General features: G+C 38.8%; 1 protein-coding gene across 1 annotated transcript; it reads right to left on the bottom strand.

The window, feature by feature from the left end:
• Positions 1 to 19,441: 19,441 nt before the first annotated feature.
• KATNBL1 (katanin regulatory subunit B1 like 1) lies at positions 19,442 to 59,970 on the bottom strand. The gene is made up of 10 exons (XM_034993622.1): positions 59,824 to 59,970; positions 34,890 to 35,020; positions 33,937 to 33,977; positions 32,073 to 32,352; positions 28,153 to 28,271; positions 27,010 to 27,060; positions 26,832 to 26,921; positions 26,400 to 26,489; positions 25,069 to 25,162; positions 19,442 to 23,162 (listed from the first exon to the last, which is right to left on the bottom strand). Exons 2-10 carry the CDS (start codon positions 35,004 to 35,006, stop codon positions 23,130 to 23,132), a joined length of 915 nt encoding a protein of 304 aa, XP_034849513.1. The 5' UTR covers positions 35,007 to 35,020; positions 59,824 to 59,970; the 3' UTR covers positions 19,442 to 23,129.
• Between the last annotated feature and the right edge of the window lie 12,119 nt (positions 59,971 to 72,089).

Below are 72,089 nucleotides of genomic sequence, written 5' to 3'. Positions count from 1 at the left end.
TTACAATGGAATATTACTCAGCCATCAGAGAGGATGAACACCCACCATTTGCATCAACATGGATGGAACTGGAGGGGATTGTGCTAAGTGAAATAAGTCAAGCAGAGAAAGACATTTATCATATGGTTTCACTCATATGTGGAACATTAGGAATAGCACAGAGGACCACAGGGGAAGAGAGGGGAAAACTGAATGGGAAGAAATCAGAGAGGGAGACAAACCATGAGAGACTCTGGACTCTGGGAAACAAACTGAGGGTTTCAGAGGGAGGGGGTGAGGGGATGGGGTAACTGGGTGATGGGTATTAAGGAGGGCATGTGTTGTGATGAGCACTGGGTGTTATATGCAACTAATGAATCGTTGAACACCACATCAAAAACTTATGATGTACTATACACTGGCTAACTGAACATAATAAAAAATAAAGTGAAGGTGGTCAGTAGCAGCAGAATTGGATCTACCATTTAACATTGAGTCAGCGACTGGCTTATTGTAACATTAACTCATATGTGATAGACATTATGTATGAATAAATAATCATAGCTACATATTAAAAAAATAAAGAGGGCTTGGCTTTTTTTGTTTCTACTGTAGGTGTTGGTGCTTTCACTCCTTATCTTTCTAAAACCTATCTAATCCCAACTAACCATAAAATTGAAGAACACTTTACTTTGGTTTATATCAGTAATAAAACTGTTCCGATTGAAAGACAAAGGTGAAGAAATTCTATCTACCATAAGCTTATAAGGTATTTGAACAAATTTGGTATTTGATACATACTGTCTGAAATTGCTAATTTGAGTGCAGAGACCATGTTTTCCAGATTCGCTCAGGCTAAAGTAATTGATCTCTATCCAACCACATCCACAAAAAAGGAAAATATAAACAAAAACAATACACACAACCATACCCCTCCCCTACATGTTTTATGCCACTTACTTCAATTTTTCTGCTGTGTATTTCCTTATAGAGCCTACAAAAGCTTGTACACAGCATGTACATATAATAGGGTCTTTTTGCAATGATGATGTTTTTAAATCTGTGTGTTTATGTGTATAACAATCTGTTGGTCACAACACACCTGAAAACTTAATTCAGAGCTCATGCTCTCTCAAACTTTGGTGTTGAATCGGACAGGAAAAGTAAAGTAGTAGGGACTTCTAAACAGATCAACCCAAAAGATTTCATTCCCAACACGGACAAGAGGGTTGCCAAAGGGACCTTAACTGTGCTGATTTCATATGTCCCTCCCATTGCAAAAACTTTACATTTAAAATATTTGAAATTATAATTGTTATCCTTGAAGGGTAAATGTCTGATTCCTGGGCTTTTCATGGTGCTCTGTGGTACTCCCGACCTTTACTTTTCTGAAATAGAGGGTTGATAAGGGCTGGCTAGGCCCAAGGACCCAGAGGGGTCCTGCAGGACCAGCCAAGGGGGTTCTGGGCTTCACACAGGATAGAAATCAAATGCAAGTGACGAGGAAGTGAGAGCAGAGTTTACTGAAGACCTGGAGGGAGTGCGGTTACAGCCAGAGCATCTGGGAGACTTGGGGAGGAAAGGAGTGTGAGTCTCACCTTTCTTGGGATCTGGGGTTTTTATTGAGGGTTGTGGTCTGGTGTACATGTCTTCTCAGGCATCCAGGAACTGGTTAGTACCACGACAAGTGTTTAGATGTCCTCACAAGTTACTTATGACCTGGAACCAGGGGTCTTGGTGAGTCAGTGGTCTGGAAAACCTGCATGATGACCTTGCCAGGTCACTCCTTAGAGGACATTTGTTGTGTTGGAAGACTTCAAAGAAATCATTAACTTCTTGACCTTTACGTGGAAGACATACATTATCTGAACTACAAGGCGTGTGTAAGGTGAGGGTGTAGGTCCTAGCTAGAACAGAGGCAGCAAGAAAAGCAGTCTTTCCTGGTCTCCCTTCAGTTTCCCTGTCTTAGAGTCATGTGGTGATGGTCACATGGAAAACCCATGACCAGGCTGCCGTACTGCAGGGTGAGAATATTCTAGTCTTAATGTTCGTTCAGCCACTTTAGGGAGAGACACGTGTTAACAGCTTATCCTTTATGTTAAAATTTCAGTTAGAAACAGACAAACAACAAAGCACAAAATGATTGCTGGCTTCTTTCAGAAAGACTTCTCTTGTCATTCTGTTTCATTTTCTTGTGTACCTTGCCCTAATACTAAAATCAAGAAATCTCGTGTTATAGCATTTTCCAATGTCCGTGGTGTAATTATTTCCACCGTGACCCATGACAACTATCACGCCATGAAGGCAGAGTTGGGATGTGCCCAAGCAGCTGTCCAAGAAGTTGGGGCAAGCTGGTTTCAGCACATCAGTGCCTATGACAGTAGTTGAGACATACCAGACAACGCGAGCCAGTCAGGTCCTTCCAGCTGAGGATCCAGTCCTAGTAAAGTCGATACGAGCTGTTCCTGCTGTGCCTTAACTCCTGACTCCCAAAATGGTGAGCCTAATAAAATAGTGGTTTTTTTAATGCCACAACTTAAAAAAAAAACAAAACACTTTACTGAAATATAATTCACATGCCATGTAATTCACCCCTTTAAAGTGCACAACCTAATGGCTTTCGTATATTCATACATTTGGGTGTCCATCACCATAATCAATTTTGGAACATTTTCATTCCTGCCACCCCTCAAATCTTATGTCCCTTAGCTGTCACCTCCCAATCCTCCCACCCCTCCTCCCATCCCTAGGCAACAAATCATCTGTTTTCTGTCTCTGTAGATTTGCCTGTTCTGGCCATTTCATATAAATGGGATCATACGAAGTGGTCTTCTGTGACTGGCTTCATTCACTTGGGCATACTCTTTCCAAGGTTCATCCGTGTTGTAGCATACATCAATACTTCATTCTTTTTTGTTATTAAATAATATCCCATTATATGCCTATACCACATTTTATTTATCCATTTATCATTTGATGGAATTTGGATCATTTAGTCTTTGTCTTAGTCAATTCAGGCTTCTATAACAAAAATAACATAGACTGGGTTGTTTAAACATTTCTAACTCATAGTTTTGGAGGCTGGGAAGTCCAAGATCAATGCCCTACTGGTGAAAGCCTGCTTCCTGATTCATAGACGGCTGGCTTTTCACTGTGTCCTCCCATGGTGGAAGGGGCAAGAGAGCTCTCAGGTTCTCTTTTAAAGACCACTAATCCCACTCATGATGGCTCCCCCTTCATGCCGCAATCACCTCCTCAAGGCCCCACTCCTAATACCATCACCTTTGGGGCTTAGGGTTTCAACATGTGAATTTGTAGGAGGACATAAACATTCTGTCCATAACATACTTTTTGGTTATTATGAATAATACCGCTATGAACTTTCATGTACAAGTTTTTTTTAATAGACATATGTTTTCATTTCTCTTGCATATATAACCAGGAGGAGCACGGCTATATCCTATGGCATCTCTGTTTAAATGTTTGAACAACTACCACGCTGTGTTCCCAAGTAGCTGAACCACTTTACATTCCCACCAGTGTACAAAGGCTTCAATTTCCTTACATCCTCACCAACTCTTGCTGTTATCTGTGTTTTTTATTGTAGCTGTCCTGGTGGGTATGAAGTGATACCACATTGTGAATTCAGTTTGCATTCCCCTGGTGGCTAATGATTTGAGCAACTTTTCTTGTGCTGGTTTGCCATGTGTATCTTCTTTGGAGAACTGCCTATTCAGGTCCTTTGCCCATATTTTAATTGGGTAGTCTTTTTATTATTGAGTTGTAATAATTATTTACATATTCTAGATATGAGTCCCTTATCAGGTATCTGATTTGCAAAAAATTTCTCCCACTTGGTGGGCTGTCTTCTCGCTTTTTTGCTAGTGTTCCTTGAAGCGCAAGTTTTGGTTTTGATAAAGTCTAATTTATCTGATTTTTAAAATTTTGTTGCTTGTGCTAATAGGTAAGAAACTATTTACTAATTCAAGGCCAATGATTTATACCTATTTTCTTTCAAGAATTTTATAGGTTTTGCTCTGATATTTAGGTCTTTGATCCATTTTAGGTTAATTTTTGTGGGTGATGTGAAGGCCCAAATTCGTTCCTTTGCATAGCATCTGATTGTCCCAGCAACATTTATTGAAAAGATTATTCTTTCCCCATTTGTTTTGGCACCTTGTGGAAAAATCAACTGACTATAGATGCAAGGGTTTTTTTCCAATCTCCATTCCATTTCATTGATCTATAAGTCTATTCTCATGCCAGCACCACCCATCTTGGTTACTGTACCTTTGTTGTAAGTTTTGAGATCACACACTGTGAGTCCTCTAATTTTATTCTTCTTTCTCAAGATTGTTTTGGCTCTTCAGTTCCCTTGAAATTCTGTATGAATTTTAGGATCAGCTTATCAATTTCTGCAAAGTCAGCTGGGATTCTGATAGTGATTGCATTGAGTCTATAGATTAAGTTCGGGAGTATGGCTATCTTAACAATTTGTATTCCAAACCATTAACATGGGATGTCTTTCCATTTCTCTAGGTCTTCTTTAATTTCTTTCCACGGGGGCGCCTGGGTGGCTCAGTCGTTAAGCGTCAGCCTTCAGCTCAGGTCATGGTCCCGGGGTCCTGGGATTGAGCCCCACATCGGGCTTCCTGCTTCTCCCTCTCCCACTCCCCCTGCTTGTGTTCCCTCTCTTGCTGTGTCTCTCTCTGTCAAATAAATAAATAAAATCTTAAAAAAAAATTTTTTTCTGGGGCGCCTGAGTGGCTCAGTTGTTAAGCGTCTGCCTTTGGCTCAGGTCATGATCTCAGGGTCCTGGGATGGAGCCCCGCATCGGGCTCCCTGCTCTGCGGGAGGCCTGCTTCTCCCTCTCCCACTCCCCCTGCTTGTGTTCCCTCTTTCGCTGTGTCTTTCTCTGTCAAATAAATAAATAAAATCTTTAAAAAAAAAATTTTCTTTCCACGATGTTTCGTAGTTTTCAGAGTATGAAACTTCTTAGGTTACATTTATTTCTAAGTATTTTATCTTCTCGTGCTCTTGTAAATGGAAGAGTTGTCTTAATTTCATTTTCTTTTTTTTTTTTAAGAATTTATTTATTTGAGAGAGAGAGAACATAAGCAGGGGGAGCAGCAGAGGCAGAGAGAGAAGCAGACTCCCCGCTGAACAGGGAGCCCAATGTGGGGCTCCATCCCAGGACCCTGAGATCATGACCTGAGCCAAAAGCAGATGCTTAACCGACTGAGCCACCCAGGAGCCCCACATTTTCTTTTTTTTTAAAAGATTTTATTGATTTCTTTATTTTGAGAGAGAGAGTGTGTGTGTGAGTGGGGGAGGGGCAGAGAGAATCTCAAGCAGACTCCCTGCTGCGCATAGACCCTGATGCAGGGCTCAATCTCGTGACCCTGAGATCATGACCTGAGCTGAAATCAAGAGTCAGTTGCTTAACCGACTGCGCCACCCAGGTGCCCCCAATAGGTTGCCTTTTAAAACAAACTAGATATAATAGCAACATAATTGTTTCTTTCCTCTGCCTTAACTAAAGCACAGGCTTATTAGTTATTTTAGCATCACCTTTTTCTTTTTTTCTTGTTCATAAACACCATACATTTATTTTATTTTAATTGTGGTAAAAAACACATAACAAAATTTACCATCTTAACCACTTATTTTTTTTTAAGTAGGCTCCAAACCCAGCATGGAGCCCAACATGGGGCTTGAACTCACAACCCTGAGGTCAAGACCCGAGCTAAGATCAAGTGTCGAATGTTTAACCAACTGAGCCACCCAGGCACCCCCCCATCTTAACCACTTTTAAGTGTACAGTGTTAAGTATATTCACATTATTGTGCAACAAATCTCCAGAACGTTTTCATCTTGCAAAATTAAACATTGAAGCTCTATACCTATTAAACAACTCCCTATTTCTCCCTCCCTATCCAGCCCCAGGAAACTGCCATTTTACTTTCTGTTTCTATGAATTTGACTTATCCAGAGTAGCATCTAGATAAGTAGTAGACTTATCTAGGATAGTCTACTCATATAAGTGGAATCATACAATATGTCTTTTCGTGACTGGCTTACTATACTTAACATTATGTCCTCAAGGTTCATCCATGTGATGGCATGTGTCAGAATTTTCTCTCTTTTTAAAACTGAATAATGTTCCATTATATACATATCACAGTTTGTTTTGTTTCCATCTCTTGGCTATTATGAATAATGTTGTATGTACCTGGGTATGAAATTATCTCTTTGAAACAATAATGTTTAAATCTTAGCTGCACTCTGCTCTGTTAACTGGGCTTATTTTAACCATTAGGAAATCAGTAACTCGACATACAGGACCACCCTCTTTTCGCAGTATTTGTTAACTTTGTATCATACAATTGTAAGCATGAGGAATGTAGCCTTAATGTAGCTGAGTGATAGGCTTGGAAGGACCTGGCCTCATACCTGGGCAGGTGTGTCTGCCACAGGCCACATCCCTGCTGCAAGAGAAGCTAGAAGAGTGAGCATCAACCATTTTCAGCTTCAGGTACATAAGGTGAAAATTTCTCTACACTAGGTGGTGAGGGGTCTTTGCTGTGTGCAGGGAGCCAGAAGAATAATTTAGCATCAATTTTCTTAAATAGTTTTGCTTATCTTTATTAGGGTATCAATGGATTATAATTTAGCCACAGATTAAACCTGATCTTGCCAATTTTGATGCAAAGAAGGTTTTGATATCTGCTAAAATCTCCACAGTTAAGGAAAAATAAAAGCAGAAACACCTTTCTTACTATATTTAGCAAAATAAAATTTCAAAAGTATTTAAATTCCAGTTAACATACAGTGTAATATTAGTTTCAGGTGTACAACACAGTGATTCAAACACCCAGTGCTCATCACAACAAGTGCCCCCTCTATTTATCCCATCCCCCACCCACCTCCCATCGGATAACCATCAACCATAGTTAAGAGTCTGTTTCTTGGTTATATTTAGTAAAATAAATTTTAACAAAGTTGTTTTTTTTTTTTAAAGATTTTATTTTTATTTATTTGAGAGAGAGAGAACACCTGAGAGGGGATAGGGTCAGAGGACGAAGCAGACTCCCTGCCGAGCAGGGAGCCCGATGCGGGACTCGATCCAGGGACTCCAGGATCATGACCTGAGCCGAAGGCAGCCGCTTAACCGACTGAGCCACCCAGGCGCCCTATTTTTAACTTTTTGAGGAACCTCCATACTATTCTCCAGAATGGCTGCACCAGTTTGCATTCCCACCAACAGTGCAAAAGGGTTCCCCTTTCTCCACATCCTCTCCAACACCTGTTGTTTCTTGTGTTGTTTTTAGTCATTCTGACAAGTGTGACATGTTATCTCGTTGTAGTTTTGATTTGCATTTCCCTGATGGTCAGCAGTGTTGAGCATCTTTTCATGTGTCTGTTAGCCATCTGGATGTCTTTGGAAAAATGTCTATTCATATCTTCTGCCATTTTTAAATTGAATTATTCATTTTGGGGGTGTTGGGTTTTATAAGTTCTTTATATATTATGGATAAACCTTTATCTGATATGTCATTTGCAAATATCTTCTCCCATTGCATAGGTTGCCTTTTAGTTTTATTATTTCCTTTTCTGTGCAGATGCTAACAAGAAAGTTTTTTTTTTAAGATTTTATTTATTTGAGAGAGATAGTGAGAGAGAGCATGAGCAAGAGGAGGGACAGAGAGAGGGGCAGAGGGAGGGGTAGAAGGAGTGGGAGAAGCAGACTCCCCGCTGAGCAGGGAGCCCAACGTGGGGCTCAATCCCAGGCCCCCGGGATTATGACCCGAGACAAAGGCAGATGTTTAACTGACTGAGCCACCCAGGTGCCCCAAAAAACAGACTCTGAAGTATTGGAAACAAAATGATGGTTACCAGAGGGGAGGTGTGCAGGGGGATGGGTGAAATAGGTGATGGGGATTAAGGAGGGCACTTTTTGAGATGAGCACTTGGTGTTGAATGAAAGTGTTGAATCACTATATTGTACACCTGAAACTAATATTACACTGTATGTTAACTAACTGGAATTTGAATAAAAACCTTAAAAAGAAAAAAAAATTGTATCCTTTTTCATTTTTTGAAAAAATTCTGGCTTGCCAGAGATGAACTTTGTATTTTTTCTCATTTCTCATTCACTTACCCTTATTCACCAACAATGCCTACTAAATGCCTTGGTAATTATCTTTGGAGTTTCTGCATTTAATATACAGTATAGAAAAAGTATTCTCTATTACTCAGCTTATGTTTAGTACTACTTTTAAATACTTTTTAAATATACAGTTGTGACATTTTTTAGTCTTCAATACTCACTGGTAAAATGATGTTTAAATGTCATATCAATTAACCCCCACTTAGTTTTTTCGTTTACTAACACTTAGGAAAATAATAAATTAATATCTCACAGAAAAAGATTTAATATGTATCACACAAAAGAAAAAATATCAGATGCGTATCCCGAGAGAGTAAAATATTCTTTGAAGAATCACAATTAACATATTTTCACAGAGGATAGTAGTATCTCTTTAATTTAATGCCATATTCAAAGGTCAAATTTTACTCAAACCGCTCTACCTTCACCCCTCCTTCCCACCTCTTTCTTTTACTATTCTGGAAGAGGAATATAGCTTAAAGGTCTAAGACTCTAGAATCATGTTGCCTGCTTTGCCACTTAATGAACTGCGTATCCTTGGGCAAGTCAGTTAAATTCTTTGTACTTCCATTTCCTCCCGAGAACAATTATAGTACCAACCATGCCACTGAGGACAAAATGAGTTAATACATGTAAAGTGCTCAGATCACTGCTTAGCGCAAAATTAGTATTCAGTAAGTGTTAGCTATCATCATGATCTTTAGAAACTTTTTCTTCTGAGGACCTTCAAATACAGCAAGAGCTTCTAAAGAGTGAAATATTTGCATTCTTTATCGTTATCTTTGATCTTCAGTAAGACACAGATATGGTCAATGTCAACAAGAAGTCAAATGATTAGAAAAATGTTTATTAGCAAAGTCAAACACTAACAACTCTTGGGAGAAAAATATAGGGATCAGGGAGGAGAAAAGAGAATCATCTGATTTTCATAAATCTCTCACTTGGGCAAATAGTCTTGGGTAAATAGGTATAACATGTTGGAAGAGCTCACGAGTGGTTATCAAGATTTGAACATAGGAATAAAAAATGTGCTCGTGGGACATGATTACAGCTTTGCTGGTGCTTCACAGAAATGTTTAGTTCCCTAAAAATACTGCAGAAATCACAAACTGAATCAAGTGACTCAGCAAATCCTGTTAGAAGGTAATGAATTTACCGAATGCTCTTCAAACAAAGTGTAATGTTTCTATAATTACAGAAACTAAAAGCTTATAACTAGCTAGCTGTTGTATGTTTATTGAGATCTTTAATATCCTAGGTATACAAAAAAATGGGCAAGTCAGACTATGGTGAAGGAGGTAAGTTTATTACGGATTAAGGATTTAGCTCAGCTTCTGGCCTCGCCTTCATAATTATAAAAAGGTCTCATTTGATATATTGCCTAAATCTTTCTTTCCAAGCCAAATTGGACATAGCTTTATCATGATGCTCCTCCTCTGTAGTATCCAAGCAGAGGTTGTATAGTATGCTGAGGACTTACTATCATGGACCTGAGTTAATCATTGTTTTGGGGTATTGAGCTGAAGTCAGACTCATTTCTCCTAATCCACGTAAATAAAACCTACTTCACCCAATAACCTCTCTGAGCTTGTTTGGAGGCGTTTGAGACTCAGGGTGCCCCGGTTCTAGTTCCGTGCTCTTTCCCCTCTGTCACACTGCTTGTGACTCAGCATGTGCTCGGGAACAGCTTCCTTCTGAATTTTTTTTTTTTTTGAAAGATTTTATTTATTTCAGAGAGAGAGATAGCGAGAGCAGGAACACAAGCAGGGGGAGTGGGAGAGGGAGAAGTAGGCTTCCTGCAGAGCAGGGAGCCCGATGTGGGGCTCGATCCCAGGACTCTGGGATCATGACCTGAGCCGAAGGCAGACGCTCAACGACTGAGCCACCCAGGCGCCCTCCTTCTGAATTCTTAAAAGGAAAAACTCAGATGACCAGAACATAAGCAACTTTGGAATTAGTAGTTCAGCAATTTCATTTGAGAAAAGTTTAGGAACTGTATTTATTTTAGGCTAACCACACCCCTACAGAGGGCATGCTTTCGACGTGGGGTTTTCTGTCTGCGTTAGGAATGTAATGTGCACTCGTTGCATAACCGCGGTACAATGACAGTTCCACCAGGCCGTGGTATTTTAGCTAAACTGGTATCTCGGGGAGTAGGGATATTTAAAGGCTATGATTTCACATAATTTATAACTTTTTTTCTGTAAAAGATAATGGCATCACAAACCCAAAGGAGATCTACCATTTTGCTTTTGCATAGAATTTATAATTAAACTGAGACTTTTCCCAGAAAAGCCAGAATAGCAACTTAGAATGTTGCTGTACAAAGTCAGGAAAGAAAAAGTGAAAAATGGATACTTAGAATTTACCAACATTTACTAAACAGCCATTTACTCAGTATGGTGCAGGACACAAGCACCGAGGGCACGTGCGCTCTAGCAGGCTTACAATCTAAATTCAGTACAAACAAGGGTATACCTGGCACGCAGAAGAAAATAAAGAGGCATCAAAAAGGAAGGTGAGGATCGAGCCCCGCATCGGGCTCCCTGCTCCGCGGGGAGCCTGCTTCTCCCTCTCCCACTCCCCCTGCTTGTGTTCCCTCTCTCGCTGTGTCTCTCTCTGTCAAATAAATAATATCTTAAAAAAAAAAAATCAGTCTTTATTAAAAAAAAGAAAAAGGAAGGTGAAAAACAATTTCACTATTAGTAAAAATTTAAACTGGTTTCTTTAATGGAGCATTCACCTCCACTTCCAAAGGGATTAATGGCTAAACAAGATTGTCATTAATGATAAGCACTATGTCGTACAGCAGGTCTCTAGAACTCACTCCTCTTGCACAAATGTAACTTGATATCCATTGAACAACCCCCGTTTCCCCCTCCTCAAATCCCCTGGCAACCACCGTTCTATTATCTGCTTCTATAAATTTGAGATACCTCATGTAAGTGGAATCATGTCGTATCTGTCCCTCTGTGATTTATTTCACTTAGCATGTCTCCCAAGTCCATCCATGTTGGTACAAATGGTAAGATTCCCACCCCCCACCCCAGACTAATAATATTCTATTGTATGTATACAACACATTTTTTTAAAAATCCACAGTGGACATCTGTGTTGCTTTCTTGTCTTGGTTATTGTGAATAATGCTGTATTAAACTACAGTTTTGATGAGTATAGATCTCATGGTAAGTATTCTTATCACACATACACAAAAAAGGACACAAGGAAACTTTGGAGATGATGGATCTGTTTATTGCTGATTGTGGTCATGCATCACAGGTAAACATCTGTGTATATGTCCAAACCCATCAAATTGTATGCATTAAAGATGTGCAGGTTTTGTATATCATTTATACCTCAGCTGTAAAAAAAGCTGTAAAAAAAAACCAAAAAAACAACCCAAAACATTAAAGCAAGCTGAAGATGATCTAGAAATGGTGTAATCAGAATTCTTCTGGGTCAAGTTCTTGTAAGGAAAACTTCCCAGCAGCTACCCATTATATAAGTAGTAATATGCAGGGAAAGGGTGGAAAGACAAAATGTCCCTGAAAGTTGTACCTTAACCCACTGATGCCACTATTCTCAAAAGACATCGGTGTGGATAATAAGCTAAAATGTAAGTGTGAATCTCATGTATCTAATTTAAAAATAAACAGGGTACACAAAACTCCCTATTAAACTTATTGAGTTTTGATTATAAAGGTTGGAGGGACTTATCAACACCAGGAGAAATAGCTTCCCTCTTCTGCAGTCAGGCATCTAGTAAATAGTAACATGCACTACATAACGAAAAAACTTTACAGTGTTTAGTATAGCACCTTATGCATTTGAGTGTGAAATTGCTTAAATCTCAATCTTCCTAAAAAAATTAAGAACTAAAGCTTTCAAAGTCTTTCCCAATAGTACGGTTTTAGAATTAGAAATAAAATACATTTCGTATTTTACAACAATTCTCTGAGGACAGCGATTGTACCTGTGCTTAAGATCAATAAGGATATAGCAAGTAATCTATTGATTATGGACAGCTTCGCTACCTCAACCAATTGACATCTTATTACCCATTGGGTATCTCATAGCTCAATGCCTCTGTTTTGCAGGAAATAATCACCTGCGGTAAATAGAGAACTTTAGACATAGCCTCAATCATACTTGTTAGCATTCATTGGGACTTAAACCACCTCCTTACTTTTCCAATAAAAGTTTTGGGACACTTGAAATACGACTCTTAGAGAGCTGCATAATCAGACTAACAGGAGAAATTTCTATTAGTCTAACTTGAAAAAGGAAAAAAAAATCCATAGATTCAACTTTAATTTAGAGGCTCTGTTTTTTAAATAAAACATTTGTTAGTGACTTGTTAATTATTGAACCTTTGGTATCTGTATGCATTTGGCTGTACATACATATTTCTTTTTTTTTTTTTAAAGATTTTTTTTATTTATTTATTTGAGACAGAGAGAATGAGAGAGAGAGCACATGAGAGGGGGGAGGGTCAGAGGCAGAAGCAGGCTCCCTGCCGAGCAGGGAGCCCGATGCGGACTCGATCCAGGGACTCCAGGATCATGACCTGAGCCGAAGGCAGTCGCTTAACCAACTGAGCCACCCAGGCGCCCCTGTACATACATATTTCTAAACTATCAGTGTTAGAATTTACTCAGATCACTGCTAATAAATGCTACTAGGATGTTCTTGAGGAAGTTTTTCCTTATATATAGTCAGCTGTCACTTTTTTTCTGAAAAGACTGATCAAGAGATAAAAGTAGCAGACATGAAACTCACACACATGTGATATGACAAATGGGAGTGTACCAGCTGCTACAAGCAGCTCATGGAGGCGGTATTTTATAAATATCTTTTAATTGAAGTATTTGATTTCAAGGATATAATGCAGTTCCTCAAATATCACACTAGTCAACAGCTGAGTTAACGTTTAAAAGCACTAAGTTTCATGTCGTTTAAACACAAAACTTGTAACTGAGTCCTCCCATATCAACTTATATTTTTCAAAGAATTATTCAGTCTCACTACCTAATAAAGATAACAGAAAAAGAAAGTCATGATATTTTCATTTAGTTCAAATTACAAAAGTATACGGGCGCTTGGGTGGCTCAGTTGTTTAAGCGACTGCCTTCGGCTCAGGTCATGATCCTGGAGTCCCTGGATCGAGTCCGCATCGGGCTCCCTGCTCGGCAAGGAGTCTGCTTCTGCCTCTGACCCTCCCCCCTCTCATGTGCTCTCTCTCTCTCATTCTCTCTGTCTCAAATAAATAAATAAAATCTTTAAAAAAAAAATTACAAAAGTATATGAAGAAAACTTTGTCCAAGAAAACTTTAAGACGATAAACAGTGTGATATGATTCTAAAACATCGGCTACTCTTTTGAAGACTACATCAAACATACATCAATTATCATAACTACTATAGCTTTCATTATTTAATTATAAACTTACGTCAATATTTAAATAATTACAGAAAATTACTTTAGATGAATAATTTTACCAAAGTACAGTTTCTAATTATCATCAAAAACTTTTAAAGCAAACTTTTGCTATTTCATATTTTGAAGATTTGTAGAATGAAGTCATTACATACATTAGCTACATAAGTTCTGACAAAGCAGAAATGACTATTAGACTAAGGTAAGAATAACATGGCCCTGGATCAATACTATCAGACATTCTTAAAAGCCTAAAACGTTAGGTTTATTTTGTTTCAATTGCTATATAGTTATCTTTAATTAATTTGTCTTTAAAGTTTATGAATAACAAAACAAAAAATCACAAAATAATTGAAAATTTAAAAATTATTAATTAGAAGGGTACTAACAATTTTCTGTTGATCTGTTTTGCTGTTAATTGTCTTAATGAGTTCAAACAAAACAAAACTATACTTGGCTAAATCACCAATAACTTTACAAATAATGTGAAGAATAAAGTTTTATTGCTCTTCTTTAAAACAAACATTTAAATGGATGTGAAAGCAAGTCAATGTAAAGTGTGATCTTAGAGTTGACAAAGACTAAGGAATTTTACTTAGTAGTATAAAAACACTAATATGGTATAGGAGAATTCAGTAAAAGTCATTACTGCATCCATTTTAAGAAAATCCTCCTCCCTGGGGTGCCTGGGTGGTTCAGTCAGTTGAGCTGTTGGACTCTTGGTTTCAGTTCAGGTCATGATCTCATGAAGGTTGAGCCCTGGTGTTGGGTTCTGCATTCAGCCGGGAGTTGGCTTGAGATTCTCTCTCCCTCTCTCTCTCTGTCCACCGCCCCACTCCGCTCCCGTGCTGGCATGCTTGCTCACTCTCAAATAAATTAAATCTTTGTTTAAAAGATTTATTTGAGAGAGGGCACTAGAGAGAGAGAGCAAGCACGAGTGGGGGTCAGAGGGAGAAAGAGAAGCAAGCTCCCCACTGAGCAGGGAGCCTGATGCGGGGCTCAATCCCAGGACCCGGGATCATGACCTGAGCTGAAGGCAGGCGCTTAACGGACTGAGCTACCCAGTCGCCCCGTCAAATAAATAAATCTTAAAAAAAAAAAAAAAATTCTCCTCCCTTTATTCTGTATGAAGATATAACAATCTTTATGGTTGATTACAGCATAGGATAATAGGTTGAGTCTAGGAATAGGAGAATATTCACATTTTTAATATATACACATGAATTTGTGTGTGTATAATTTTTTGCTTTACCTATCTCTGTTCCTATTACTCACCATTAATTAATTTTTCTCCATTTCTAGCATTACATGACTTTCCTCCAGGACACAATGCAATGATTACTTTTTAATTAAGAATACAGTATCTGGGTTGCCTGGGTGGCTCAGTTGGTTAAGCATTTGCCTTTGGCTCAGATCATGATCCTGGGGTCTTGGGATGGAGCTGAATCAAGCTCTCTGCTCAGCAGGATGTCTGCTTGTCCCTCTCCCTCTGCCTCCATACTTCACCACTTGTGTTCTATCTCTCCCTCAAATAAATAAATAAAACCTTAAAAAAAAAGAATCTAAGGAAAATTTAGGCAGAAAATTATTCAGTTAGAAGCACTTCATTAGATAGACTTTCTGTAGAAAATACATTGAGAGTCAGGTTATTAGGAATTGATTTATTCAGATAGTGCCGAATCTTAAAAATCAAATCTTAGTTTTATACTGACTTGATAGTCATAGTATTGCTTAACATTATCAGTTTCAGAAAGAAAGGGTGGCCTAATTAGAAAATTATGTTTGATGGCTAGAATACACCAGAATATAAGTTGAAATTTTGTTCCTAATTACTTAAGATCATTTAAACATACCTACATGTTTCTTTTTCAAAATAGAGAAATTGCTTTTACTTATAAGCCCTCTTGCTAGCATTTTTTAAAAGTTAAGTAATAATTAGCAGTGGTCAAAGAAAACAGACTCCTATACTAAGAATGCTTCAAAAGTAATTCTCAAATATTTTTTTGGCTACTTCCAATTTCCCCACAGAAATTAATAACTGCTCAGAACATATAGCTTTAATAGGCAAAAATGTTTTTCAGTTACCTTCAAGCTTTTCCAGTGTATGGAGAGTAGGAAACAATATACCCAATATCAGTATGTAGAGTTTGAATCCATTTACATTAAAAATATACATACACCCAGAAGAAAATCTGGAAGGAGAGACACATTGGCTCCTCCAGGTGGATAAGATTACGGATAATTTTCTTTATTATTCTATTTTCAAAAATAAGTATGAACTACTTTTGTAATTTAAAAAAGAAACTCACAGGGAAAAAAAAACCCATTGTACCTCACATGATTCTCAATTATTTTAAGACAAAATAAGAGAAACACAAAACACCAAAGAGATGTCCTAAATTTCGAGCAAATGTATGTGTTTTACACATTACATGAAAATACCTTCACTTTGCACTTTATAGGTGGTCCTCTCTTACATGGATCTTGTGTGAAATGTAGAAACTATACAATAGAAAAACAATTGTAACAATCTTTAAGAATCAAACACATTTTAGCTAAGGTTTTATCCTGTTGTATGTAGCATGAACATTTACAAACCAATATCCTAAGACAAAAAAGTGAAGAGAAGAAAACTGGGTATTTTTCTTCTAAAATTACACATTTTTAGCTGCTATCACAAACAGCTTTGGATTATTCAATTACTTCCTCGATACATGCCCAAAGATGCCACAACCTTGCATTAATTTGTGAGAATCAATGCCTACTGCCTGCCAGGCTTTGTGCTTAGTACTGGAGATGTGAAAGAGAACACAGTCTCGGGCCTCATGAAATTACCAATCTAGCTGGGAAGACAGATAAACAATTAGAAAACACTGATATATCAGTAGTGTTAGGAGAATAGGGTTAAGATGAGAGCGTGCAGCAGATACCTCTAACAGGTTTAAGAGGTATTTAAACTGTGTTTAAGCTGAGACCTGAACGTTGAGAAAATGATAAATGAGAACTTGGGGAAGAATGTTCAAACAAAACATTTGCAAAGAATATTTTCAGCATTTGCAGTTTTCCCAGAAACTGAAACAAGTTCATTCTAGCTGAAGTACTGGAAGAGAAGAGGAGGTGTGGTCAACAGATTATAAATCATACTGTTTATTCTAAGAGGCTTTAAGGAGTAAAATTTGTGCTCTATAGACTATTCTGGGGCAGCATGTGTGGAGGATAGCATATAGAGATGCAGGACCAGTGCCAGATAGACCAGCCTGGGGGCTGCTGGAATAATGCAGACTAAGATAATGGCAGGAGAGGTGGAGAGATACAGAAAGATGAGAAAAATTAAGGGAGTCGCACCAACAGGATTTGATGAGTGATTTGGAGATGACTCAAAGTTCTGCAGTTTGAGAATTGCTGATATTAGGGCTATTCAGTGAGAATGGAAACCCAGGACCTAGCCAGAATACCTTCTGTCCCTGGGGGGTGGGAGTGAGGGGTGTGTAGGGTTGGTGGAGGGGAGTGGAGGTGGAGAATGAGGTCAATTCTGGATATATTGAATTTAACATGTCTACAAGATGTCCCAGTGGACGTTCCCAGTAGGCAATTGCATATATAATTTATGAGCTAAGAGATTTAGGGCAAGATCTATATTTCAGAATGATAAAACATAGTTTGTTTTCACAACCTTTAAAAATATCCATGTCCATTTGATCCACCAAAAAATGGCCTCCTGTCCACCCCCAAAATGAGAACAATTAATGTAGATAGCAAAGGACGCCTTGGGAATAAACAATGTTTTTCAGGGAACTGGTAGAGTGAGAAGAGACCTTAAAACCTTGAACACCGACATCTAAGGGACAGGCAGAGAAGCCTTCAAAAGAAGAGACTGAAAAGTGAGTTTGTTGTCCCCTTTACTGATTTCTAATCTATTCTAAGTAGAGGAAAAGGAATCCAGATGGCTAAGGGGAAAGATAGGCCTCTTCTAAACCTTTTTTAAGCTTTAGAATCTGCCTAAAAGTATCCATCTTTTCCTGCTGTTGTTGAGGCTAAACTACAGTTGTACAGAAAGGAACTGGTGAATGGACTGCTGGGCAAGTGAGGGGTGAATTAGGGCCTCATTCACCTATTTAACTAATTTTATACAAAGGGCTAATGAAGTGGTTTTTTTTTTTTCTCTCACTCTCTTTTTTAAATCAAAGTAGAAATTGGGCGCCTGGGTGGCTCAGTTGGTTAAGCGACTGCCTTCGGCTCAGGTCATGATCCTGGAGTCCCAGGATCGAGTCCCGCATCAGGCTCCCTGCTCGGCAGGGAGTCTGCTTCTCCCTCTGACCCTCCCCCCTCTCATGTGCTCTCTCTCATTCTCTCTCTCAAATAAATAAATAAAATCTTAAAAAAAAAAATCAAAGTAGAAAAGTAAATGAATGCTAAAACTCTCTTCCTGACTTCTGGAAGGTGAGGTCTAATTCTAATCCAGGCTCCATGTTGCAGGTTTGGTTGATAAATGCAACATAGTTAATTTTAGAAGCAAATAACTCTAATAATTCAGTGTATTCCAGGACTCCCGCGACAACTCTTTCTTACCCTAGAAAATACTTGGATCAACTCTTCTCAGCTTTGGTGTAAATTCATAGTGTCACAACAGTCTTGGCCAGGTCCGGGACATTAAAAAAAAAAAAAAAAATCCTGGTTTAAATCTGAATGAAAATACATAATACTGTAAAGGATAAGAATCAGTACTCATTCAAATACTTAGATGTCCATCACCAACAAAATGGACAAATACATGAGGGTGTATTTCCACAATAGAGTATCATTCTGGAAGCAAATGAACTAGAGCCATGTGTACTGACAGACATGAATCTTTTTTTTTTTTTTTTAAAGATTTTATTTATTCATGAGAGACAGAGAGAGAGAGAGAGACAGAGGCAGAGGGAGAAGCAGGCTCCCCGCAGAGCAGGGAGCCCGATGTGGGACTCGATCCAGGGACTCCAGGATCATGACCTGAGCCGAAGGCAGTCGCTTAACCAACTGAGCCACCCAGGCGCCCCGACAGACATGAATCTTAAAAGAAATAGAATTTTAAGTAAAATCAGCAAGTTAAGGAAGGATGTGTAATGTGTATGTGCTGCCGAAGCGAGCACAGGGATGTGTAGTGTGACCCTATTTACATAAAAATTGTAAAACCCATAGGGGCATGACAAAGGCTGTGTCACCTTGGAGGAGGGAAATAATGGGACATGGTAAGGTACATACAGGGTTTCAATTGTATCTATGATATTTTATTTAAGGTGGGTGATATATTATAAACAATACTTTTAAATTTTTTCTTTTGACTTTTATTACTTTTTTGAGGTATACCTTGTGTAGTAAATGGTGTACATGTAAAAAAAAAAAAAAAGAGGGGCGCCTGGGTGGCTCAGTCGTTAAGTGTCTGCCTTCGGCTCAGGTCATGATCCCAGGGTCCTGGGATCGAGCCCCACATCGGGCTCCCTGCTCCACGGGCAGCCTGTTTCTCCCTCTCCCACTCCCCCTGCTTGTGTTCCCTCTCTCACTGCCTGTCTCTCTGTCAAATAAATAAATCTTAAAAAAAAAAAAAATCAATACTACTTCATGTGTATTTGGGGGCTGAATCCTCATCTAGACTCTTGACATCTCTTATCTGAAAACTTTGTAGCTCAGATAATAATTCTGTTTATCAAAGCAATAATATATAACAAGCTTTGCTATGAAAAATATTGGTAGCTCTGGGGCTGCCCTTTCACAGAACTGGTACACAGTCACTGTCTTTTTGTGTATTATGATTATAGTCTATAAGAGAAAATACTGGGGTATATACTATGTTTTATTTGTACTTAATTTTTACTGACGTTTGATTTTAGCAGATGCTGTTAAGTCAATGATCTGACCCAGAGAACATTACACTGACTACAATATTTTAAATATTATTTTAAGTACAGCATTGGAAAAGATACTTGTTTTACTGGGTATATAATATGCAGTATTTGTTTTTATTGTTACACTTAATGCTGTCACTGAATCAATCAAGCTATCTTACAAATTAGGAGCATACAGTGTTTAGGGATGAATTTTTTATTCTATATTCCTGTTACAGAATAAAAAAGGAGCAGGAATAGTTGGTCACAAAGTTTTATGACAGTTTTCATAGTTAGAATTAGAAATTAAGGGAGAATGAATAGGAGTAAATAAATACCTACCAACAAATGTCCAGCAATATTATTTCCATTTGAAGTAATCCAGAAAATAAAAGTTCGTATTGAAAGGTAAGTAGTGTATCCAAATGGATCACTCCAGTTAAATCAATTGTTTGTGATTTTTTTTTTTCTTCTTTAAATCAACAAAGGCAACTGACATTACCATCTTGCTCTTAAATAGGAAGAAAGATAACTGGGAATGACTGCTAAAATATTAAATTTTGCTTTTTCAAGCCCCTTGATTAATTTAAGTAATTTAAGTAACTATTTAAATATTATTCCTATTACCAACATTTAATAGCTAATAATAATTTCTCAAATCATCCATTAATGTTAATTATATCAACTTGCCAAATACAGAAATGTTCTGAGTTGGCCTATTTCAAAGGCCAGAAATGTAGCTCTGAATCTACATGACCATTTTTAAGATTAGGACATAACATGTATCAAAAATGTTCAAGGGCATTAAGATTTAATTCGTCAGTAGCCCTCAGAGTTTAGTGCTGATATTAATGATTCCCCAAAGTGGATACAGGATTTATATCCAAATCCTCACATCTCAGGATTCAAGTAAATAATCTGTGTCAACTACTTCTGAAATTACTGCCAAAAGATTAATTTTAAAAACCATCTGATAATGCTTGCTTCCTTTTCACCCTAATTCTGATCATGACCACTCATTACAAAATCCATTCACTTTATTTCTAGTAGAAGCAAATTACTTGATTATAACCCTCCATCACCTCAATAAACTTCCTGTCCCTAGACCTGCAAAGTTAGCAAAGTCAAGTACAGAATACCTAAGAAGGTAGAAGAGGTAAAAAGGCATAGAGACGTTGGGTAGTCCCTCAGTTCTGTATACTGCTTAGCAGCACAATAATAAATGAGCAATGACAGACAGCAATTGTCCTAATCTAGGTCAATACAACAGCCAAAATACTTTGTAAACACTTTCTTTGGCTCTTTTTGGAGATCAAATCAACACTGTTCTGATTACATAGCATGAGAGGAGCTTAACAGCAACCAAAGTGTTCAACAATATTTACTTATTTAACATCTTTTATCCAAAAATCGTACTAAAAATACTAATCATAACTCAGTAACTGAGAAAGGTAGATACTAATGTAAACCGCAAACGCCAAGAACAGAAATTAGGAGTTGTGTGATACTGAATAATATATGTGAGCTAAAGATTCTGCTGTCTTAGACAGCACTGAGTATACTTTCCTTTAATAAACCCAAACTTAGGCACAAGAACTCAGTGTTAATAGGATTTTACCTTTTGTTACTATGTTTTATTTGTATTTGTATCTAATTTTTACTGAAATTTATTGAAATTTGATTTTTAAAAGATACTATTTAGGAAATGGTCTTACCCTGAGAAAATTACAGTGACACAATATTTTAGATATTACATTATGTTTAATTTAAATATTAAAGTCTATAGTATCACATATACCAATTATTTAAGCTGTCTTTCCATTTGAGATGAAAGGCTTATGCTATGTCATATACATCATCTTCCTTGTGACTAAGAGCTGAATTGTGAGATACATACCTACAAGAAGTTGCAATCTGTGGCCATGAATAGTTCTGTGTATGTGTAAAGTTAATGAACCTATAAAAGAATTGAACTCCTATCCTTAGCCTCATTAGCACCATGCTCCAACTGAGTTAACTGGTGCAAAGTGTTAGATAAGACAGTGATAACTAAAGGAATAGGAACAAAGAAAGGTTCTATTTCATCATCTTAAGGTTTCACAGAGATGACGCAGGTTTACGATTCAAATTCCCACCTCCTGAAAAACAACTTCTTATATAACTCAACTCTCAAATCACAGAGATGCAGTAATCTTAAATTATTCTAAAGACTTAAGAACTGATTATTAAAATTGATGCTCACTGTGAGGAATACACAGCTATATCAAATATAGCTACACAAAAAATAGAACTCAGTGAAAGATAACATTTTTAAAGCAACAAAGTTGCTTGGGATTCACATCAGTAGTGGCTAACTGGATAAATGCTAAAGATTTACATTCAAGTGCTTGTAGGATTACTGCAGAAAAATCAATTACTAAAAATCTTTACTCAGATGAGATGATGCACAAACTACCAATAGTGGTATTTAAATCCCAATCACTTTCAAGATAAGATATATAGCTGTTAAGACATTCCAGAAATGGGTTCATTGACACTAAAAATGATATTAAAAAAAAAAGACCTCATACAGTCTGCTGGCATTTCATACTAACCATTGGAGGAGGTAGTAAAGTGTTGGAATTTAGAACACAAGGTCAGCACTAACTGTAAACATTTCTAAAGCACTGTATGTAATTCTTTAAAACATAAGTAGTGAAAAAGAATTAAACTGATATAAAAGCAGAATTAAAAAAGCAAAAAATAGAAATATTTAGTGAATTTACTCAAATGAAGAAAGCTTAAATGATACAGAACTGAAAATATTAGGAATCTATATACAATAAAAAGTGAATATAAATTAGCCAACTCCATGGACATTTCTAGTTAAGCATTCATACAAATACATATTCACCTTTTTCTTTTATATAGAAACAACACATACATACATGACACAATGATTCTGGCAAAAAAAAAATTCAGAGATACGGAAAATATCCTCAAGTTTTAAAAATGGTATGGAATAAGTTTTAACAACAACATTCTACATGAGTGGAAACCCCTGATGTAATTCCATGATTTTATCATGCCAGAAGCATGGTTGGTTTTAATTTTTTTAAACACGTATTGGTATACATTGGCTTATTAATAATTAAGGCATTTTGTATACACAGTATCTCAGTGTGGACAAATTTTTAGTACTGATTATTTGCTATGACATTTTAAACTTGCAAAGTCTTCAAAATAAGAAAATAGCTGCACACATTTAAGTGTTTTCTTATAAAACACAATCTTCAAAAGAGTCACGATGATTGGTCTTTGTGATTCCTAGTAGTAAGTCCTGTCTTCTTTTTGACATAGTATAAATTATATTCTTATGTAGGATTGCATTAAGACCCAGTAGTTCTTAAACAATGTTACCAAATAACCATATAAATCCCGAATGCAGCAAAGGCGAACAATCTTCATAGTGCACTTTCACCTCATTGAAGTTGAAGCTGCTCCTTTTGGATATTTTTCCACTTCAATGTGAAGTAGATTGTTAGGGTTTCATTAGTGGTTTCATATGTGGCTTTTTAAAGAAAAAAAAGGTTTTGATTTCTTCCACGATTCACAGTTCTCAGATGAGACTTTTTTTTTTGTTTTTGAAATCTTAGTCTGGGGACGTTTTGAATAATCAAATGCTCTTTAGTAGATGAAGTCTCTCAATTCAACTGTAATAAATAAGCATCTACATCCTTAGAAAACAAAACAAAAACATTTCATTAGCTGGTACAGCAAATACACATATGCACACCCCATTTTCTTCTCCCTTTTTGTTACGTGATTTGCTTTAGCTTCTTGCGACCTTCTGAGGGTAAATGTGTCTTACTGAACTTTTTTAGCTGCATTTTGTTTAGCACTGTGTCTGGCACACAGCACATGCTCAATAAATGTTTGTTAAGTGCTGAGTGAATGTTCTGGTTCCTGTGATCAAATCACTCTGCTTTTATAGCTAAGCAAGATCATTAATTCCCAGCAATTCCTTCATTGCTATATATACTCTAGGCCAGCCTGAGGACAGCCTTTCTTTTTTTTTTTTAAAGATTTATTCATTTGAGAGAGCGAGAATGAGAGATAGTACATGAGAGGGGGGAGGGTCAGAGGGAGAAGCAGGCTCCTGGCCGAGCAGGGAGCTCGATGCGGGACTCGATCCCGGGACTCCAGGATCATGATCTGAGCCAAAGGCAGTTGCTTAACCAACTGAGCCACCCAGGCGCCCCGAGGACAGCCTTTCTGATTTCTACCCTTGAAAAATTACAACTGAGGGCTTAATACTATAAAAGAGGTTTTATCACAACTTAAGGAACTTCACAGAACTTTTTTAATCACTCAATATTTTCTTCAATAATAAATACTGTATCTAGGGTCATAACCACAAAATTTCTCTTTATAAAAAATTGTAATTGAAAGGAAATTTCTAAGGAGACAATATTTTTTCAGTACTACTAACAAGAATGCAAGGTGCCTCCAGAACAAGGTGATATGTAATACATACTCTATATCCATTTTCTATCAACTTTTACTTCATTTCCCCCCCATTACTGAAAGAACAACAACTAAAACAACAACAAAAAACTGGGAAATTGATATTTATGAGATTTTCATTGTTAAGAATTCTACAGAGTAAAATTATACACAGTGGTCACACACTTGTTTGATAAATCATTTTGCTTCTTTTCTTGAAGGTATCCAAGGAGAATTTCACAACTAAGTTCACAACATAATACCTCTTACTTAGAATACTGTATTTTTTAAACTAAAGAATGCTTGTATATTTCTGATTAATGCCCATTTATGATAGCAGTATGCTCAGTAAAAGGGTGTAAATATTTCTTAACAGTGATCTTTTCCCCCCTGCAATTACATTTTAACTACCAATGTTTTCTGGAGTTTAAATATTAAAATCCAAACTACCAATATATCTTTTCCTTTAAGAGATAAGAAAGTAAATAAAGAACAATGTCAAATTCATACTGTGATTTGAACATTTACTTTCCCAAAAGCATGACATTAGCAAAAGCCAAGTACAAAATAATACCCTGAAAGCATTTGATTACATTCCTCACCCCTTGCCTCCTGAGTGTCACTCTCTTTTCGGATGCCTTCCTAACCTGGGTTCCTAACCTCTTCTCCAACTGGAGCTAGTTCATTAAATTCCCTCTAGCACATCATTTCCACAGCTGCATCTGAAATACATTCAATGGCTAATTCCTGTGTTCCTTGCCAAAGTCATATTCATATCCAGAGGACAATACGAAACTGACTTTAGGCCTTATTAGAATAGTACTGTAGGGGCGACTGGGTGGCTCAGTCATTAAGCATCCGCCTTCGGCTCAGGTTATGTCCCACGATCCTGGGGTCGAGCCCCGCATCAGGCTCCCTGCTCGGCAGGAGGCCTGCTTCTCTCTCTCCCACTCCCCCTGCTTGTGTTCCCTCTCTCGCTGTGTCTCTCTGTCAAATAAATAAATAAAATCTTGAAAAAATATATATGTACTGTATTGAATATTTGAAAGACTTCATTTATAAATGCATAATACTAATATATTATTTCTAATATTTAATTAAGCTTAAATAGAGATTTTAAGCTTAAATGTGGATTACCTTGGCTATATTACCAGTATATCCTGGAACCAAAGTAAGATGGTTTTCCTGTTCCCATAATCCACTTAATTGTTGTTTTAAAATCTGAATATTTCTATGAGAAAAGAAAAAAGAATGCAATTATAAGAATATGGACTTAGTAAAATACACTTAATGAACACAGTTTCAAATTCTCAAGTATTTATCAAGAGAAATTGTACCATTTGAAATCAAGTAACTCTTTAAAATAATACTTGCCCATCATGGAAATTAAAGATTATTTTTTTGTTAAAGCAGGAAAGAAAACTAGGCATTTGGAGCAGCATGTGGACAACCTGGTCTTGGGTATGAAGTGGGAAATTTTTGAGAGCCTAGAGAAAAAAATCTTTAAGAAGACTGTTGGGAGATATTTTTTTGCAGCTTCATGATAATCTGGTTCATCGAGTAGAATACCCACACATTTTTACATCAAGGCAATATTCAAATTATGATGATTATAGTACAGTTTTTAGAATTATAATCATCCACATCAGATTCTCAGGTTAATGTCTAGGTAGTCAAAGACCTATAGGATGCAGGATGCTTCCATCCCTGTGCCTCAATACTTAACTCACCAAAAGCCATCTCTCTCTTTTTTTTTAAAGATTGTATTTATTTGACAGAGAGAGACACAGCGAGAGAGGGAACACAAGCAGGGGGAGTGGGAGAAGGAGAAGCAGGCTCCCCGCAGAGCAGGGAGCCCGATGCGGGGCTCGATCCCAGGACCCTGCGATCATGCACTGAGCCAAAGGCAGATGTTTAACGACTGAGCCACACAGGCGCCCCAGGTATATCCATTCTTTTTTTTTTTTTTTTAAGATTTTTTATTTATTTATCTGAGAGAGAGAATGGGAGACAGAGAGCATGAGAGGGGGAGGATCAGAGGGAGAAGCAGACTCCCCGCTGAGCAGGGAGTCCGATGCGGGACTCGATCCAGGGACTCCAGGATCATGACCTAAGCCGAAGGCAGTCGCTCAACCAACTGAGCCACCCAGGCGCCCAAAAGCCATCTCTTTTTTTCTCCCTTACTCATTATAACAGGTATGAGGGTTAAAGCACTGTTGTGCTTTTTCCTCCTAAAATGAAGTATAAGGTTCTGCCAGAAAAAGAGATAGAGGAGGTTACTGGGCTCTGGAATTCAATTTTCATATGTAATTTTTGCATGTGAACACTATTCTAATTTAATATTTCTCTGAAAAGAAAATAAATTGTTATTTAATGATGATCATGGAATAGAATTATCATCTTTTAATCAAACTGCTTTTCTGAAAAAAATTTTATTAGAATGAGTTTATTTTTAAAGATATACTCACCCATCATTTACAATTTCTGTTTTGGATGATAGTTCTGACCACCACCTTTTTATGACTGCTTGAAGCCAGTTTAAACCAACTATTATATATCTGAAATGACATTTTGTTACAGAATTCAAGTGTTTTCACCCAACAAGCCTTTACAAAAAAAGATACTCAGCTCCCAAAAAAGCACATACACATACTGATTTTTCCCCTTTAAAAATTTTATTTCACTACTTTCAAAAGCTGTATTTTATGTAAGTTGTTTATAGATGCTTTTGTAATTAATCTTTAATCATTTCATATTCTTTTCTTAATTGGGCTATAAGCTCCTTGAAAACAGACACCATGCATGTCTCATGGAGTTCAAACTACCACTATGTACTCACAAGCAACAAAATCAAGGATGCTGTAAGAGAAAAATGAATTGAGAGTCACATTAGCACTTACTCTTCAAATTTGCTTTTAAGTAGGGACTTTACTAGAGGCAACAAATCTACACAGCAGCCAAGTGAGATGTATTGTTTTTCTTCCTGTAAACTAAAATAAATACTAAGTTGTAAAATTATGAATAAGTAATTTTCCTTCTTTAAACTACTTTTTTTCTGAAAATTTTTTTTTTTTTTACCTATTGGTGAGCACAGGAAGGCAATCCACAACAACTCCAAGGTCTTCTATCCTGTGGGTACAAAACTGCTTAGAGTGCTGATTTCCTTATCTGTAACTTTCACACTGCTTTTGAAAAATTTACTCATTCAGCAAAGAATCTAAGTCTCTATGATGAGCCAGATGCTGGGGATGCAGCAGTAAACAAAGAGATACAGTACTTGTATTTCAGAGTGTGTGTAGGGATGGGGTGTGGAAGAAGACAGAGACAGATAACAAGTAAAATACATATAGAGCAAGTTGATGGTAGTAAGTGCTATGGGAAAAAATAAAACAGGAGAGACAGGGAGTGAAGAAATAGGTATTTTTTAATAGATTTTATTTATTTATTTGACAAAGAGAGACAGCAAGCGAGGGAACACAAGCAGGGGGAGTGGGAGAGGGAGAAGCAGGCTTCCCGCTGAGCAGGGAGCCCGATGTGGGGCTCGATCCCAGGACCCTGGGATCATGACCTGAGCCAAAGGCAGACGCTTAACAACTGAGCCACCCAGGTGCCCTGAAATACGTGTTTTTAAATAAGGTGGTCAGGGAAGGCTTCATTAATACTGGAGAAGTGGGGGTGCCTGGTTGGCTCAGATGGTTAAGCATCTCACTCCTGATTTTGGCTCAGGTCATAATTTCAGGAGCCTGAGATCTAGCCCTGCGTGGGGCTCTGAGCACAGAGCCTGCTCAAAGAATCTTTCTCTCCCTCTCTGCCTGCCTGACAACGCCCCCTATCCCACACACACACCCTCTCTCTCTAGGGGGGAAAAAAAAGATAATGTTTGAGAAGAGACTTGAATATATTGAGGAAAGCCAGGCTTAAAATTCTGACTCAAAGAGGATTTTTAAAAGGTTACTTTTCCCATACTGGTATCTCTTGGTTTTATATATAAGAACCCTAGAGAAGGTAATAGCTTTGTTCAATATGATGAAACATATGGTTTTCTGTATATTGATTACTCTTAGACTGGTGATAAATATAATTTAAAATATATTGTTGCTACTGAACCTAAATATAGGAAGTTTAAAATTTTAGCCAGTATAACATAAAAAAGAACAGGCACTTCAAGATAAAACATGGAAATTACTTTAACTGAACAAAAGCATAAAAGGTCATACTTACCTCACCAAATAAGCTACAAGCTCACTTATACTTCTCTTTCTCCAGAATGTTAAAGCTACATTCAATCTCAAATTCCTGCTGAACAAAACCTGTGCCATTGTTTCATGGTCCTGAGAAACCTGAAAGGCAGTCATCTAATTTGTTAAAAAGCACACTGAAACATGACATGAAACCATTTTTTTCCAGTTAAATTATCCTGGTAGACATATTTTAAAATTATGCAGAGGTGACTCCTTTTTACTGACCCCAAAAAAGGAATGTTGCAGTTGAACAAAGTAAACAAATGATCTGAATAAATTTAGGACTTGTTTATTTTTTTAAATATTTTATTTATTTATTTGACAGAGAGAGACACAGCGAGAGAGGGAACACAAGCAGGAGGAGTGGGAGAGGGAGAAGCAGCCTTCCCGCGGAGCAGGGAGCCTGATGTGGGGCTCGATCCCAGGACCCTGGGATCATGACCTGAGCCGAAGGCAGACGCTTAACGACTGAGCCACCCAGGTGCCCCAGGACTTGTTTATTTTTTTATCAAGACTTTTTATTTGCTACCATTTTCTTTTTAAATCTCAATAATTTGTAAAATAAATTACTTTTAACTCACCTACAAACCTAGCATTTATTATGTGGATTAAAAGCAAAGATAGATATATACTGAATAACACGGGAAGGGAACCACAAAAATTCAGTTCTATGACCAGTATTTAAATTCATTCATTCCTTTTTTTAATATAGTAAGGTAATATGTTCCTCTTGTAAAATGTTCAAATAGCACAGAACTGTATCAAAGAAAAAGTGAATAATCTCTATCTACCCAGATAAAATCTAGTAGCACTTCTCAGAAGTAATCACAGTTAACAGACTGGTATGTATCTTTCTAAACCACTTTCTAGACAGACAAATTAGATATAAAATTAAAATATTATAATACCTGTACTTTCGAAAACCTTGTTTTTCACTTATATATTATAAAGATTTTAATGTCAAAACACAGATCAACCTCGGGGCGCCTGGGTGGCTCAGTCGTTAAGCGTCTGCCTTCGGCTCAGGTCATGATCCCAGGGTCCTGGGATCAAGCCCCGCATCAGGCTCCCCGCTCAGAGGGAGGCCTGCTTCTCTCTCTCCCACTTCCCCTGCTTGTGTTCCCTCTCTTGCTGTGTCTCTCTCTGTCAAATAAATAAATAAAATATTTAAAAAAACAACAACAACAAAAAACCACAGATCAACCTCATTTTTAAAAAACAATCTCCAGTTGTTATACACCATAATTTACTTAGATTGATTCTGGTTTTTCCCTATTAAAACTATGCATCAGTGAACATCCTTATGTATGTAAATATGTGCACTTATACAAATATTTCGGTAAGATTATTTTTAGCACCGGAACAACTAGATTCATTGTTTTAAGTAACAGATTAAGATATAATTCACATACCATAAAACTTAAGCACTTAAAATGTACAATTCAGTTTTTAGTATATCTGTGGATTGTACAACCATCACCACAATCAATTTTATTCATTTATTTTTTATAAGATTTTATTTATGCATTTAAGAGAGAGAGCACACAAGCAGGGAGGGGCCTCAGAGGGAGAGGGAGAGGGAGAGCAGGGAACCCAATGTGGGGCTCAATCCAGGACCCTGAGACCACGACCTGAGCTGAAGGCAGTCGCTTAACCAACTGAGCCACCCAAGTGCCCCACCACAATTAATTTTAAAATCAACATTTTCATCACCCCTAAGAGAAACCCTGAACTCCAATCTCCCTTCTTTCCAGCCCTTGGCAACCATTAATCTACTTTTTGTCTCTATGACTTCACCTAGTCTGGACAGTTCATATAATGTGAATTATACAATATGTGGCCTTTTTGATGTGGCTTTTTTCACACAGCATAATGTTTTCAAGGTTTATACATAGTGTAGCATATATTGGTACTTTACTCTTTATAATGGTCAAATAATATTTCACTGTATGAATATATGACATTTTATCTATCCATACATCAAGTGAAGGACATTTGGAATGTTTCCACTTTGGGCTATTATGAATGTTATGAACATCTGTTTATAAGTGTTTGTATGGACATATGTTTTCAATTCTCTTGGGTATATACCTAGGCACAGAACTGTTGGATCAAAAGGTTATGTGTATTTGAACTTTGACAAAATAATGTTAACACTTTTAGATTTAGGTTTTTAGAGCAGGCACTACTGAGTCAGTAAAAAAGGTATGAAATAACAAAAGATCAGGGGGTCCTGGGTGGCAGAGTCGGTTAAGCGACCGACTCTTGGTTTTGGCTCAGGTTGTGAGATCAAGCCCTGTGTTGGGCTCCGTGCTTAGCACAGAGTCTGCTTAAGACTCTCTCTCCCTCTGCCCCTCCCCACTGCATGCACAAGTGAGCGCTCTCTCAAAATAAATAAATCTTAAAAAAAAAAAAAGAAATAACAAAAGATCAATAAACTTATTAGCTAAGTGTCATGCTAAGGAAGGTTTGTGCAAAGTAATCAAACTGAGAGCAAAGTAAAAGGGGGACCTTGAAAAATGACTCACCATGGCACTAATTCAAATGTATAACTGAAGTTGTTTGTTTTTTTTTTAATAAAGGTATTTGCCCTCAGAATGTCCATTCCCTCAATTCAGCTGATGAACCAACCTAGGTCCCAATCTAGGCCAGATTTCTGGGTTATATAATCATATGTTCTTTTTCTTCAGGGTATGTAGTTTCTTTGATTATCTGATTAGTGTTGGCCCCATCACTTCTCTAACTACATGAAAGTAGGAGCAGTGTCTGTTTTTCATCTACCGATGTAACTCCTCAGAGCCTGCAGAATGCATTACACAGTTGGGAGCCCTCAATAAGTATTTGTGAATGAATCTGCATGACAGTGATTCTCTTTAATACTAAGTTTGATTACCATCCTATTCTCCAGGGTCCATGATAATTCACTATTAAATCATTCTCCTTGATTCCCTTTTTTTTTTTAAAGATTTAATTTATTTGACAGAGAGAGAGAGTGAGAGAGGGAACACAAGCAGGGGACATGGGAGAGGGAGAAGCAGGCTTCCCGCTGAGCAGAGAGCCCAATGTGGGGCTCAATCCCAGGACCCTGGGATCACGACCCGAGCCAAAGGCAAGACGCTTAATGACTGAGCCACCCAGGTGCCCCTCCTTTTAAAAAAAATTTTTTATTTATTTAGTTTAGAGAGAGAGTGACCGAGCAAGCACACGCATGTACGCACAGGGAGGGAGAGGAAAAGGGAGAGAATCCCAAGCGGACTCCACCCTGAGCACAGAGCCCTACACAGGACTCAATCTTATGACTCTGAGATCATGACCTGAGTGGAAACAGAGTCAGAGGCTTAAGTGACTGAGCCACCCAGTGCCCCCCTGCTTCCTTTCTTCTCACAGATCATGACAGAATTATACAACCAGCATTACAATCCAGTTTTAGAATATTTCTTTCACCACCCCCCCCAAATTCCCTTGAGCCTGTTCAAACAACTAATTTCACCTGAGCTAGAAGAGCAGCAAAGCTCAGCATGTTTTCCTGAACAAAGCTTCCAATGGCAATTCTGAGAGCCAAGCAAAACATTTGTTCCTGGATAACTAACTGGCTTTGGTGGTCTACTTTTTAGGCCAGATACCTTCTTTTCCTTTCCTTTAAATCTCTGCTGACCAACTTGCCATTTTGAATATTTATAGCAGCTTGTCAACCATTTCATTCCATCTCAGATATCACTAACTTAGTGAAATGGAGTAACTACTGATTCAAATTTGGTTAATCTAGAAAACTGTCTCAGGGAGTTAGAATCACTCAGAGTCTGAATTCAACAGGCAATGAACGACTCTGCTAGCAGAATATGACAAAGAAAAAGGGAATAGTATAACAGGAATAAAGTTAAGCTCATTTAAATGACTTACCTCAGAAAAAAACCCACTATATTTTGATGATGGGCTTTCTGTTTGTGAAGAACCAGAATCACTGGAGTTAACCAAATATGTTCGACTATCATGGCGTAATTTTTCAGGCAGGTGGCCTGTACAAGCCAGTTCATTTTCTTTATTTGCCATGTCACAGCCCCCAGTTCTAGGGGACTGTTTTTTTCTGTAACAAGGATTTAGAAAGGGATGATGCACTTTCTTTCTGCGATAGATCACCTTACGTAGTTTATCTGGGCTTTTCACAGCTTGTCCAACTGTTCTGTAAGAAGAATTGATTTGCTTAAATGAAAAAGAACTACATGAAAACCTTTACAACTTTTTAAGCAGAAAGATTTAATAGGTCACATTTTGTGATCACAATCCACTAAAATTAGAAGTAAATAGAATTTTAAAAATCCTAACTCTTAGATCAAAGAAGAAAATTAAAGAGAAAAAATTACAAACCTACTGGAAAGCAATGAAAAGGGTAATACTTTATACTAAATGAAACTGAAGAAGCATAACTATATGCTTTAAAAATGAAATATATCTGAATTGTGCAAATTTGAATATACATATATATTTTAAAGATTTTTTATTTATTCATTTGAGAGAGACAAAGACAGGGAGTGAGAGCATGAGCAGGGGGAGGGTTTGAGGGAGAGAGAGAAGCAGACTCCCCGCTGAGCAGCATGCCCATCGCGGGGCTAGATCCCAGGACCCCAGGATGATGGCTGAGCTGAAGGCAGACCCTTAACTGACTGAACCACCCAAGAGCCCCAAGAATAATTATTTTGATTAAACTTAAGTACATTTAATTTGTTTAAATAAGATAAGACACAATAGAGCAAATCTCACAGTTTCATACGGTGATTCTCAATGTTTTGGCCTCAGGATAGTTTGCAACTCTTAAAAATTACTGAGATTTCGAAACAATTTTTTTATGTGGGCAATATCTACTGATATTTACTGTATCAGACACTGAAACTGAGGAAACTTACTGATTCGTTTAAGTAATAATAAGATTACATATTAACACAGAATATTTTACCAAAAAAACCCCGTTTCCCACAACAAAATATAGTGAGAAGAATGGCACTTTTTTACATTTGTGCAAAATCTCTAATATTTAGTTAAGACAGTTGGATTCTCATATCTGCTTCTGCATTCAATCTACTGTGGTATCAAATATCATGTAGTCCCTGGAAAACTCTATTTCTAAGAGTGAAAATCAAGAAGGTGAATTAATGTTATTGTTATGAATATAGTCTTGACCTCATAAACTACCTGAAAGGACTCCAGGAACCCCCGCTGTCCTCAGATCCATTCTGAGAAGCAGTAGTTTAGTAGAAAGTGCTTTTAGAGTTCCAAAGATCTGGGAACCAATGTCATTTTTACCACTTTCTGGCTGTATGACCCTGAACAAATCACAAATCTTTAGTTTTTCTCATCAATTGTTAGGGGCAATGATACCTTTCTAGTAGGATTGTTGTAAGGATTAGAGATAATACTGATGTGTTTTCCACAGAGAATGGCACACAGGGGCTATTTGACAATAAGTTACTTATTATAATAAAAGAGAATACTTTTTTTTTAAAGATTTTATTTATTTATTTGAGAGAGCGAGAGAGCACAAGCAGGGGGAACAGCAGAGGGAGAGGGAGAAGCAGGCCCCCCATCAAGCAGGGAGCCGGATGTGGGGCTCAATCCCAGAACCCTGGGATCATGACCCGAGCTGAAAGCAGACTTTTAACCCTCTGAGCCACCCACGTGCCCCGAGAAGACTTTTTTTTCCCTCCCTCTTTTTCATTCTTACCTAGCTTTCAATATTTCTGTTTCCCACAAACTTTAAAGAAGCTCTTACCTATTTATGTAAGCAGCCAACTGTTTTGGAGATTTCTTAACCTGAAAAACAAAAGGTAGATAGTTAACAGCATATTTAAGTTCTGTGACTGATATCAACAAATCTGAAATTCCATAGTTAAGTTTTTCAGATTAAAGCAGCAGTCTCAGTCTGTAGTTACAACAACACTGTGCATAGATATATCTGACAAAGCAACATGTCCATCTCCCTATTTTATTTTCCATGCCACTAGTCATATATTTTACTTACAGGGTACTTAATAAGTGTGTTGACTTTTAATATCGTTTAAAAGAAATTATATCAGCATGAATGAGCCCTGCAATGGTGAACAAAATCACCTCTGAGATTCCTCTTTAGAATTAAACTATAATATTCAAATGATATCATATCAAAACAGCATACTGTCCATAAACTTTATAGAGCTTTTGGAATATAAAGTTTTCAGTAGTTCATTAATTGTACTTAATTCTGGGAGATAAGCAAAGTATCACCTTCCTATCGTTTAAATAATTTAACCAGAACTATCCATAGACTTAACAGTTCAAACTATCTGTGATATACTGAATGACCATGTCCCCTCAAAATTCATGTTGAAATCCTAATGCCCAAAATGAATGATATTAGGAGGTGGGGCTTCTAGGAGGTGATTAGGTCATGAGGGTGGTGCCCTCATGAATGGGATTAGTGCCCTTATAAAAGAGACCCCAGGGAGCTCTTTTGCCCTTTCTACCACGTGAGGAAACAGCAGAGAAGACAGCCAACTATGAGCCAGAAAGAGGCTCCAACCAGATACCAAATTGGCCAGGGTCTTTATCTTGGACTTCTGCCCAGCCTCCAGAACTGTGAGAAATAAATTCCTGTTGTTTATAAGTCACTGTCTATTGTATTCTGCTATAGTAGCATGAAAAGATTAAGATACCGTCTTACCCATTACCTAGAAACCATGCACTTACCTCCTTCATGTTCTTATTAGTAAAATTAGAGATCCTTTTTCTAGGAAGATCAGTGGAATGATCCTCAATATTATTACAAAAGGCTCGTTTTTTAACATTGTGGGCTTCAGATGCCATAATCTCTTAAATACCTAAACAACAAAACAAAAATAATAAATGGAAAATACAAAAAGCAAAAGAGCCTGATCATTAACAGACATATAAAAATATAACACTATGTAAAAGAGGTTCATGAGTAAAGCAGAGAACATAGTTCTAATTTATATACATTTTAAAACTAAACAAAGGAAACAGAAGGCAGGGCATTCCAGGAAATTAGGCTCCTCCTGTTCTCATTCTTTATTTGCAGCCAGTTAACAATAATATGGCATATTTTTTGCCAATGCAACATGTCAATCTCCCTATTTTCTATATCACCAGCCATATATTAAATTTAAATTTACAGGTTATGAAATCAGGTCTATATAGTAAGTATCAATGACATCCAAATGTATGGAAGCCTAGTCTTAGAATCAAATCACTGGGTTAAATACAACTACAAGCAGCAGGGGAACAAAAATCAAACTATATATATCTGATTTGTTTTATGCCTAATCCTTAAATTTTTCTTTCATTCTTACAGTTAGTTCTCCAGAGCTTTCCTCTACCTTTGAAAAAACAATCCACAATTTTCTATTCCTTCAATTATATCCAAAGAGGGGGAAATAGATACTATTACTTCCTTTACATAACAGAATAAATTAGTGATTCCCCCACTTGCACTCACATTTCACATAGGAAGTTTGTTTCAGGCCATGACTGAACACAAGTTCCTCCCTCGTTCCTTTTTTAAATGTTTACTGAGCATTCACTATATGCCAGGCCCCAGAATTAATGTAGATGACAGACCAGAGATGCTCTTCTAAAGAATCATTTGGGAAGCTTTTAGAAAATACATCTTTCTGGGCCCTAACTTCAGATTATAACTCAGCAGGTCTCTGGAGTGAAGCCCAAAGCAATTGTATTTTTAAAAAGCTCCACAGCATTTCTGATGCACACTCTTGAAGAAGAAAATCTGCCTTAGAGAACTTTCCAAAAATATGCACAAACACATGAAAATTTGCAAATAATTTCAGGGTATTCTAAGATTTCTGGCCATTAATCCATCCAGCTGCACCCCTAGATTAAAAAACCTTTAGGATGAGACTTTTAAAAAAATAGAGTAATACAATAAACACTCCAACAGAGGGGCAGTCATGTGAGTCAGCAAAGCTTCACTGAGCAGACTTAAAGGACAAATAGCACATTGAAAAAATAGCATGTGCAGAACTGAAAGGCATGAAGCAACATGGCTTGTTTGGCAATCTCTTAAGAAGACGCATGTGACTGGATCTTAGGCTGGAGGTGGGTTGTAGCAGAGTAAAAACTGAGGCTGGAGAGATAGAAGCTGGATCATAAAGGATCTTTTGCACAAGGTAAGCTTTTCTTTCTTAAAGAAAGGGGGACTTTTATTAAAGATAATGGACTAAACTTAAGCAATTACTTCTACCCTTCCCTGAAACCTCATTACAATGATAGTAAAAGGTTTTTAAAGGCATAAAACCCATAAGGACAAAGAAGAAAAGATGAGTTGATGGCAATAACATTTTGGAAACTGCAAAGCAGAAGTGATAAATGAGAGCAGATCTGAGAAAGCCAAGACCTAAATCAGCAATGAGGAAAGGTAAAAAGCAGAATCCCCAAAAGGCCCAGGACTTGGCAATATTGAGGATCTCAAGAAGTGGGGATAAATGTGGGCTTAAGAATAAGGAGAATGAATATCCATTTAAGACACAATTAGCCCCTAGATCCCTTTCCCCATTCCAATAAAATTTTATTATATGGAAAATTTAAAACAAGAGTCCTTGGGATAGGAAACACCAGGCACGAATGAAGGAGAGGAGTATTTTCTAACAGGGGATCAAGTGAAAGTTTATATACTAAATGTTGAGATCTAAGCTTCTTTCTACCATTTGCCTCATGGAAGCCTGAGGCCAGCCTTATACACTCCAGGAAGAGTACAGAAGATCCTTCTTTGGGAACTCTGATCAGTCCCAGAGAAAGCACACATACATACATACATACACACACACACACATCTAAAAATATTGACATCAGTGATGGTCAAAGTCTCCCAAAGAACTGTCTTCCATCTTGATTATGGTGGTAGTTACCTGTCAAAACTAATATTACTATGCACAAAAAAGGGTGAATTTTTATATGTAAATTATATCTTAATAAGCCTGACTTTCAGAAATCCTTGAGAGATAAGAACAAATTGTATACATGAAACACAAATGAGACAAAAAACAACAAAGATTTGGAAATTAAAAAGGATATAATAAGATAGCAAAAAAATCAGTAGAAGCTGGAAGAGAAACTTGAGGGTGTCTCCTGAAATATAGAAAAAAAAAATAGGTAAGATTGGCTTAGAGGAACCAATATCCAAATAATGGAATTTCAGAAAGAGTACAGAGAAAACAAAGAAGAAATCAAATAAATAAATGAAAACTGTACAGGACTGAAGGACATGAATTTCCACATTGAAAGAGCACAATGAGGGGCAGCTGGGTGGCATTTGCCTTTGGCTCAGGTCATGATCCCAGGGTTCTGGGATTGAGCCCCACATTGGGCTCCCTGCTTGGGCTCCCTACTCGCGGGAGCCTGCTGCCCGCTCATTCTCTCTCTCTCTCAAATAAATAAATAAAATCTTAAAAAAAAATAAACTGAAAGAGCACAATGAGGGTCAGCATTGTGGATGAAAATAGACCTAACAAGGCACATAATCGTCAAATTTCAGAGCACCAGAGAATCTGAAAACATATGAAACAAACAAACAATATCCCCTCCCAATGACTGATGGAACAAATAGACAAATTCAACAAGGCTATGAGACAATACCATCACCAACAGGATAAAATCAACATTGATAGACAACTCCAACCAACAACAGCAGAACACGGACATGCCACGATAGTGATACAAGCTAAAACCACAATGACGTACTATTTCACAACCACTAGAACGGCTATAATAAAAATGACATACAAATGCTGAGAAGGATGTGGAGAAACTGGAACCCTCACCCATTACCATAGAAATGTAAAATGGCATAGTGACTCTGAAAAAGTTTGGCAGTTTCTTGAAATGTTAAATGCTGATTTACCATATGACCCAGCAATTCCATCCCTACATATTTATTCATGAGAAATGAAAGTTTATGTTGACACAAAGACTTGTATGCAAATGTTGATAAAAACATTATTCAGAATAGTCAAAATGTAGAAACAACCCAAATGTCTACCAGTTGGTGAATGGAAAAACAAAACGTGATATATCTGTTGGGAATACTACTCAACAACAAAAATGAACAAAATATTAATAGATGCAACAATATGTACAAACATCACCCCAAGTGAAAGAAGCCAAACACAAAAGATATTATGTTATTTCATTTATATGAAATGTCCATAAAAGTAAAGAGCATAGAGGGGCTCCTGGGTGGCTTAGTTAAGTATCTGACTTCAACTTGGGTCATGATCTCTGGGTCCTGGGATTGAGCCCCAACTCAGGCTCTCCACTCAGGGAGTCTGCTTGTCTCTCTCCTTCTGCCCCTCCCCCTGCTCATGCTCTCTCTCGCAAATAAATAACATCTCAAAAAGAAAAAAAAAGTAAAGAGCATAGAGACAGAAAGTAGATTAATGGTTGCCTAGGGCTGAGGGGGGAGTGAGAATAATTGCAAATGGACACAAGGTTTCTCTGGGGGTGATGGTGGTAATGGAATTTTCTAAAATTAGATTGTGGGGGCCCCTGGGTGGCTCCGCTGTCAAGCGTCTGCCTTCGGCTCAGGTCATGATCCCAGGCTCCTGGGATCCAATGCCACATCGGGCTCCCTGCTTGGCGGGAAGCCTACTTCTCCCTCTCCCACTCCCCCTCCTTGTGTTCCCTCTCGCTGTGTTTCTCTGTCAAATAAATAAATAAAATCTTAAAAAAAAAAAAAAAAAGCAACTGTTGAGGCTCCACAGTGCTGTTTGATAATATACAAAAAGAGAATAATCTGAAATGGGATTAAGAGTGGTTGAAGACAATGATTATAGAAAGGATACTCTTTTGATGCAAAAGAATTAAAGAGAATAAAGAGCAAGGTCTGGGAGATACTGAGAAGAGACCAAAATACTAACTTCACGTATAACTGTTCTGAACGTTGACTAAAACATGTATTTTCTTAAATAAAGGTAAGACAAAAAAAAAAAAAAAAAAAGGTAAGACAGTGATTGCTACGGATATTTTCTTGAAAAGGTAGGAAAAAACTGGCTGGTAGAAAGAGCTGGAGGGTTGAATTCCCCTTATACAGTAGCTATCTCTTATCAGAAAGATGAAAAGGGATCTATTCATATAATCTACTACAATGGCTGCCAAATGAAGAGATTAAACAGCTCTAAGTGTTCACATACTCCCTACCTACTCACAACAATGAGAAAAACTCATCATACAGGAATGAAACACGTCCAGACTTTTGTCTCTAATAACTTGTTACAGCTCAAAATCAAATTAATTTAAGCTTTCTTTTTATATTAATATAGTATATCAATCATTTACATTGCATTTAACTCTGCAATTTCACTAGGCCATTTCATTCCTCTTCTTAAAAAGCAAAGCATGAAAAAAAAAAAGCAAAGCATGTTTGTGTAAAAAGAATTATGATAATATTCCTGGTATCAAGTATTCTCCAATTACCACCACAGACTCGCACAAAGGTCTTGAACGGTATTCCCCAAAAGTCTTGAGGTTGAAAACTGTACATAATCATTATTATGTAATAATAAAATACATAAATAATAAAGAGGTTTTAGAATTTAAAGCCTTAGCTTAACTTTTTTTTAGCCCAGGAAATCAAGTAACTTGCCCAAAGACACTAGGCTAGTTAGTGGCAGAGTGCAGGGCATAGAATCCATGCTATTCTACCACAACTTTGTTTTCATTAATCCAATGCAACTGATTCCTAACCACAGTAGAGTCAACTTTCAATCCAGAATAGCTGAATAAGATGAGAGTACAATTCTAAGGAGCGGCCAGGAGAGAGACAAATGAACATAAAACTATAAAGGAGTCCTACCTCCTATCCTTCCCTTACCCTATAAGGGTAACATTTTCTTCTCTCTTCTAAATCCCACTAGTGGATTTTTTTTTTTTTTTTAGGCTGGACAGTATTCTATTTTATTATGTTATGTTAATCACCATACATTAGTTTTTGATGTAGTGTTCTATGATTCACTGTCTGAATATAACACCCAGTGCTCCATTCAGTACGTGCCCTCTTTAATACCCATCACCAGGCTAACCCATCCCTCCACCCTCCTCCCCTCTAGAACCCTCAGTTTGTTTCTCAGAGTCCATAGTCTCTCATGGTTTGTCTCCCCCTCTGATCCCCCCCTTCATTTTTCTCTTCCTACTATCTTCTTGAACCCTCCTAACTGTTGGTGGGAATGCAAGCTGGTGCAGGCACTCTGGAAAACAGTATGGAGGTTCCTCAAAAAGTTGAAAATAGAGCTACTGTATAACCCAGCAATTGCACTACTGGGTATTTACCCCAAAGATACAAATGTAGGGATCTGAAGGGGTATGTGCACCCCGATGTTTATAGCAGCAATGTCCACAATAGCCAAACTATGGAAAAAGCCAAGATGTCCATCAACAGATGAATGGATAAAGAAGATGTGGTATATATATATATAATGGAATATTATGCAGCCATCAAAAGGAATGAGATCTTGCCATTTGCAACGATGTGGATGGAACTGGATGATGGTATTATGCTGAGCGAAAGAAATCAATCAGAGAAAGACATGTATCATATGATCTCACTGATATGAGGAATTCTTAATCTCAGGAAACAAACTGAGGGTTGCTGGAGTGGTGGGGGGGTGGGAGGGATGGGGTGGCTGGGTGACGGACATTGGGGAGGGTATGTGCTATGGTGACGACCAGTGGATTTTTAAGGCTTAAAGACAGACAAATCAGAGGTTTCCCCCATAAGGCAGCTGTCACACAAAAAATATGAATGGGAAGGATAAACATGGGTTTTTTTCTTTAAGAATTTCAATGAAGGGGAGAGGAACAGAAGGTACAGATGAGATTTTTCTGGTATAATCTTTAGAGCCTGCGGATATGGATCCCTCCACCTAAATTCAGCTACCAGACACTTAATAACTACTTTGGTATCTGCAGCAATTATTTAAATGTTTAACAGTGAAATTTGGATCAGGTTAAAAAACAAGGTGATAAAAAAGGGAACTGAGAATGCTAAAGTTGATCGAAATGGGATCAATGCTTACAATGAAATATTAAAAACGCTATTTTCGGGGCGCCTGGGTGGCTCAGTCGTTAAGCGTCTGCCTTCAGCTCAGGTCATGATTCCAGGGTCCTGGGATCGAGCCCCGCATCGGGCTCCCTGCTCTGCGGGGAGCCTGCTTCTCCCTCTCCCACTTCCCCTGCTTGTGTTCCCTCTCTCGCTGTGTCTCTCTCTGTCAAAATAAATAAAATCTTAAAAAAATAAAAACACTATTTTCAAAGAATGTTTTGTGAGTGGAAGTTTCAAAAAATAATGGCATTATAAAGAGTAGGTTAAAAAATAAATGGTTATTCAAAAGCTATCTAAACTATACTATGTGTTGGGGCACCTGGGTGGCTCAGTCGTTAAGTGTCTGCCTTCAGCTCAAGTCAGGATCCCAGGGTTCTGGGATCGAGCCCCGCATCGATCTCCCTGCTCTGCGGGAAGCCTGCTTCTCCCTCTCCCACTCCCCCTGCTTGTGTTCCCTCTTTCGCTGTGTCTCTCTCTGTCAAATAAATAAATAAAATCTTAAAAAAAAAAAAACTATATATGTGTGTGTGTGTATATAATATATAAACGATCAATGCATTCAAAAGAGCTGTGTCAAAACATTAACAAAAGTTACTGCTAGTGGAATTACAGGTGATTTTTTCCCTTCATTTATAGGTTTCTCTATTTTCTACAATGAACATGAATTATTTTCATAATCTGAATAAATACTTTAACTTAATGAGGTCACTCTCTTATAAAAAGCAGTTTAAACTCCCTTATAGTAAAAAAGTGAAAAAGGTGTAAATGCCAACACACAGAGGTAACATTTCATAGGAAGGCTTTATTTTACCTTTCCCAAAATTAGGACAGCTCTATCTAATTTTCTCAGTTGTTGCCTTCTCACCTCATTTGGGACTTAGCTCTCCCCGCCCTACTTCTGTATCTTCAATTTCTCCCTTTGAACTGATTCCTCTCCTTCTGCTTTCAAACATGCTCAGGTTTCCTCTATCAACTCCTATACTCTTTCTCTATTTCTCTTTCCTGCCAAACTTCTACAATGAGTGCTTTTTAGTTTCCATTTTCTCTTTAACCCTTTACAACCTTGATTTTATTTTGTTCTCTCATCTGAAAAAAATTCCATCTTCAAGGTCACTTGAAGCTATAAGGGACCTTTTTATAACACTGATGACGCTCATATCAAGGTCAGCCAAGCCAATCTAAAGACTTTGATTGTTCTTCATCACCATTTAGCTTTTTCATCATTTCACAGCACCCCAACACATGCGCGCGCGTGCGCAACAGTATCTATTCATAGAACACAGCACTACAGTATCTTGAGTTTCCTTGTTCCCCTACTCCCTTTTGGTTCCTTTTCCTTCAAGAACTCTTATCTCTACACTAAAATTGGAAAAACATGCTTTCAAGGCTTCAGCTATTTCTCTAGACACAGTCTCTCCTCTAACTTCTATGTATTTGGCCTCCTGATCTGGCATTGGTAGTCCAAGTCAACACATCTAAAACTTCTTCAATCTCTTCCAATGTCAAACCATCTAAATGCCCTTCCTAGCTACCACATTTTAAATTGCTGGTATCAAACTTCTCTCAACTAAAAACCTAGGCGTTATTTTGACTTCTTTCTTCTTCCAACTGATCACTGAGTCTTCTTGAATCTTTCTTCAAAATATTTCATGGATCCGTTCTGACCCTTTTTTTCTTCACTCAATTACGCATAAACCAGGTTTGTCGCAAGCAAATTGGGATATATGGTCACTCCATCTCGGCTGAAAGATCTACTTTCCTAGACCGATTTTTCTGTATTTTTTTTCTATAAAAATTACCAACCACTCAGGAATAAAAAGGAAGAAGTTACTTATACACATGATCCCAGGGTCCCAGAGATGGAGCCCTGCATCAGGCTTCCTGCTCAGTGGCAGGAAGCCTGCTTCTCCCTCTCCCACTCCCCCTGCTTGTGTCCCCTCTCTATCTCTGTCAAATAAATAAATGAATAAAATCTTAAAAAAAAAACAACTTTCACAAAAAGAAACAGGGAAAAGGCTAAAAACTCATTGTAAGCATCCTTAAACAGAGAATGCATACTTTATAAGTCTCATTTGTTTTGCTATTAATACTTCCTGCCTTTCCTGATGTTTCATTTTTTTGGAAACAAAATGTTTCTTCTTTTATGGAAACAGAAGCATCCCTTTCCATTCCATCACAGCCTCTCTGACCATGACTGAATTCAAATCTTCCTCTCTGAATCATTTCTTGATTCCTATCTTCAATGATCTCTTCCTTCACCACCTTTTTATGGTACTTAGTAAATTAACATCACATAGTTTAGGACTTTAACGATCAACAACTAACTGAGGGCCTAAATGAAGACATGCGTGAGCACTGACTGATCCAGGTGTGTCTCCTCTTGCCAATCAGACTGCAAAACTTCCCAGAGCAGGAACTGCATTTCACACCTCTAGGTACACAATCTAAAAGGTAATCCAACAACTTTTAATTTAAATATATACAAAGACACAAAAATATATATGTATATAGTGTATATCCTCTAGTGAGCAACTGAATATCATCACAATCAAAGTACTAGTATTTAAAGTTCATTTTATAAATGATTAGAGGAAAGAAAGCACATGTATTCAACATGCATTTACTGAGCACCTACTGTGTATCAAGAGATGAGTAAGTACGAAGCTCATGGCCTGGGGGTGGGGGGGAAGAATGACAAGAACTTAAGAAAGTCAATAATTATAAAACAATAAGTGCTACAGGAGAGGAACAGATAGTACAGGTTGCTAAAAAAGCAGCAGCAGTGAATCTAATTTGAGAGGAAGTCAAGTATCTAGAAATATCTTATGTCACACCAGATCTGAGTCCTGAAGACAAACAGAAATTGTAAAAATGAAATAAAGGAAAGCTCTCTATTTAAGCAACCACAGTAAAAACTCTTACTCAAAAATCAGAATGTACTTTCTTTATTTCCATATTTTCAGTTCTTCTCCAGAAATGGTTGTTCAATTTGAGCATGAACACAAAGCCAAAACAGATACAGAAGCTGACGGGGAACTGTATAATGGATATATCATCCAAACCACTTATCAACTTTAGCATCACAAACAAGGAGACAATCAGACCTTACATGTCTCCTGATGTGATACAACAGAAAATACACTTCACAACACTATTAAATATTATTGCCAAAAAATCTAGCCTAAACATAATCAAGCTTCAACTGTCTGTTACCAACTACTAGTTTAAAGGAAATAGAAGTCAGAGAGGAACGTGTTAAGCACTACCATGGAGATATAATTAGCAAAATCCAGAAAACAGAAAATCTTGGGGACACAAAACGCAGTTTCCTCAACAAATATTTTACAAGAAATAAAGAAGAGGAAGCTATATATTAAAAGACACTGCATCGACTGAATACAATGTGTGGACATTACTTAAGATCCTATTTTTTAAAAGCTGTTAAAATGTATAATAATTAGGGAAATTTGAATATTGACTGGATATGTAATATTAAGGAATTATTAGTTTATGACCCTAAAGTATAACAAATAATAAACTGTACATATTTAAAGTGTACTTATATATACATGCATACACCCATTAAACCATTACCACAATCAATATTGGGAACCTATGCATCTTCTTTTTAAGATTTTATTTATTTGATAGAGAGAGGAGAAGCAGGGGAAGCAGGAAGCAGTGGGAGAGGGAGAAGCAGGCTCCCCGTTGAGCAGGGAGCCCAATGTGGGGCTCGATCCCAGGACCCCAGGATAATGACCTGAGCCAAAGGCAGACGCTTAACCGACAGAGCCACGCAGGCGTCCCCCTATCCATCATCTTCAAAAATTTCCTGTGTTCCTTTATAATTCCTCCCCAACCACTTGATCTGCTTTCTGTCACAACAGCTTAGTTTGCATTTTCTACTACTTTATATAAAAAGAATCATACAGTATATACTCTTTTTTGGAGGGGAGGTATATTTTCTTTCACTCAACATAATTATTTTGGGAATCATCCATGCTGTTACATATATCAATAGTCCATTCGTTTTTACTGCAGAGCAGTATTCTATTGTGTGAATATATCAAAATTTGTTTATCCATTCATCTGCTGATAGACATTTGGGTGGTTTCCAGTTTTGGCTATTACTAATAAAGCTGCTATGAATAGTCCTGTACGGGTCTTAGCATGAACAGATACTTTCATTTCTCTTGGGTAAATACCTAGGAGTGGGATGGTGGTAGGTATATGTTTAACTTTTTAAGAAAACTGCCAAACTTTGAAAAGTTATACCATTTTACATTTCCATCAGCAGTGTATGACAGTAAGGAATCACTGTTAATTATTTCTAGTCGAATGGTATTATTTTTACATCTTTTGTTTTTTTAAAGTGTCTTTTAGAGATACATATACATACATCATACAGATGAAAAGAGATGATGTTTAGGATTTGCAGAGTAAGGGAAGATCAATGGAACAAGAAACACTGATAATGGCTGAAGCTGGGTAACTGGGATATTCATTATACCATCCTCTCTTTCTCCATGATTAAAAATCTTTATAAAACAAAATAGATCAGATACTAAACTACTTCAATGAGCAAATCTTATTTGTGGGCTGTATAAATATGTATATAGCAATGTTCTGCAATGACATAGTTTAAATGGCATGTCCTTGCTCTTTGGGTTAGAGATAGTATTCCCCTTAATGACTGTAGCTGCAGTCAACTTTGATCTCAACAAGAGTAGCGGGGGACAAAAAACAGATGTGGGCGGGAAGTCTATGGTCCTGTCCCTCCCTAACTCCATATCCCTGGATTTGGAGGCAGAAGGAAATGTGTTGCATAAAAGGAAAAAAAAAATCAGAAATAAACATGAATAGGGGCACCTGGGTGGCTCAGTCGGTTACAGGCCTGCCTTCAGCTCATGATCTCAAAGTCCTGGGATCAAGTCCCGCATCGGGCTCCTTGCTCAACAGGGAGTCCGCTTCTCCTTCTACCTGCCGCTCCCCCTGCTTGTGCTCGCTCTCTGACAAATAAAATCTTAAAAAAATAAAAAGAAATAAAACATGGATAAAAATGATCTCTCTCATGTTAGAATACCCTAACAAACACCGAATGCTTCCACAGAGATGAACCACACAGCTGGGGATAGTAGAGAAACTTTTTTACTTTATGCTCCCTTTATACAAAACTTTGCCTTTCATACAAGTATTACTTACTTTAAAAATAAGTCAAATTAAAAATAAAAAATCACTAGTAATTCAACCACCAATACTATTCTGGTGCTTCTCTCATGCAGTTTAGTTTTTTTTTTTTTTTTTTTTTAAGATTTTATATATGTATTTGACAGAGAGAGAAAGCACAAGCAGGGGGAGGTGCAGAGGGAGAGGGAGAGGGAGAAGCAGGCTTCCCACTGAGTAGGGAGCCCGATGTGGGGCTTGATCCCAGGATCACGACCTGAGCCAAAGGCAGACGTTTAACCAACTGAGCCACCCAGGTACCCCAACATGCAGTTTAGTTTTATAGGCTGCATTTTGTCATTAACATTGTTTTCCTACATATTAAAAAGTGTTTTTGATAATGATTTAAATGACTATATACTATTTTATCATAAGAATATTATTTTTATTTTTGCTATTTCAGAAAATACTTTGATGGAGATAGATATTTGTACAAAATTGATTATTTCCTCTAGATAAGCTCATGACTGGGTCAAAAAATATTATTATTGAGCTCTTCAAATATATGACAGAAGCCCTTTCACATTGTGACTGGGAGTGGTGATTTTTAGTCAAAAAATCATTTAAAATGAGGATTCATTTAAAACAGAGAGGGATGTACACATGTACCTTAAAATAATGCATATGCATCATCTATGATTTCTAATTTGGGTTTCTTTCAAGTTGCCCAAGAACTAATGCCACTCACAAAGCAGGATCAGTACAAAATTCTAGATGGTTACGGTTTTACTTCACTTATCTTTAGCTTTGTAAGCTACACCCAAGTTGATAACCAAGTTTTTGAGTCACTTGCCTTCATCTAGTATATCTAAAGCATTCCAATTAGTTTTCATAGAAACAATGCTCTTTTTTTTTTTTTTTAAGATTTTATTTATTGGGGCGCCTGGGTGGCTCAGTCGTTAAGCATCTGTCTTCGGCTCAGGTCATGATCCCAGGGTCCTGGGATCGAGCCCCGCATCGGGCTCCCTGCTCCGAGGGAAGCCTGCTTCTCCCTCTCCCAATTCCCCTGCTTGTGTTCCCTCTCACGCTGTCTCTCTCTGTCGAATAAATATTGACAGAGAGAGAATGAGAGCATCAGGAAGGGGGGGTGGCAGAGGGAGATGCAGGTTCCCTTGAGCAGGGAGCCTGATACATTCAGGTTTCGATCCCAGGACCCTGTGACCATGACCTGAGCAAAAGGCAGATGCTTAACTGAGTGAGCCACCCAGGCGCCCCAAAACAATGCTTTTAAACTTCTATCTTAAACTGCTGCATTTACTAAACTGGGCAACTATGTAAGCCTGGCAAATGGGCAGATGGACAGCCGCCCTCCAATCCACGCTCCTGCCGACAGAGGTGGGCAATGACCACTAATCGGCACCCTTGATGATAGAAGATTCTGTATTATGAATTTTTAACTTTGAAAATTTGACAGACAATAAATAAGATTATGTTTTAGTTTGCATCTGAAAGAATATGAAGTTGTACTTTTCTTAGGTGACTGAACTGAAAGGACGTGGCTGTATGTTGTAACAGGGTGACATAAGTCCTAGAGTCAGATTCCCTGGGTTTGAGTCCTGCTTTAACCATTTACTAGTTATGTATTGTAGGCAAATTACTTAACCTCCTATTTTCAGAGTAGTGTTGTGAAGATTAAATAAAATAATCCAACTGCCACAATGTCTGGCACATGGTTAATCACTCTGTAAATGTTAGCTATCGTTAAGTTATACATAAACATCACTGATGAAGCAAGCTGCCTTTAGTGGTAAGAAACATGCTTTGTGGTGTCAGCAAATTTTAATACCAGTTTCCTACATGTGTTACATGTTTCTGTGTATGTGTACATGTAGCACAGGAAAAAAATAAATAAAAAAGAGACTGAAAGGACAAAAGTTCTTTCTAAAGAGTGGTATCACAGTAGAATCTTTTTCCTGTTCATTTTTCTACAGTTTTAAGGTTGAATCATTTTCTTCAGCTTATTTTTCTGTATCAATTTTCTACAGTAAAAAAAAAAATTACATTTTACAGACATTTCTTTTTAGCATAAGACAATACATTAATAAGATGGAAATTCAAGTTTCTTAGGCCTTGAAACACACAAATTCTCAAGTTATGTAAAGGAACACAAAAGAATTGTAAAATTATAAAACTCAGCGACCTGAATCACGTCAATGTAGAATTTTGATGTTATATACAGCTACATCATGGCAACTAGTAGTTTCCTGCCTCATTTCTGCTCATACCTTTAAGCCTCCCAACTTTTCCTATTGCAAAATCCTCATCATACCATGTTTATAGTGGGAGAAACACAGAGAAGCCACTGTAATACAGTATGTTAAGTGTGGCAATATCCTTGATGATTTATCAAATAGTTTAGGAGGAAAAATCGCTCTTTGAGTTAAATTATGAAATAGAAGAGAGTGGCTTAAAGCAAAGATATTTAAAGCGTCATTTTAGGGGTGCCTGGGTGGCTCAGCCGGTTAAGCATCTGCCTTTGGCTCAGGTCATGATTCCAGGGTCCTGCTCCATGGGGAGCCTACCTCTCCTGGTCTCCCTCTGCCTGCCTCCCCCTCTGCTTGTGCGCACGTGGGCTCTCTGCCAAACAAATAAATCTAAAAAAAAAGTCATTTTATAGAGTAACAACAGCTTCTAGTCCAGTAGGATTCACCTAGTGTTCTCAATGAGGGTATCACTAAATTTTAATCAAGGTGTTAAATTTATTTTCATAACTATAACAAAGATGATCAAAACAAATGTTGGGCTGAACAGATTATGTGACCTAGTGCAGAGCAGTTACAATTTATCATAAGGACTAAAAAAGATACTTTAATATCAAGCCAGTTTAAAAAAATGATTCCATGATTTCCCAAAGGTGACATTCTTTTCTTAGGTATATTTGGACAAGGGGGAGGTGGCTTACAAAGACTGCAACACTGTACTCAAAAAGTGACAAAGTGAATGGCATTGTTAATGTGCTATTTTTTTTTAAGATTTTATTTGTTTATTTGTCAGAGAGAGAGAGAGAAACAGCAAGCACAAGCAGGGAGAGAAGCAAGCAGAGGGAGAAGCAGGCTCCCTACTGAGCAAGGAGCCCAATGTGGGACTCAATCCCAGGACCCTGGGATCATGACCTGAGCCAAAGGCAGACGCTTAACGGACTGAGCCACCCAGGCATCCCTAATGTGCTGTTTATAAACTAAATGAAACACTAATATCTTGGTAGAACAATGATACATTCTGTTGACCTGTTTGGAGCCTTTTAATCCCGTCTAGATTCGAATCTGATTGAGGGTTAACATTTTGAAAGAATATCTCAATTACATGGGTCATGGCTTGGTGGGCAGGAGGTGAATAACAATAGAGAAGAAAAAGAAGCACAGAAACAAGTATAAGCAGTGCTTATTCATGCAGCCTCCAGGGAAACGGTGTCCCATCAAATTCCTGGATGTCTAATGCACTTGCTAGGTTTATTCCTACTTGAGGAAATGGATTTACCAAGTTATCAGAGCCTGATATTATCACTCAAATCATAAAACTAAGTACCCTTATTCTGATTCCATGTTCAGAACGACTCAAAGCCCCTAGAACCTGGAATAAACCACAACGGTTTTTTATTTGCTGATTCATCACAACATCTTCTATTAATTCAGTCCACCATCCATGGAAGGCTGGTTTGAGAAATAATGTCATATTCAGGAAGGCAGATCAAGCATGAAAATACAGATTTTTGGAGATTCAATGGGTACAAGAATGATAATACATCATTTCAATCAATTAGACCAAACTGAATTCCAACTCTCTTATGACTGAATTACCCTGAAATGAAAATTATAAAACTGATGCTATGTGGGAATTACCATTCCCACCACCTCTTCCTTATTTTAAATAATTAAGTCCACTGAATATACTACATTAAGGAACTGGTATTAATAATGGGGAAAAAAAGCTGAATTCTGAGAACTGAGAATTCTCATCACCTTTACCAGTAATTGTGGACCTACAGACTTAATTTTTTCAATGCCTTACACTGGAAAGTGTGCAGGGCAGGGGTAGGTGCAGAAAAATGTTAAAACTTATGTACAAACAAAATGTGTATGTGAGTGAGTGCCTGCATAGTCCCTGAATATCTTTGAAAGGAAGAAACTGGGGACAAAAATCACTTCTAAAGAGAGGGTAAGTGTGGCTGGGGGATGAGATGAGAGGGAGACTTTTCCTTTTTGGACTTTCTGAATTTTGTATCAAATGCAAGTATTATTTTTTAACTAAATTAAAATTTATTGATAGTGGGGCGCCTGGCTGGCTCAGTCGGTAGAATGTGTGATTCTTGATCTCCGGGTTGTGAGTTCGAGCCCCAAGTTGAGTGCAGACATTACTTAAAAATAAAATCTTTATTTCCCCCCCAACAGACTCTTCACTACAGAGAACAAGCTGAGGGCCCCTGGAGGGGAGGTGGGCGGGGGATGGGTTAAATGGGTTAAATGGGTGATGGGTATCAAGGAGGACACTTGTGATGAGCACTGAGTGCTGTAAGTGATGAAATCACTAACTTCTACACCTGAAACTAATATTAAATTGTATGTTAACGAATTTAAAAACAAAAAAATATTTTTTAAAAAATAATAAAATGTATTGATAGTATAATATACATCTCTTCTTAAATGGCTACATAAACACCTGAATCTTTAGGAAGACTTAGGGTTTCTAGAGCCAAGTAGATGATTATCTTAGCATGTTTTGGTGAATATCTCTTATTCTCCCTGTTAGAGTATTCAAATTAGAGTATTTCAATTAGAGTATTTTTCTGGAAATATTCATAGGGAAGAAAAATACTCTAATCCTTTCTTACTGTCTTCTTAAACTCAGAAATGTATATAAATATATACATATATAAGACAACATCACCTTAAGGATCCTTTCTGACCCCTTGTTTAGCTACTAAAGGTATTTCTGATGCTTTCAAGTTAGATAAGACTCTATGTATGAAAGGATATTCCAATAAGATATACAACTCCAAAAAAGACAAGCTAATATAAACTAATTTTAATGTTCTATCTTCATGATTTGGACTAAGGTTACCAATCTATAACACCTGTGCCTAATTTTGAAGTCAACAGTGAGAGGGGGAGTATACCTTAAAAGGGTAGACTGCCCTTTTGAGAATTCAACAAATCAACAAAAGATGATGCTAGGGTCCTTTTATAACAATAGTTCTTAATCCTTCTTACACTCCAACACTTACAAGGATTACCACATATCCCTATCCATTACAGTGGTTTCTTACCATTATGTCCCCTGGGCCGAAATCAGAATATATGCTGAAATTTGAAAACGCCCCCTTCTCTTAGGGAACACCCTTTTCCAGAGTAGGAATCACACTGCCTTAATAAGGTATAATGACACCCAGGTCTAAAACTTAACTGTAACCAAATGTAACATATTAACCTCATTAAAAAAAAAAATCGCCCCTCTCAATGTTTCCTCTCAAGTTTGAACTCACATCACCAACTGCCTGTGAGTAGCACCATGTGGATGTCAGTTCCACAGTCAACAATTCTTGAACTTAACATATTGAAAATAGAACCCTTAATATCCATCCTCTCAAATCTGATCCTCTCAACTGTTCCTAATTCAGTGAATTATTCAGTTCCTTTGTTCATCAGCTGTTTATTAAGCACCCACTATGTGCCCAGCACTTTTCTAGATACAGTGAACATCATCCCAGTTGCTGAAGGCCCCAAATGATTCATTATTTTCTCTTTTCATATATTCCCTATCTCCAATCCGTTGATTCTGCCTTTTTAACATTCTCAAACTTCATTTCTCTCCATTTCTGATACCACCATCCTAGACCAAACTACCATCATTTCTCTCTTGGACTATATCAGTTTCCTCCTAAATCCTCTAGCCACACTGGACTTCTATCCTTGAATACACCAAGTTCATTTCCATTTTGTGGCCAAACCATTCCTTCTGCTTAAAACATTCCTCCCATATACTCCCAGGGCTACTACTTCTCAGCTCAGATGTTACCCACCCAAGAGCATTTCCCTGACCACCCAATCAAGAATAACCCCAACCTCACCTCCATTCTCTATACCAGCACCTTGTACTTTTTTTTCCCACCAGAGCAATTATCAGTATCTGAAATTAGTTTGCTTATTTGCTAATCGTTCATGTCCTCCCAACTAGACTGTGAGCTCCATGACAGCAGGAATCATGTTCACTGTACCTAGAAAAGTGCTTGGCACATAGGGGGTGCTTAATAAACAGCTGATGAACAAAGGAACCTATCTAAAGAAAGACAATGTCAACCATGAAAGATAATGGTCAGCTGGGAGTGAGGCGTCACAAAATATTATTTAAAAATGTCAATGGGAGAGTGCCTAAGTGTGGTTAACATTAAAACTGTGCCATGATATTCCAATTCTCCTTTCAGATACATGATAAGTTTATATTTGCCCATCCTCTTGAAGTTAGGTATGGTCATGACTTGCTCTTGCCAATGAAATATAAGCCGAACTCTTTGAGAGTCACTTTCGGTGATTCACTCCTATCACCATCACTCTATTGTAGCAACCAGCAGCAGGACAGAGATTAAGGTTCCATCTGTCCACATTCCTTAGCAAGGATAACGTAGAGCAGAGCCCCCAGATAACGCACATGTAAGAAGAATCAAGGAGAAACAAACCTTTGTTATTTGAAGCTACTGAGATTTGGGCGTTGTTACTGTCAAATAACACAGGCCATCCAGACTGATAAACCATCCTAACAATATTGTGGGCACATAATAACGTAATCAGTCTTACTAAGTAGTCAAGTGATGCCACTAAGTATACACAAGTAATTTCCTCCTGGTTATTATTCAGTTTCCACATAGGTCTGCCAACAAGAGAAAAAACTGTTTACGTGGAGTTTATGAATTCTTGTCCCTGATGCTATTTTTCAATAAATATTTCCCAAATAATGAATGCCACCCTATACAGGCATACCTACTAGCCTTTCCTTACCTGGAAACAGGTGAGAATAACTGTGCTTTTTGTTTATTATCTACATCAACTATTCAGTAATTAGTTACTGAGTTCAGGTCATTGTGGAGGAAACAGACTATAAAGTAGACTGGATAAAATGCACAAGTCCCTGGATACTGAGTCAGGAACATGGACTTTAATTTTATAGACAAAATACACTTACTGAGAAGCTTTGTATAGGAATCATACGATTAAAAACTATTCTTGGGGCACCTGGCTGGCTCAGTCGGTAAAGCAGGAGGCTCTTGATCTCAGGGTCATGAGTTTGAGCCCCACATTGGGTTGAGAGATTACTTAAACGTTTTTTAATTTTTAAAAAACTATCCTTGAAGATTATTTTATACGGCAGTTGTAGAAATAGGATGATTGGAACAGGAGTGCCAAGAGTACTAATTTCCAACAGCTATGCCATGAATCCTCCACAGACGAAAGGCCTAATTTTAATCAATCTATATGATTTATTTTGGTTACAACACTAAACATACTGTTAATGATGTACTAAGTGGTACAGGAAATAAGCAAGGCCTAAGTTATTGGGTTTTTTAAAAGATTTTATTTACTAAAAAAAAAATCATTGGCGGAAAAAAAGAGATTTTACTTACTTATTTGAGAGAGTGCATGAGCAAAGATTTTATTTATTTATTTGAGAGAGAGAGAGTGCATGAGCAGGGGGAGGGGCAGAGGGAGAGGGAGAAGTAGACTCCCTGCTGAGCAGAGAGCCCAGATGCGGCTCAATCCTGGGACTCTGGGACCATGACCTGAGCTGAAGGCAGATGCTTAACGGACTGAGCCACCCAGGTGCCCCAGCAAGGCCTAAGTTTTTGCAAATAAGAGTAAAAGGCACACTCAAAAGTCAAAGTTGCACTAAAGTAAGATCTGGTAATGGACAAAACTGTACTCTGAGCATGAGGGGCAATCAGGTCAGTAATTATTACAGAGTTCTGAAAGGCAACCAAGTGAACAATAGACGCTTTACTATCAGTTAGAGGTATTTTTCTATTATAGGAATGACTGGGTTGTAATCAAGTTGGTTTGTATGCTGAGTTCTTTCAAGATACTCAGAGCATCTGTGCAGTACTCCAACAAGCTTGTTTTTTCCTCAACAACAATCCATTCCTTTCATTCAACAAATATTAAGTACATGTTACAGGCTAATTAACATTCTTTTTTTTTTAAAGATTTTATTTATTTATTTGAGAGAGAGAATGAAAGAGAGAGAGCACAAGAAGGGGGCGGGAGAGGGAGAAGCAGACTCCCTGCCGATCAGGGAGCCCGATGCGGGACTCGATCCTGGGACTCCAGGATCATGACCTGAGCCGAAGGCAGTCGCTTAACCAACTGAGCCACCCAGGCGCCCGCTAATTACCATTCTTGGCACTGAGAAAACATGAGTGAACAAAACAATGATCCCTGCCCTCCTGGAGCTTATATGCTAGTGGCACTTAAATTCCATTCTAAAATTTCTCCCCCAATCCTATTATATGGGAGTAGCTTTTACAAATGCCTTTGGCAGATATCATCTGATTAATGCACACTAAGATGTGAAAGACTAATAGTCTCACCAGAGATAATTACCCTTGAAAAGTAAATACTTCACAGATTCACAGACTCTTAGAACTGGGAAGGACCTTGGAGATAATTTCAATTTACAAATTAGATTAAGGGATCTGCCCAAGAACACTCAGTCACCAGTAGGAGAGCAAACCCTAGAACTGTGACTTCCAGTGTTAGTGCCTTTTCCATATAACACCAAGCTGCCTGTTTTAAGATTACACTAGTGAGCAGGAGAGATGCTAGAATGGGCATTCATGATTCATACATAGGTGATACGTTCCTGGATGACTGTTCAAGGCAAAAAGAATTTCAGGCAGTGTGTAAACTTGAGAGGTGGTTATAGGGGAAGCAAACTGGGGGTACCTTTCAGAAGACTCTTTCTCCCATCTCTACCTTCATCATGTCCCCAAAACAAAGACAGTAAATACAAAACTTCTCCAAAGTTAATGCATATTAGAGGAGATACTTGGACATGAGCACGCAGTAGTAAACACAGCATCTGAATCTAGCAAAGTCAAACTGTACCTTATCCAAGTTGAAAGTGTATGTTCCCAGTAAAGGTACCATTTGTATTAAGTTCAAGGTTTTTTTTTTAATTACTTTCCTAAAAACATTTACCAGAAAGCACCAAATTAACTGATATGGGTCATGGGTATAATGATTGATAAAACAGTAATGTAATATTGATGGGGGTGATGTTATGAGGCACTAGGCAAGCATTTTTAAGGATAATGCCTCTTCCTCCACAAAACAGTTATACGCATTTCTTGCTTATAAACTGTACCAATCTATACATTTGAAAAACCCAAACTCGTCCTTTAATCTCTCAAAGGTTCATGAACCAACCTGAGACTTATTTAGTATTCTAATAGAAACTGCATTTAAAAAAACTTTTCAAGAAGAGGGAAAAGACTTGCTAAGAATTGAAAAATAAGCTTTGTACCAAAAAAACAAAAGAAAAGAAAGATTATTAATTTTAAGAGTTTTACGAAGAAAAAAAAGTTTTAGGAAGAATGTAAACTGACAGGCAGCAAGGGTCCTCATTAAAATCTCATTATGGGTGTCTGTGATGGCAGTTTCTATATCTAAGGTGAAAATTATGAGAAACCCCCCTCAAAAAAATTATTATGAGACTTCCAATTTATTTCAGTAGCTCTGCCATTCTTTTAGCTTCCAATGTTTAAAACCTTGAAGATACCATAGACTTTTGCCCCTATTATTTTCTATAGTTAATCAGTCACCATATTCTATTTCTTCCTTCAAAATGTCTCTTTTGAATATAAGCAAAATTCCCAATTTCAAAAGAACACACACACAACAAAGACTGTGACTATTAAAAAGAGCACTTTTCAAGCAATGGGAAATACTCATGACATGCTGAGTCAAAAAAAAAAGGCAGAACAATAAAAACCCACAGGGAGAAAAATGTATAATCCTAGTTTTATAGAAAGGAAAATAATCATCAGCATAAAAAATTTTTGAAAAAGGGACGCCTGGGTGGCTCAGTCAGTTAAGCGTCTGCCTTCGGCTCAGGTCATGATCCCAGGGTCCTGGGATCGAGTCCCGCATCCAGCTCCCTGCTTGGCGGGAAGCCTGCTTCTCCCTCTGGCCTGCCGCTCCCCCTGCTTGTGCACTTTCTCTCTCTCTCTCTGACAAATAAGTAAAATCTTAAAAAAAAACCCCACCACATGAAAATGTTAACAGTTGTTCTTTCTGCTTGGGGTGGGGGTGGGAGGTTCTAAGTGCTTTTAATTTTTTTTTTCACACTCTCTACATTTCCAAAATTTCCTACAATGAACATGCATTATTTTCAGTGAAGAGACATTATTTTCAAACTCAGAAAAAAATGTCATTTAAATAACTGTCCCATTTTACCACTACATGTCATTCTCACTGCCCTCATCCTATTTCCTTACAGCCTCCCCTCCTCCGAAGGACTCCAACAGCAGCCTCCTTCTTTAGGTCTCTGAGCCAGCTTCCCTCTGAGCCAGCTTCCCCTAGCTTTATTATTACTTGTACTCATGCTCCTAACATTCATCATTCATACTTACATAAAGCACATGGAAGCAGAGGCTGGCCATATAAACAATCAGCTCACAACAGGGTTTCTCACCCTCAGTACCACCGACATTTGGGGTAATTATTTCTCATGGAGGGGCTGTCTTATTGCAAGATGTTTAGCAGCAGCGTTCCTGGCCTCTATCCAGTAGATGCTACTAGCACCTCCCCCAATTCTAGTCATGACACTGCCAAATGTCCCCTGAGGGACAAAAACTGTCCCCAGTTGAGAGCCACTGATTTAAAAGTTTTAAACTTCCAAAATCATCTGTGTATATACATATATGTCAAGCCTAAACTTCTTTCCCATGTGTGTCTTTTTTTTTTTTTTTAAGATTTCATTTATTTATTTGAGAGCGAGAATGAGAGAGAGAGAGAGAGAGAGAGAGCACATGAGAGGGGGGAGGGGCAGAGGGAGACGCAGACTCCTTGCCGAGTAGGGAGCCCGATGCGGGACTCGATCCAGGGACTCCAGGATCACGACCTGAGCCGAAGGCAGTCGCTTAACCAACTGAGCCACCCAGGTGCCCCTCCCATGTGTGTCTTATACAATTATACTGATTCTCAGTCTTGCCCACATAATCTCCTTTTTCTCAAAAGAACTTTCCAAATAGATCAGGTCCACTGTTCTCTAGAAAATAATTTCATTCTCACTTCCAAGTCTTTGACACACAGTTTCCTCACTAAAATTCCTCATTCACGCTTATATTCAATGCCCTACATCCATCCTTTAGTAGCTGGTTCTTTGCATAAGCAATACTGTTCAGCCTAGTTCAGTTCACCATATACAGTCTGCACTAAACAACAGTATTTTATATTGTTGCTGTTAATCTCATATCCCAAACTAAGGTTTGTTGCCCTGGCACATTTCTTTTGTATAAACAATTGCACCTAACACTGCTGGGCATAGAGACAATCAAAAGCGTGATAACTGATGAATGAAATTTAAATGCTCTGCTGTAAATCACTGTAAACTGCTGATTTCTTATGAAATGATTTTGCTTTGAACCTTTATTTCTTGTCATGGAGCTATAAGTATAATCACTCCAGATACAAAGTGACCACTCAATAGAATTTCAGAACAAAAATATATAATGGTATATTTTAAGTAATATATAGGTTTCAAACTGTTCTCTACACTGTCAGGAATGATATAAAGGAATTAAAACTATAAACTACAACACAACCATGAACTTTATGAACTCCATTTATCTTAAAATATCCAGCGGAATTTTTGCTCAGTGCACAAAATTTAAGTATGGTCAACAGGAGGAGAGAACCCAACTGAATAGTGTGTGAATGTATATGTATACACGAACACACTTCACATAGATCCCCAGTTGAGAGAAATAAATGAAAGAGCTTTGTAAAGTAAAAAGAGTCAAAATATAAAGGATGCAGTTAAAGAAGCATAGTTAAAAGCATGAAACCAGGGCGCCTGGGTGGCTCAGTTGGTTGAGCGACTGCCTTCCGCTCGGGTCATGATCCCAGGGTCCTGGGATCGAGCCCCGCATCGGGCTCCCTGCTCCGCGGAGAGCCTGCTTCTCCCTCTCCCTCTGCCTGCCTCTCTGCCTACTTGTGCTCTCTATCTCTCTGTCAAATAAATAAATAAAATCTTAAAAAAAAAAAAAAAAAAAGCATGAAACCAGCCTGCTTGGGTCCCAAATATATTAGCTGCGTGTCCTTGTACAAGTTACTCAACTTCTCTGTGTCTCAGTTTCCTCCTTGTCAAAAAGGGGATAATAATAGTATCCGTCCCAAAGTATAAAGCTCTCAAACACTGCTTAGCATACAGAACGCCCCCCCAAAATACTTACCATTATTATTATTACAATGCTAGTTATTAGCCAAGTAAAAGCCTCAATGTATAAAATTCTGATTCAAGTCTGAAGCAGGTTCAAACAAAACAGAATAAACTACTGACACAGTTTAAGCTATTATTAGGTGGCCTAGGTTCTTAGAATGTTTTGCTAGTGCTAAACTATTACACAACTAATTTTTGTCCGTTTTTTTTTCCTTTTAATCTGTAAAGAAACTGACATGGACACCTCTGTTTTCAAGGAACTTTACAAGCCACAAGAAAACAACTGAACTCTTTGTTATCTCCATATTTAAGCCAATTTAAAAGCGTGGTAAAAGCCTGTAAAAGTACTGTTACAAAACAACTTCTCGGAAAATACAATGAGATTTTCAAAGTTGCAATCAGCAATTCTTGTGCAGTTATGTCAAGCTTTCGTCCCGCTAAACAAAAGCTTATCTGTCAGGGAGCCACGGACCCGTCAGAAAGTAAGGAAATACCAGGGCCCGGCCCAGGCGGCTCGGGAAAACAGGTCCTCAAACAGAGCGCCGCAGACGCGTCCCGTCCTTCCCCCTCCCCGGCCCCACCCGCAGAGAAGGTAAGTGACAGCTGGCCGCGTCCACGCCTCGCCCGGCCCGGCCCGGGCCCGTGGCGCCCCGCCCCCGCCCCGCTCCCGGCGGCCTCCAGCGCCCGCCGCCCGGACGCTCCTCGCCGCGGCGGGGCAGGGGCTCCCGCCCGGACACCGCGTCCTCGCCGCCCCGCCCCCGCCCCCGCCCCCGCCGCCGGCTCGGCCGAGCGGAGGCCGCCGCGGGGCCCCAGGTGGGCCCAGGGCGCGCCCGGGCGCGAGGAGACGCGCGGCCTCCGCAGGGCAGCTGCGGGCGCCGGGCTCGTGCGGGCCCGGCGGTCACTTACCGGCGCCTCATGGTACCGCGGCGCCTCAGCCCAGCCCCGGGACTAACCAACTACGCCCGGCAGCCCAGGACGTCCCTCGGCTCCCGGGCCGTGCCCCACTCTGAGCCATTCAAACGCGGCCGCGCGCGCAGCCCGCCGGGATAGCTTCCCCGGGGAGGTCTGGCCGGCTCCGCCCAACGCTGGCTCCGCCCTCCTCGGGTCGCGCAGGACCGGAGAGGGGGGAGAGGACGTGTGGCCATCCTGCCCCCTGGTGGCCACGGGCCCGCACAGTAGTCTTGCAATGGGGCGGCAAGTAATAAGGCTGTAGGAACGGAGGGTCATCAAAGAATGACCCTGAGCTAGTGACAGTCTGGTGAGGGAGACCATGCCTTAAGTGTTGTCCCAGGAGATGAAACAATCTGCTATAAGTGCACGGAGAGAGCTATTCATTCACTCCCATTTAAACGCACTAAGGCGAAGTATTTTTTTTTTTTCTTTTAAGATCTTATTTATTTATTTGACAGGGAGAGAGACAGCGAAAGAGGGAACACAAGCAGGGGGAGTGGGAGAGGGAGAAGCAGGCTTCCCGCAGAGCAGGGAGCCCGATGTGGGACTCAATCCCAGGACCCTGGGATCATGACCTGAGCCGAAGGCAGACGCTTAACGACTGAGCCACCCAGGCGCCCCGAAGGCGAAGTATTTAAAAGCGTGGACCCTGGACCTACGTGATCTTGACCAAGTCACATAAATTCCTGTGTGTTTTGATTTGCCCAACTGTAAAATGGAGATTATAATGGTATCTGCCTCACAGCTGTGAGAATTAAATGAATTCATACATATAAAATACTTAGAGGGATGTGTCTGGCATATGGTAAGCACTATACCATTGTTAGCTATTATGTTTCCGTTCCCAATATGTGTCAGACTCTGTGTTAGACTCTTAAGAACACAAGAAATATGGGGGCACCTGGGTGGCTCAGTCGTTAAGCGTCTGCCTTCGGCTCAGGTCATGATCCCGGGGTCCTGGGATCGAGCCCCACATCGGGCTCCCTGCTCAGCGGGAGGCCTGCTTTTCCCTCTCCCGCTGCTTGCGTTCCCTCTCTCGCTGTGTCTCTGTCAAATAAATGAATAAAAAAAAAAAAAAAAAAGAACACAAGAAATATGTATGATGCAAACCCTCTCCCCCGGAAGCAAGCTCAGGCTTTTTGGTGTGGGAAACACTGGAATATGAGATTAGGGTTGGGTCTGTCCCTCACCTACTTTTAATCACTGAGGAAAATTCTCTTCATCATAGTAGAGACAGAGTGTACCCATCTTCAAAGGTAAACCACTGGTCAAGGTTAACCAAATTGTGACAGGAGCAAGATTGGTCTCTGCTAGGCCTCTCACCCCTTGCAGAAGCCAATCAAGTGGTGCATTCTTTTTTTTTTTTTTTTTTAAGATTTTATTTATTTGACAGAGACACAGCAAGAGAGGGAACACAAGCAGGGGGAGTGGTAGAGGGAGAAGCAGGCTTCCGGCCGAGCAGGGAGCCCGATGCGGGACTCGATCCCAGGACCCTGAGACCATGACCTGAGCCGAAGGCAGACGCTTAACAACTGAGCCACCCAGGCACCCCTAAGTGGTGCATTCTTGATGAAACGTTTCCTCACTGCAATTACCAAATTCCTTAACTCACTTTTTTTAGGCTCTTTTTTCCTGAACTGTCCAGGGCTTGCCTAAGCAATGGGTTGCTCATGTTTGGTTCGACAATATTTTTGAGGGCCTACCATGTGCCAGGTTGACATTGTACCAGCTGCCACAGATAGCCTGGGAGAGCTCATAGCAGCTTGGACAAACAGGAAAAGAGATCATTCCAATACACTGTGGTGAGTGCAATGATAAAAGTATATACTAAATGTTATGGGAGTTCAGAGTAATGGGAGGTCTGGTAGACAAACTAATCAGAACTAAAATGTCATTAGATGATAAAAACAATGCATTTTTCTTCCCTAGTAACTTAATGCAAAAAATTAAGTAATGATGAAAGTTTGGGCCACTACTCTAGGTTGGTGGGAGAAATCTTTTAAGATATATTTTGCATAAGCAATGCTTTTGAGAGCCAAGCACAAGCAGGCACATGCCTATGTGTGGGGCCACACCTGTAACAGGTGGGACTATTGAGAGACTCCGGAAGGGTGAGTGGGGGAAGGGAGCAGGAACCCTGGGTTCTAGGGGTATGCAACATAGAACATTTCTTGAGTATGACTTCTACTAAGTAGGTGTGCTATTTTAAAGAAAATAAAAATCCAACACACATGGGTGAAGTCACTTTCTCTCAAGCTATTTCTTCATCACTATCATCATAAACAGGAATTTCCTGATGACCCACAAAAGGCACCATGTGGGGCCCTCATCAGAAAATGAGGAAAAGAGTGTAATACACAGTACCTTACCTCAAGGGAGGCTAGTTGATGAGAGAAGACAAATAACGGAGTCCTAGGACTCAAGGGAATCTGCTGCGTTAACATAGAAGGATCTCAGCTAAAACAAGGCCTCCAGTTGTCTGAGGCCAGAGGAGAATCCCGATATTCACATTTCTAGAGCTTCTTAGGGCATAGTCTCTCAGGCAGTTGTCTCTAGACTCAGGTTCTGAGGTTATACCAGTGATGAGCAGCCCTGGCCCATGGGTCTCATGTGGCTGCCAAGTGTCAACATAACTTAAGGTGAAAATAAAGAAATTTGCCTTCATATTGCTATGTTTGAAATATATACCATTTTAGTGATGAGAATGCAGGTCAGTTTTCTTCATTGACACTTTTTAGTCAACCAAAGTTGAATTCTTTTCCCTTGGAGTCCAATCAAGGTTTTTTCTTTTATAGATTAAAAAAAAAGATTAAAAAAAGGGGGGGGGCACCTGGCTGGTTCAGTTGGTAGAGCATGCAACTCTTGATCTCGGGTTTGTGAGTTCAAGTCCCACAATCTGTATAGAGATTACTTAAAAAAATAAATTTTAAGAAAGTGCAGCCCATACATATTTTTATTATCCCTCCACCAGTCCTTGTGCATAGAAAGGTGTGCACTGCTCACCCTCACCTTGAGCGGTCTCCAAGGGAATTTACTTCCCTGGCCATTCCCTCATTCCTTCCTTCTGAATACCTTATATTCCTTGCCTCTGAATGAACAGGCAGGTAAGTCAGCCTTTCTGCCCCCACCCCATCTGTCTTTCTTAGGGGTATGGATGTCATTCAGGGGTGTATAGAGTAACCCTGACCATAAACACTCATATGAGAAAAGAATTCTCATGCAAAGTCTTATGCCTCCTTCTAACTGGACCATTGGGGAGGATCGTGGGGGAAGATTTGAACCAGTCTTGAGAAGCTGGGCAGGATTTTGACAAGCAGGGTGCTCTGGAAATTTGAGGGGCAGGGGAGGGAGTGCAGAGTAAGTTCTAGGACCACTGTCTCTCCCAATTTGAGTGAGTGGGGGTAGCTCTGCAGAGTGGCGAGAGCAAAGACTGAAAAGGTATGCAGTCACTTGACAGGTTGTGAAGATCTGGAGTGATCAAGCAAAGGTTTTTGGGAAAGAAAAAAAATCACTAGAAACACTTAAAAGTCTATTACTCATGGATAAGCACTATTTCCATTTGAATATATGTTTTTTTCAGATATTTTACTATGCAAATGTAGCTATATCTAAGAACAGAAATGAGATTATATCCTACTTACAACTTTGTAAACTGCTCTTTTATGAGCAATATCATATTACATATGTCAATCCATGACAATTAATATAAACGTACATAATAAAAATGGCAGTTAAAAAAAGGCATAGGCATTGAGGGAGGAAGTGATGAAGTTAAATCAGTACTTCAGAAGGATTAATCTGTCACTGGGTTGTAAGACGGCTAGTGGGAGGAAGGGAGGATTGATGGCAAGAACGTTAGGTATGAAAGTGTTGTAGTTCAGACCAGGGGTTCAGGGAGCCATAGCTTTTACTGTGCTGTGTGTCATTCTCATCAATGCCGACTGATGCCAGGCCTGATAAAGGACAATGCTTGAAAAGACCTAAATAAAAGACAGCAATAGCTCATCCATTCCATAAGAAACTGCATCCACTGCTCAGCCTCAGAGCCTTTGGAAAATTCCAGGCACTTGACTTTGGCAGTCATAGTGGGAAATCAATCCTTTTTTTTTCTGTTCCTCCCTTCCCCACCTTCCTGTGTAGATTGTAGAGGAAGGAATGGCATTAGGGAACATTTCTGGTAAGGCCGTAGCCGTGGAAATTAGCAAATCTCACTCGTAGTTTACCAGATTCATGATTATTTCAATCATCACCACAGACTGATGCCCTCAATGGTGCAGAAGCAGCAGGGGTTTTTGGGGGGGCGGGGGAGGAGTTGGAGGGTAGGAGTGGTGGAGATTGTTGATTGGTAGGGGATCCTTTTGTTAAGACAGTTTCTGAGGGCGCCTGGGTGGCTCAGTCAGTTAAGCGTCTGCCTTTGGCTCAGGTCATGATCCCAGGGTCCTGGGATTGAGCCCCCATCGGGCTCCCTGCTCCGTGGGAAGCCTGCTTCTCCCTCTCCCACTCCCTCTGCTTGTGTTCCCTCTCTCTCTGTCAAATTTTTAAAAAAAAAGTTTCTGATGCAGCTCTCTGTTATACCTCTACAGATGGAAAGCATGTGATGATATCCGCTGTTTATAGGTTTTCAAATCTGCATCCCAAGAGATCATTTCCCTCCTTCTCCCAGTAGATTTCCTGCAATTAGGGTACACTGTCATCAAGTAGAAGATGGTAGGAAGCAGCATGTTAGAGAGGAAAGAACACTAGCTTTGGAGCAAAGCTCATCTCTATCAGAAGCCTGGATCGCTGCTTTTGGGCCCTCTCTACTCCATTTTTACCTGAACTGCACAGTGGGGATAATAATATTCTTCTCCTCGGGGTTGTTGGGAAGTAGGGTAACATAGGTAAAACACTTCAATAGTGCCTAGTGCAGTGATTGTGTCTCTCTCTGCAAAACATTTCCCCCCTAACTCTACCTGTTCGGTGATTTTTCCGAGAGAATACAGGATGTATGGTTGCGTGCTGTCTTGGGAAAGCAGAGCCCTGGAATTACACCAGCTTTAGGAGGGGGGCCAGTGGTGGGAAACAGACTCACTGTGGTGCTGATGGCCTGGTACTCAGTACATGGCATCTGAACCCTATGGCCATACACAACACAAACCCAACCGTGCAGTTGCTTGGGGGATTCACGCCTACTGGGGCCTCAAGACAAACAGGCCTTGTGGAGAGGAGTTCAAGGGCAGGGGGACAGGCAGGAAGGCAATGAAATGGGCAGGACAGCAATTATAAGAAGCAGGATAATGTCCATGGAAAGGAGACTTGGAAGAGCAAAGCAGATCCCCAGCCTCAAGAGATGGGGGCTGTAGGAAGATGACAAGACTGAAGTCCACTTCTCAGAGCTGGACACAAAGGTGAAACCACTCTTGCAGTGACAAAATTGAGTCTGAGCCTAAACTGGCTCAAGTTCCTACCCCAAATTAGCTATGTTCTTCACAACACCAGTTCTGTAAGATATTGATAGATTGAAAAAAAAAAAAAAAGAGGAAAAAAAGAAAAAGAAAAAACAAGGCTTTCTTCGGGGTGCCTGGGTGGCTCAGTAAGTGTTTGCCTTCGGCTCAGGTCATGATCCCAGGTTCCGGGATTGAGACCCCACATCGGGCTCCTGGCTCCGTGGGACGCCTGTTCTCCCTCTCCCACACCCTGCTTGTGTTCCCTCTCTTGCTGTGTCTCTCTCTGTCAAATAAATAAATAAAATCTTAAAAAAAAAAAAAAAGGCTTTCTTGGATTAAACAAATATTAAGCAAATATTTATTTACTGTAGTATTTCTCAGTCTTTAAAATACTAACATTAATTGTAAGTCTCTAAAAGAAAGATGTAGGGGCGCCTGGGTGGCTCAGTCGGTTAAGCGGCTGCCTTTGGCTCAGGTCATAATCCCAGGGTCCTGGGATCAAGCCCCACATCGGGCTGCCTGATCGGTGGGGAGCCTGCTTCTCCCTCTCCGTCTGCCTGCCTCTCTTCCTACTTGTTCTCTCTGTCAAATAAATAAATAAAAACTTAAAAAAAAGAAAAGAAAAGAAAGATGTATACAGTGTTGCCCAAACTTACCCAAACTCTGAATCCTTTAAAGGGGAGAAAAAAGAAATATTCTAAAGAATTACTCTAATCTGAAAAAAGCAGCAGGACTAGCATGGGTCCTGGGGAATGGGGTGTGGCTCCAGCTGTGGGTTGGGTGGAGAGGAGTGTGGAAGTTGGGTGGGTGCCTCGTGATTGGTCAGGGCTGGATGAGAGCAACAGAGCCCGAACATCTGGCAAGAGCTATAAATGACAAATTGTAAAAAACTGAAATAAAGATTAAGCCATACCATTTTCTTTGCCTTCTTAAAAAATGAAAACATTCCAAGGCAGCTGGGTGGCTCAGTCAGTTAAGCATCTGACTTCGGCTCAGGTCATGATCTTGGGGTCTTGGGGTGGAACCCTGCATGGGGTTCCGTGCTCAGCGGGGAATCTGCTTGAGATTCTCTCCCTCTGCCCCTCCACCGCACTCATGCTCACTCTCTCTCTCAAATAAATAAATAAAAATCTTTAAAAAAAAACATGGCTCTTCATGAAACAGCATGTTATAAAACAGTATGCTAAGTTAGTCTAAATATAAATCAAAAAAGTCTGGAAGAGTCTGAATCAAAATGTTCATGGGGAAAAAATTTTTTTTTGCATGCTATGGTTTGTTATCTTTTTTTACTGAACTGTATTTTCCATTTTATATAATAAATGTCCTTCTTCCATAATTAATTTGTAAAAATCACTTTATTAAAGGAACCAATCATAAGCAATTAGGAAATCGAACAAAACTTTTTGTGCAAATTTTTGAAAGGTTAGAATTTAATTTGCAACTTTGGTGATATTATTTTATTACTTGTTATTTTTTTTCCATTTAAGCTAACCCTGGTTAGCTTGATTCATTTGAATGGACCTCTTTTAGAAAGAAACTTGTATCTTTTTCCTAGGGCTGCTATAATGAAGTATCAGAATCTGGGTGGCGTAAAACAACAGAAATATAGTCATTCTCAGTTCTGGAGGCTAAAGACCAAAATCAAGGCATTACAGGAATACGCTCTCTCTGCTGGCTCTAGGGAGGAATCTTTCCTGGGCTCTTCCTAGCTTCTGGTGGCTCTGGCAGTCATTGGCTTATAGCTGCATCACTCCCATCTCTATCTCCATTATCACATGGACTTCTTCTTCCCTGTATATCTGTGCGTCTTCCTCTCTTCTTATGAGGACACCAGTCCTTGGATTTAGGGTCCACAATCATCCAAAATGACCTCATCTTTCTAACTACATCTACAAAGACCCGTTTCCAAATAAGGTCACATTCTGAGTTTCTATCTGGATGGATGTCAATTTTGGGGGACACTATTCAATTTACTATAGAAATAATGTAGTCCACAAACCCTTCGAAGTATAAATTAGCACATTTTGGAGGGCCTCTTTGAGCCTATCAGTGTTTTAATTATAACCTCTGTGGTAAGCAATCCTAATTACATGACTCTCCTATAGAACCGTGTTGACAAGGTCCCTAGGGATGTTCACAGCAACATTTTTTGTAATAGTGACAAACTGGAACAACCTAAATGTCCATCAACTGGGGACTGGATAGCTAAATTATCATACATCCATGCCATGTATACTGTATAGACTTTAAAGGGAGGGAAAACTGAATGGGAGGAAATTGAGAGGGAGACAAACCATGAGAGACTCTGGACTCTAGGCACCAAACTGAGGGTTACAGAAGGGAGGGGGGGTAGGGGGATGGGGTAATTGGGTGATGGGTATTAAGGAGGGCACATGTTGTGTGTGTTGAGCATTGGATGTTATACGCACTAATGAATCACTGAACACGACATCAAAAACTAATGATGTACTATATGCTGGCTGATTGAACATAATAATTAAAAAAAAAAAAGAAAAAAACTGAGCAGCAGCTATGGAAGACATCCAAGATAAAGTAAAAAAACAAAATTAAGTGCACAGTGTTTAATGTGCTTCCATTTATACAATAAGCTCCTACAAATTAGACAACCCTACATTTATGTTTATGTTTTAAGGGATGACTTTATCTTTCTTTTTTTTTTTTAAAGATCTTATTTATTTGAGACAGAGAGAACGAGAGAGCACATGAGAGGGGGGGAGGGTCAGAGGGAGAAGCAGACCCCCCCGCCGAGCAGGGAGCCCGATGCGGGACTCGATCACGGGACTCCGGGATCATGACCTGAGCCGAAGGCAGTCGCTTAACCAACTGAGCCACCCAGGCGCCCAGGGATGACTTTGTCTTTCAAGTACTTACTGTTCGCCTTCAATTTTTCTGAATCGCACTTCACCCATGTATTAGTCTGCTCAGGCTGCCATAACAAAATACTGTAGATTGGGTGGCTTAGACAACAGAAATTTATTTCCTCACAGTTTTGGAGGCTGCGAAGTCTGAGATCAAGGTGCTTGTTGATTCAGTTACTGATGAGAGCTCTCTTCTGGGCTTTAGGACAGCCACCTTCTCACTGTGTCCTCACTGGTGGAGTTAGATAGTGAGCTCTTTTGTGTCTCCTTTGAAGGACAGTAATCCTATTATGAAAGCCCCACCTTCATGACCTCATCTAACCCTAATTACCTCCCAAGGCCCGAACTCCAAATATAATCACATTGGGGATTAGGGCTTCAACATATAAATACTGGGGGAACACATCAGTCCACAACAATCTTCCTTCCAAAAAATTCAGGCCATAAAGCAATGCTTATACCTGAACCAGTTGAGGCTTTTAAAAATTAGCACATAGCGGGGGGCACCTGGGTGGCTCAGTCAGTTGGGTGTCTGACAGGTCATGATCTCAGTGTCCTGAGATCAAGCCTGGCGCTCAGTGTGGAGTCTGCTTGTCCTTCTCTCTCTCCCTCTGCTCCTCGAGGCCCTGCCCCACTCGCTGGCGCTCTCTCTCTGGAATAAATAAATAAAATCTTTAAAAAAAATAGCACATAGGGGTGCCTGGGTGGCTCAGTCGTTAAGCTTCTGCCTTCGGCTCAGGTCATGATCCCAGGGTCCTGGGATCGAGCCCCTCATCGGGCTCCCTGCTCTGCAGGAAGCCTGCTTCTCTCTCTCCCCTCCCCCTACTTGTGTTCCCTCTCTCACTCTGTCTCTCTCTGTCAAATAAATGAAACCTTGAAAAAATAAAAAATAAAAAAAAATTAAAAAATAGCACATAGGAAAAAGTACCATAAAGGACCTGGATTGGTCATTCAGATACTTGATATAGAGATAGTTTAGCTCACTTCCAAGATAGCTGAAATTAATCATCAGTATGAATCCAGAGTAACCAAGCTTGAAGAAACATGCTAGGCCATCAGCAATGTATCATTATGACTCATGCTATGGTTGTCATTCTTATCCTTTAATAAGATCTGTGGGAATGGCAATCCTCCCAGTTTCCTAAGCAAGTGTTGGAGGGATGTGCTATAATGGGAACTTGTTAAAATGTGAATTGCACAACAGCTCTCCTGAAATGAAAAAAAGGTAATTGCTAAGGAAGAATGGTATTACTAACCAACATTTTCTTCCAGCACTGTCTAGTTCATGTCACTGCTGACAGGGGCATTTCATGACACTGCAGAGCCATAAACCAGAAATTTTTAAAAAAAGTAATCCACATAGAAATGATGCAGAAATCCAGCAAGAACTTGGAAGGTAATATCTTATTAAAAAAAAAAAAAAAAAGACACAAACTTGTTTTTTCACTGAAGGGGTTTGAAATTTCAAACAGACAAAATGGAGGGAAAAAGTTTCCTCTTGTTAAGACTCTTACTAACACAGAACAAATTGCATCTTGAATAAAGTAGTGTAAGGTGGCCCTTTTCAGAAGGCAGTGATGATACTAGAATCAAATAACACAAATAACTGGGGATTTGCAATGGAAATTGATCTCCGGATAGTGAGTTTGAGCCCCACGTTGGGCATAGAGCCTACTTAAATTTTTTTAAAAAGTAAATAAATAAAATTTCCTTTTTCAAGTTTCAATCCAAATGCAACGGCTCAGAAAACGGCATGAAGTATTAGAAATAGTCAGCTTCTTAGACCCCTGCAGTGGTGGGGGTGAGATTCAAAAACAAAGACAAAAATTGTGTAGATGGCCCAAATATAAAAGTCAGATGAGGCAACTCACATGACCTATGGAATCATGGTGTGCCTTCTCAGTTTCTTTAATTAAAATCATATTTGCTCAAAAGCACAAAGGGAAGTTTAACATTTATTTTTACAAGTTGAGTATTTCCATTACTGTCTAGTTCAAGTTTAGTCCAGTGGCAGGCATGCAAGGAGGCTGCCCCAAACTGCAGATTGTTTGCTAAGATTACTTTGTGTAAGTTCAAACCTTTTAGAGCAGCAAAATACTCTGGGTCAGTGGTTCTTAGTTCTTGCTGCACAGTAGATGCCCATGTTCTATCCTAAGCAAATGAATTAGAATCTCTGGAGTGTGACCCAGCTATCAATTAGTATTTTTAAAGAGCTTCCAAGGTAATTCTCCTGTGAATCCAGGACAGAGAACAATTATGCTTTGAGGTTTGGAAACACGTCATGTTATATTACTGACATTTATACTTTTTCTAAATCCAAAAGTGGTCCCTGCACAATGCAGAGAACTAGGAAAAATATGGGAAAGCACAATTTTTTTTTTTAAAGATTTTATTTATTTGACAGAGAGAGAGACAGCCAGAGAGGGAACACAAGCAGGGGGAATGGGAGAGGGAGAAGCAGGCTTCCCGCAGAGCAGGGAGCCTTATGCGGGGCTCGATCCCAGGACCCTGGGATCATGACCTGAGCTGAAGGCAGACGCCTAACGACTGAGCCACCCAGGTGCCCCAGGAAAGCACAATTAAAAAAAAAATTATCTGAAATCCCATTACTCCTTTATGTGTTTATCATTTTTTTCTATGAATATATATGAGAGTAATATGCAAAATGTTTTTAAAAATATATTTTAGAATTAGAAGGTAACTTTAGAAGTCATTTAGTAGAAGTCTCTTATTTTATAGATGAAGAAATTAAGGCCAAGAGTTCCTAACTCAAAGTGATACAGGTAGTTCATTTGGAGTCAGGATTAGAATCTAGGTTTACCTTGATTTTTCTTGAAAAACATAATTTGTAAAAAACAAAAAAACAACTTGAATCCTCGAGTTTAATTTCAACTTGAAACTCCATTTTTATAAAGGATCTATTATTTCTTATGATATTCTAATACCTTACAAAAAAAACAAAACCAAGCAGAGCTTTTCAAGGACTACCTTCATCTTTCTCCTGAAAAATTCTAGCATGCTTGGAAGAAAGTTGCCCTCATTGTATTCTATGGAACACTGACTCCATAGGAAATGTATAGGTGTGATAAGGGAAAATGAAAGGGGGGGAGCTTCTCATTTACGTGAATGGGAAGCAGAATTAAAGAAGGTTCTTTATTGAATCATTTCTCATGGTTTTAATGTTATACTAATCCCACTGAGAATCTCTAAGGTGTGTGGGCAGAAGAGCATCTGTAGTTTTTCTCAAATGTGTTTGACCTTGGAATCCTTCTTCAGTTCAGTTCCAATTTTCACCTCCGTCTTCATGTTCTTTGGAACATGTTTTAGCAAACAACACTCTGAGGACTCCTAGGATAAAGGAAAAATGACCTGCACTAACCTGAGGCCAAAGCAACCTTGATTTGGGTTATGGTTGAAACATTTTTGTAGTAAGTGGGGGAGTACTTTAAAAGGGAAGGAATATATGATTTGAATGACTGACAACCTTTTCAAAAGTGTTCCTTTACAATTTATTTAAGAAGCAGAACAATAGCTTGAACATCAAAAAAATGGCATGAAAACCATTAATTGGATATAACATATAACATTCTAAAATGTATTCTCTTCTAGTTTTTACATTTTTTCACATAAATGTAATTATAGTATATTCAGTTCTGTATTATATTTACTTTCAATTAATTTACTCACATTCACTAAACATTCAATACATTATGTTCTAGGCAGTGGAATCAAATATAATTAACATGTAGTTCCTAACATCAAGGAATTTAGGGCAGAGTGCAATGAGAGGAGGTAGATACGTGCTCAGAGGACGTCAACAAACACAAACGCAATGTGGTTAAGTACTGCAGATTTCACTGGGACAAAGATTGACCAATAGGGTCAAGACCCTTGTGAAGTCTGAGATCAACCTCAA

This window comes from Mirounga leonina, unplaced genomic scaffold, assembly GCF_011800145.1.
Source record: "Mirounga leonina isolate KUSES-001 unplaced genomic scaffold, KU_Mleo_1.0 Mir_91, whole genome shotgun sequence".
Taxonomy (NCBI): Eukaryota; Metazoa; Chordata; class Mammalia; order Carnivora; family Phocidae; genus Mirounga; species Mirounga leonina.
The sequence above is the reverse complement of the archived record's forward strand: the minus strand, read 5'-3'. Positions and strand labels throughout refer to the sequence as shown.

Bases quoted from the DNA above. Each gene is read 5' to 3' on its own strand.
- KATNBL1 (XM_034993622.1), bottom strand. From the start codon at position 35,006: ATGGCATCTGAAGCCCACAATGTTAAAAAACGAGCCTTTTGTAATAAT. The intron at 33,978-34,889 runs GTAAGTGCATGG...TTTGTTTTTCAG, and splicing joins CTAATAAGAACATGAAGGAG to GTTAAGAAATCTCCAAAACA. The intron at 32,353-33,936 runs GTAAGAGCTTCT...TTCTTCTTACAG, and splicing joins TTGGCTGCTTACATAAATAG to AACAGTTGGACAAGCTGTGA.